Raw genomic sequence first — 71,129 nt, 5'->3', positions numbered from 1 at the left:
TGTGTTCTAAGTTTATGTAGTTCGGTTAACCTGTTATCTGGCTTGTATTGCTGAATTTATATCCTTTCGTACTCAACTGTATTTCCATTATGGGCACATTTTATCTTTGCCTCACTCGATAAGATAACCTTTTTTGGGGGAGGGGTCTTTGTGGCTGTGGCATCCCTCCTACATTGAAAATACTTGTTGGTTGGATGAAACAAGTTGACAAATTTTTAACTTTGATAGAGTCGGAAAAATACTAAAGGCCTAGGGATGAAAAGGGTTCAGGTCCCTTTCCACCCCTCAACCAGTTTGTACGTCAGAATGGATCTCCCTCCCTCTGAAACAAATACCAAAATCCACTTTGGGAAAATTACAAGAACAAATTTGTTCCAGGCCCACTGTTTAAATTTATGACTCGATTTTAATCTTTTTTTATAGATTTAAAGAACATGACGTATTCATTGCACTTTTTATAAACCGATTTTCCTCGATGCAGCTTTAAGGTGAAGGTAGAGCAAATATTAGACCTCATTTTGCAGTTGTGAAAACTGAGTCTCAAATTAAATGATATGATAATGTTCAAATTAGAAGGGATAAGTCTTTTGCTACTTAAGAGGTAACTGGTTAAAACTATGGCTCTGCTCCTTTTCAGGTTGTGAACTGAAGGCTGACAAAGATTATCATTTTAAGGTAGATAATGATGAAAATGAGCACCAGTTGTCATTGAGGACTGTAAGTAAATTCTCATTATTTACACTTACCTTTTGTATCCTTTTGTTCTTTAACAAGATAAAAAAGTCTAAGTCTCTTCATAGCCATACTGTTAATTGAGGAATAATTGTCATTCTGTTCACATAGGTCAAGAATAAGCTTATCTCAGTACTCATGACAGTACATATTATACATGGGTATTCAAAATGAAAATAATGGTTCATTTGTCTGATTTGTGCTGTGTACATAGCTTTCATTTTCTTAAGTGCTTATAAGTTAAAAGTGACAAACTTCCGTGATGATGCATGTAGCAATTTTTTGGTTGGTCAGTGTTATTTTACTAAGGAACTAGTTGATTTAGGAGCTTTTTAAATTGAATTACTAAAAAGTTGCTTTCCATCTCTCCATTAACAGGTGAGTTTAGGGGCTGGTGCAAAGGACGAATTGCATATTGTTGAAGCAGAGGCACTGAACTATGAAGGCAATCCAATTAAAGTAACACTGGCATCTTTGAAAATGTCTGTGCAGCCTACGGTAAGACTTAAAATTTTTTTTTCTGATTATTTTGATCAGTGTTCAAGTGGTAAATCCATTGATTCTAATCTTATGTAATTCATTCTTTTGCCATCCAATTAAGATTAGGGCTTGGTGCCATTTCTTATCACATACCCCCACTAGGGATACATATCAATATTCTGTGATTTCTGCTTTGATGCATTTTTTTCAGAGCCAGAATTGATAACTGACATTTGTATAATGTTTTAAAGTTTTAAGAAACCTTTTATACCCTGTAAGGTAGTTAGGTATGAACTAAGTATAATTATCAGTTTACTAAAACAGGTCCTTATCTTCTCTTGAGTCTTGAGTTTCCTAGAGCACCGAGAAGGTAAAATGACTTGCCCAGGGTTAACACAGCCAGTATATGTCAGAGGTAGAACTTCATAGTAAGTCTTCTCACTGAGACACTACTCTGCTTCTCATGTAGGTACTTCAAGTATTACTTTATTCACTACATATTATCTTCGGATTGATATGCTATATAGTTTAGACAATGAATAAATGTTAATTAAATTGCATCTGGAAGGTATTTGTATTACTCAAGTTTCAAGTCCATTATTAGTTGGGGAGGTAGCATATTCCTGGTTCTTCTTACTTAGGCTAAATTAATAGTTTTAGTGGATAAACAGTAGAGCCAAGTAATGAATTCTACTTGGTCGTAATGCGATATTTCAGAGATACAGGATTTTGTTGTTCTGAAAGTAGTTGTTCCTCACACCTTCAGTGTACTTCCTCACCTTGTACTCATAGCATTCTTAGTTTCCTTCAAAGCTCAGGTAAAATAAAATGCCATCTCTTTTTTTATTCCTAGCTGCTGGTACCTTATCTCAAATTTAATTTCATTTTGTACAATCAGGTGCAATTAGTCTCTTGGTGAAATATAGAGATAGTTTCATTTTTGTCTTTGTAGTCTCAGTGCATGGCACATAGTACTTAATAAATACATGATTGTCCTTCATGAATTGACATAGCCAAACACAGTACCTGGTGTGCAATTTTGTGGTATTATAAGCTTCTTAAATTCATCTAGCCTACTCTTTGGACACTTGATCATCAAGCCTATACCCTGAAACCTTTTCCAGATTGTAACAGTTTGCACTTTTCCTGGCTGCCACTGAAAATCAGGGTCAATCATGTAACAAGATGTTGAAGTCTGGGGGGGGTCCTTGTGCACATACATGCTTTGCATATAAATATAATTTCATCAGTTAGTACTATTATCGAAGAGGCCCAGAGAATGCAAATTGACTATGGTCAGTTAGCCCTAGTAATGGTTTAAAAGAAAAGGGTAAATTATGAAAAAATACTGCATTGTTTTTTATGGCTTTAACTTTAAGTGGCTTGATACAGGTTTGACTTCTGTTTGGGAAAATAAACTTATACTTTAAATGTTCACAAGGGCCTTGATTCTTCCATCTTATTTTTCCCCTTTATAGTATTTGGTCATAAATTTGCTCTTTTTCCCTGCCAGGTTTCTCTAGGAGGCTTTGAGATTACACCACCAGTAGTTTTGCGGTTGAAATGTGGTTCGGGACCTGTACACGTGAGTGGCCAGCATCTAGTAGGTATGTAGTCTCTCATGCTCTTTAAAAATGTGCTGATTTACTCTTTAGAAAGACTTTGCTAAAATTTTGTTGATATTTTTAGCTTTCATATGTGTTCAGATATATTTGCTTATGACTGATATTATGATACATTAGTGAAGATTGCTTATGATTTCTTTCCAGTTAAAAGATTAGCTCCTCAGTTTATCAGTTTAACTTAAGGTTACTTAAATATTGCTTTTTGTTTGCACCACCATGACTGGAGAATTGGGATCTGGCTGTGGGTTGTTGTAAGGCATTTATTATTATGTGTTCAGTTTTTTTTTCTCTCCTGAACTCAAGTTTAAGGCAAGAAAAGTACTTATAATTTAAATTTAGCCACAACTAACACAAAATTTTCTCTTAGCACTGGAGGAAGATGCAGAATCAGATGACGAAGAGGAAGATGATATGAAACTCTTAAATATGTCTGGCAAACGATCTGCTCCTGGAGTTGCTAGCAAGGTTCCACAGGTATAAATGCAACTTGATATTTTCTGATGTAAGCTGTTATTTGTTTGTTAGGATAATTATTTCTGTCCCTTATTTCTTTAAAGAAAAAGGTAAAACTGTCTGAAGAAGATGAAGATGATGATGAAGAAGATGATGATGATGAAGAGTAAGTAGTTTTTATTTCTCGTGGAAGTACTGTTTCTGGGAAGCCAAGTAGAACTCAGTTCTGGTTTGTCATTCTCATAACCTCAGAGTTAAATACCGTGAATGTTTGTGGAAAGAAATTGTTGAATAAGCTATTAAAGCTTAAAACTGCACAAAGACTTTTGGGGTACCCTATGTAATGGTTAATATGGATCCTTGGCCTTTTAACATTACAGTAGTAATTTCTACTAATTTTTACTTCCTATCTTCTAAGAGTCAAAATTTATATGTATAGTCAGATTTTTTTCTTGAGGAAGTCTCTGCAAAAGATTTGATTGCAGAGTTTTGTTCATAATTGTGTAATGAGGTTAAAGCTGTAACAACGAAAGGCATAGTTTTGACGTAGAACAGAAATTGGCAGACTTATGTTGAGTAGATATTTTCATAATACTGTTTTAATATTTACTCTTTTAAAAAGCCAGTTATATATAAAACAGGACACTGACTAGGCCACAATTAGAAGGAAGGACATTCAAGAACAAATCTAGAGGGTCAGTCTTAAACACCTTTATGAGTGAACAGCAGTTATAAAGCTGTGACTGTGTATCATGGGTCTATTTCAATAATCATTTTTTGTTTGTTTTTTAAAGGCAGTTGGGGTTAAGTGACTTGCCCAGGGTCACACAGCTAATCAATGTGTCAAGTGTTTGGTCTGAGGCCTGATTTGAACTCAGGTCCTCCTGACTTCAGGGCCGGCGCTCTATCCACTGTGCCACCTAGCTGCTCTCTATTTCGATAATCAAAAAGAATATTATTACTGAAAAAAAGGCTCGTGTGGCAAAAGTGGTAGAAAAGGGAGTGGCAAACAGGCAGTGTAAAATTGTAAGCAAACCTTCAGAACCTTGACAACAGGCAAAAACAACATTTCTATAACTAAAAGTAGGGTTTTGTTGAAAAGGGGATTCAAAATGATGAGCTTTATGACTCTCAAATGTTTTAGAACAGTGAATTAAAACAGTGATTTCTGCTGAGTGCCTCATTTTTAATGCTGATTTCTTAAGGTAGCAAAAATGGCAGGGGCTGTTTAAGTGCACATAATTAATTGGTATAATACTCTACATTTGTAGTGATGATGATGATGACTTTGAAGATGAGGAAAGTGAAGAAAAGACCCCTCCGGTGAAGAAAGTAAGTGTTGTTTCTTACCACAGCTATTAACTTTTACAAACTCTTATAGTCCCTAGTAGTGAAATTTCTGGTGTTTTTGATACTTAAACATGAAACTAGGATTTATGACCTTTGCATACTCACATGGAATAAATCTAATCAGGATGGTCCTTGTGACAGTAAGCACTTGTAAAACAAGTTGCATGGGATTAAACAGCACAGAATTCAATGCACTATATGGGAATTGGAATATATAACATAGATTGTGCTTAGGACAGAGGAGCTTATACTGAATGGTTTTTGGTGTGCTTATGAGAAAGTTCTACAAACAAAATCTTTAGGAGTCTTTATTAAAAAGAATTGAACTTGTATTTGTAGTCTGTTCGTGATACTGCAGCAAAAAATGCACAAAAGTCAAACCAGAATGGAAAAGATTCAAAGCCGTCCACACCGAAATCAAAAGTAAGTAATCAGAAACGATTTAGTAGTACTGTAATTATGTACCAACTTCAGAGCCAATATAGAACTAATCTAATCCAAAAAATAGACTACACTTGTGATGTCATTGATATGAGGAATTCCCTTTCCCAACGTCAGTCTTTTGCAGTATACAGTTTCCAAAAGCACTGAAAGTCTAGGTGACTTGTCCACAGAGCCCACATGGGTCAAAGACCAGACCTGAAATCCCAAGTCTTCCTCACAGAGGGCCATCCTCAGTCCTATCTACTAAGTCACTCTGCCTTGATCAGTAAAGGTGGATAATGGGGATGTGGTATGAGTGATACAATGGAAAGTAATGAATTTTAAATTCAGTAGAGATATTATTTTGAATACCAGCTGTGCATGCCACTTCTTGTGGCTCACCTAAAATATTAGGAAATTAGACTGTTATCTCCAAGGTCTCAGTCCAGCTCTATAAGCTTTATAGTCCTCTTGTACAAAAGCATACATTTGCATTGTTATCTATTCATCTTGTTTTTGAGGCTGTACTCTTAAAAGCAGTTTTACATACTATAGATTAAAGCATTTAGTCTGGGAAAAAATTTTAGTGCCTTGTTTCCTATCCTGTAAAGCCAGAAAAAGGACATATATTCATTTTTAGTATTTTAATAGTTTACAGGATGACCTTTAGACTAGTTTTGGTAAGTGGTCCAATTTCAGTTTGGGATAGGTGAAAGAATGGTTACTTACTGTATTTTAAAGCATGATATAAACTAAACTTTAATCTCTCCAAAAACATTTAGGGTCAAGAATCCTTCAAAAAGCAGGATAAGACTCCCAAGACTCCCAAAGGACCCACTTCTCTAGAGGATATTAAAGCAAAAATGCAGGCAAGCATTGAAAAGGTAAGTGTATATGGATTGTTTTCATTTAAGGAGGAACTAGGAATACCTTTAGGCATTTTCACATGCTTATATCCTTTAGGGGTTCCCCTCTGGAGTTTATCCTAGTTCTTAAGTAAAAAAACTGAATTTTTGGGAGAATTTCTCACTCAATGGATCTCTGCCTTTCACATTTGTATTTGAAAGGCATGCAGGAAAGCCAGCAGAGGGCGTTGGAGTTTTAGAAAACACTAGAGATGAACTTGGTTGTTTTTATTCCCCCTACTTAAGATGAGTGCCTTTTTTTATTCTTAACAATATTGATTGAAGAATGAGACTGGAATATTATATTGTAATTTGTGTAGATTTGCATTTAGTTCTATAGATGAATTTAAAGAATTTTTTTTCAATCCACTACATGGATTGAAAATAAATTGGGATTTACAGAAGTTTTGACTTTGGAATTTACATTTAGCTTTTATACTTTATAGCCTATTGCAGATATTTGATGATGAAGGGTCAAATGCTTTCATTTCAGTTTCCACGACAGAGGAAGAGCTTAATAAGCACTTGGGCATTCTCTCAGCTGAAAGATCTATTAGGTTACAAATAAGTCAAAGTAACTTGTCTATACCAAACAGAAAACCTTTTGCGCAATACACTTCTTATGCTTATGATATTTATGGCTAATGGTAAATTTAAAAGTGCTCATTCCAACTTTTTCACCCTTGTTGCCCCTATTGTTCTTGGATGAATTCAAATATAACCATTCATAAGAACTTGAAAACAAAGGTTAATGAGAATTAACACTATTGTAAGTTTTCCCTCTATTGCAAAATAATTATTCTTGCCAGGTAAAATAAAAAATTTTGGTATAGTGGCAGTAATAGGAATAAAAAGACCTTGGGGTTCTTATGCCAGCATTGCCACTTGGGCAAATTATTTAACCTGAGGTTGTGTATTGTGAGACTCACAGTGAAAGTTTACTTTCTTCAAAAACCTTGAGGGGATCCCTGTTCTTTTTTTTCCCCATTAACAAGCATTTATTTTTTCCTTTGCATTCTCCCTAATTCTCCTTTAAAAGAAACAAAAGCAAACCCCTCTTTGTAACCATGTAAATGTGCATAATTAAGCAAAGCATTCACTGGGGCCATGTCCAAAATGTATGTATGTATATGTGTAATGTAGTCAGTTCAGCCCTCTTTCAGGAGGTGGATCTTCAGTCCTGGTTGGTCATTCGCTTGAATTGATTTATTCTCAGTTCATACAGATTGTTCCAAGTTTCTCTGAAACTGCCCCTTTCATCTTTAAGGACTGTACTCCACTACATTCATTCCATAATTTGTTCAGTCATTCCCTAGTTTCCTGTTCTTCGAAGTATATTCTCAATCTCTGCCTGATTGAAATTTCATTTTGTCCTTCAAAGATCAGCTCTTTTATGAAGCCTTTCATGAGCATCCCAACTACAACCAATCTTTATAACTGATTTGTTGCACTCAGTACTTTTCAGCTAGTTAGCATTCTGCCCTGTAGTTAGCTTTAAATATAATTTTATCTCAGAATTCCTCCAACTAGGAAACATGTCTTGACCTTTGTATCTTAATGGTACCTTGCATATAGAAATAGAGACTGGGCCTATGATACAGGGAACACCTCCCGGGTGAGGAAACACTGCAGGCTAGCACTTTCTCTGCAACTTTATGATCTGGGAAAGTTGCATGGAGCACTTAAATTGTGACTTGGGGTCATATGGCCAGTATGTCTCAGGTGAGATTTGAATCGAGGTTTTTTCCTGTTTCGGAGATTGGCTCCATACAAAAGTAGTGGGTGCTACATGTTGAGTAAAATGACATGTAATTTTACTTTAGGCCACAGTGTTGTGCAGTGGCTAGAAAGCACTAGACTTGGAGATAGGAAGGCCTAAGTTCAAACTGCCACCAAGCTTTTTACTACCATGTGTAACAGTCAAATGGGGATAACAATAGCACCTTCCTCTCTTATTTCTTGTGAGGATCAAATGAGAACAAAGCAATCCTGACCATCAGGTGTAAATTGTAATGCTAGGGGTTTAGATCTAATTCATATTGGGGGCAATTGACATAAACTCCCAGTGTTGGATTTTGTTCAATATACAGGGTGGTGTATTGGCTAAGCTTTCCAATTTTCACATTGATAGAAGTGCTCAACTTGGACGATACTCTTGAAGGAAATGTGGCAGTAATTATAGCTTCCATGAATAGTGCCTCAAAAAGAGATTTTCTAGTTAATGGATACCTCAGTAACAGGGAGGAAGTTACTTTTGATTAATATCCTGGCTCTTTATCTTGGAGGCTTCTACTTAATAGCATCTTGATATAAACTATTAGGGGTATATTTTTGTGTTTAACCTTTCATGGTTTTGTCTCTGTAGGGTGGTTCCCTCCCAAAAGTGGAAGGCAAATTCATCAACTATGTAAAGAATTGCTTCCGGATGTCTGATCAGGAGGTAACTGAATTTTCTGGGAACTTGACAAAATCCAAATAAGTTTTTCATCATGATTTATTGTGATTTTCCTTTTACACTTTTAATCTCCACGTTTTGGCTTATTTAAAAAGGTTCTTAACCACAGACAATACTTCAGATTAAATAAATGGAAGTTGTTTTAGGGATTTAAGTTGGCAGAGATAAGGAAGTTAATATTTTAGTACATTTTTTCCAGCTTTTGTATGGCTGGTAAATTATCTCTTGGTTACTAAACCCACAGAATTTTACTTTTGGCACCATATTGGTTAAGGAAATGAGCTGTGGTTTTCTTTGCTGCTGAATTTGGCCACTTGGGCCAGTCTGGTCTTAGCTTTCTTTTTGGGGGTAGGAGTGTGGGGGGGGACTTCTCTGTTAGACCTTATGGGAACTAGATTCTTCTTCCCAAAGTCAACTAACTTAAGTGTTTAAGCCAAAAGGTGGAATCAGGAGTCAAGTTGCTGAACTAGTTTATTACTCAACTTGTATTAGGTTAAAACTGTGTTAAATTTCTCTCAATTTCTGTAACTGAAATAATTTTGTCACTGGAAGAAAGTTTTATGTTTTCCTGACTCTTCACTGGTTTAGAGTTTACTTGTTCCAAGTATCTGATCAACAATCACAAATTTGTGAGAGAAAATGTTGTGAAGGCAGTTAACCTTCACTACTGAAGTTGATCTGACATAAGTCAGGGGCATGTGAAGTTCAGCCAGTGTTTGCCAAACTGGTCCCCACCCTTCCTCTTGCTTTCCTTTGCTGAAAATCCTTTTATGGATGAGATTTTTGAAGCTTGATGTATGTAAGGTAGCAGACTTTTCAAAAAACCCTTTGAAGTGCTTTTGTTAGTCACTTTTTTAGAAGTGTTGGTTAAAGTTTTTTTAGCGAACCAATTACAAATCTTTTAAAGTTTTTAATCCTATTATTTGGTCTTCATTATCTTTTGCAGTTGTGAACCTTAACAGCAGAGAAGGGAAAAAGATAATAAGAATTGTGCAAAGAAGTTTAATTTATTAATGTCTATGTGGTGTTGAGTTCTTTGACCACATTTTTTTTCATTTTCAGGCTATTCAAGATCTCTGGCTGTGGAGGAAATCTCTTTAAGAAAATAAGTTTGAACAGTTTGTTAAAATTTTCCGTCTTATTTCTGTAACAGTTGATATCTGGCTGTCCTTTTTATAATGCAGAGTGAGAACTTTCCCTACCGTGTCTGATAAATGTCGTCCAGATTACTTTGCCAAGAATGTGTTGTCCAAAATGCCTGTTTAGTTTTCAAAGATGGAACTCCACCCTTTGCTTCATTTAAGTATGTATGGAATGTTATGATAGGGCATAGTAGTAGTGGTGGTCAGACAAATGGAAATGGTGGGGAGACAAAGTATACATGTGAAATAAATTCAGTATTTTAATAAAGTAATATTGTTTCTTTATTTTGTGGATGGGAAGGAACATCTCCATTTTGATTTGGGATTATGCAAGGGCACTTAAAAAAATGTAATGCTTCAGATTTGAATTCATTTGTTTTTTATGGGACTTGTGATTTGCATTGGTATAGGGAGCTCCTGGTGAGGAACTTCCTTTAACAATGTAGTTCTGCACCTTCTCTAATTTATTGTTTATTTGCCTGGAGGCACTGAGAGGTTAAGTGACTTCAAAAAAGTCACTAAGCAAATGAGAGGCAGGACTTGAACCCAGGGCTTCCTGACTCCAAGGCCAGCTCTCTATTCACTATTCCTTGCTGCCTCTCTCAAATTTAATTAGCTAAAATTAAGCTTTAGGTGGAACAGTTAAAGGTCAGTGGAAAAGTGGCTTGAGTAATGCAAACCTTGATTAAGATTTTATTGTTTATTTGGAACTTATCTTTTCAACTAACTTTCACATTTCACTAGTTAAGATGAGATTGCCAATTCTGTGTTCTAAAGCAGTCTAACCAGTCTTCTTTCCTCCCTTACCCAGATACTTGTGATGCATGTCATACAGAACTGGCTTATGTAGGAGTATAGTAGCAAATGTTTTCTTACTGTTTCCTGGGATCTTTGGTATGGTTTCTCTTAGAAATGGAACTGTATCTGAATATTATACTTGAATGCCTGAAATATAAAGTTGCAATTGACTATTGAGTTCCTTGTTGTGTCTCCCTGCAGTCACCCTCGCTTTGGTTTAGCTGAAGGGCATTTTGTGGCAGAAAACTTGAAGAAGCCTTGCTAATTTATCTGGGGGAGGGAGTTTGGCTCACAGTTCCCTCAAAAAAACTGAAATTGAATTCCTTTTAAAATTCCAAGGATACATCCACCCTGAGGTTGGGACAAATTCAACCCATTTTCAAGCTCTCTCTACCTCTTAACAGCACACATGATGATGATGATCCTTCAGCAAGATTATATTGTAAAATCCTTATAAAAGTTCACTATTTTACAATGGGGAAAAGCTTCTTTTGGTCTCTTCAGAAAGATTTCCAGGGTGAGATTTTTGTGGTCTAGTTGGGAAATGGTAATAACCAGAACTGTTACATCAAGCACTGATGAACACAAATTTGAACACAATAAGTTTGTGAAGGTTTATTGTTTTTTTTCTATCAGATAAAAGTGTTGAGTGACTATATATGTCTTCCCCAGCAGGCTGATGAGCCTGTAACAAGTCATTTATTCATAAAGCAAATAATCAAAGTTTCTGGTTTGGAGGAAGTCTAATATTTCCAAAGATCTTTGGTGGTTGAAACATTAAGGGAGAAGTGGGGGACATGTTTGTGATGGAAGACACATGTCCTCTGCCTGCCAGTTATTATCTATTTGACCATAGGCAAATTCATCTTTAAAATGAAGGCAGTAAATTTAAAAACAGCCCTTTTTTAAAAGGGCCAAATAAACATAAAGCTATGTATAAATGTGAACCAGCAATTCAGGTGCCTACTATTGGCAGAACACTAGATAAGAAGATGGGAGTATACTGTGATCCAAGTGGCAATGGAGTGATAAATGTAAATGGGGTGTAGCATATTACCTACCAACAATAGTTTGGAGTGCCTCATTAACATTTAGAAAGAAAAGTTGAGGTGGTTGGTACAGAGAACTAATAGATAACTAGACAGCTCAAGTTCTGCTGTGTTCCCCACGTAATTGGCTTCCAGGATATGGTTGAGGTCCTTTTTGGCAGTAGTGCCAAACAAATAGGGGGTGGAGAACAGCAAAAGGTACACGAGCTGCATATTGTGATTTAGTTTTGTATTTGTTAGATATTTCCCCATTATATTTTAATCTGGCTCTGGTGGGTGGAAATATTATGCTTGCTGGGGCATTTTGGCATGTCAGCTTTGGAGGATTTATGTAGACAGGTGCGAATGGATTCCTTCCTTTAGAAGGAATACCCAAAATAGATATCAGGAATCCATCGAAAGGTGTTTTTCTGCCTGTCTTTACAGTTTATTGCAGCCTTGAGGATTGATTTAGCCATGAAGTAACTTGGCCTAGTATTTCCCTTTTAAATAGTGGAATTTAATTTTAACTGCTATTTTCAGTTTTCCTCAAAATATAAAGCAATAAACACTGAAAAAATTTTATCTCGTAGTAGGCAATGATGCTGTTTGCATCTTTTATCAAGCACTCTTCTAGGAGGAAAGGGGTGTTATTGACATTCTGTAAACTTTTCCGTACACCTGAATATCAAAGGAGAAAAATTAAGAGTTTACTATGTACATAAATATAACATTTGGTAGTCCCGAAACTAAAGATTTGTCACACCAGGTTTGAACCTTGATTTTGTTCATTATCAACCAACAAGTTGTATTTATGGCATGGTTTTTGAAAGATGTGCATATTTACTTTTACAGTTTCTCAGTCTAGATTTGACTGAAAGGACTGAATTCTGATTTCACAAAGAAAGGCTTCAAAGATTTTACATTTTGTAACTTCATTGGCTGAAAATCAGTTGGGTGATTTTAGATTAATTAGGTCATCTTATATTGGGATGTTTTCTAGTTCAATGAAAAGGATTTCATATCCAAAACATTCACTGGGCTTTGGTCAGAAATTGTAGTCTTGTTTTACAGATGCACAGTAGCATTGTCCCATTTTCCACCTTCACTGCCAACTCATTTTCTCATTAATCCTTAATAGTAGAATTTGTATAGTGCCATAAAGTTTGCTAGACACTGAACATTTTATCCTCAACCTGTGAGGTAGCTGTCCCTAACACCATTTTACAGAGAGGAATCTTTGGTATTCTGGTTAAGTGACTGACCCAGGGATTTCCCAGCTAGTGTCTGAGGGTCTTCTGGACTTCAGGTCCAGCACTCAAGTCTGTTGCACCAGAAACCCTTTAAACTGTCCCAGACTGGTCATGGATGGTTGGAGGTGATTTGGGGCCAGCAATGCGAGGCAAGAGGGTGGGGTTAAATTTGTGTTTTGACAACAATGCTGTTTTGAAAGCCAGGCAACTACTTCGTAAATCTTCTAAGTTTATTTAACCAGTACAAGTATCCTAAGAATTAGTAGTTTTTTCTGCTTCAGGGAAGAAGACGGGGTAATAGAAATACTGGTAATGTTACGGATTAAGTGAATTTTAGAGAAATGTCACTTTTTAACACCTTGACTCAGAGTCCACAAGCTATAGGGAGGTAGGAATATTGTGACTTAGGGTAGCATAGATCTGACCCTAGTGAAGGGTAGCATATATAATGGATGGAGGCTGACTTTTGGGAGAGAAAGCTGCTTTTAAGATGAGTTCTGATATGTGTAATCTCTGACCATGGGCAAGTCCCTTAACCTCGTAGGGTGAGGCAGTTTTGCACACTGGGAATTCTTTGCACATTGGGAATGATACACCAATGAAATCACAAGTGGCAGTGGGACACTATCAAAGAAGAAAATGCAGATTCGTAGCTGGGGCTTGCTTTAGGATGTCTTGGGTAACAAATGACACTGCCATAAAAGGTAAGTTTTATCTAGTTGAACACTGCAATTTTGAGGCATAAGTTCTGTCCCTAACCAAACTTGTTAGCTAAGACCCTGCCAGGTGCTCAGAGGTGGTGCTAGTGTTCCCTTCCAGTAGGATATATCTGCTATTTGAAGGTCAGACCTTATCACCAGTTACTGCATTTTAATGTGTGGACTTACGTGTGCCTTTATTAGATACCATAAGGGTTTTTCCTCCTTTTGCATTGTCACTTGTTAATCTGGAAGTTGAGATGTTACTTTAGCTATCCTAAAATTATTTTAGATACAATCAGCTTGACACCTGACCTAGTATGATCTTACGGTGGTAGGCCTGGCTGGGGTGCTTTCTGTTCCTCGCCCTTCCTGAATTGGTCAATTTCTACAATATTTAACTATGCTCCAGAACGCAAACAGTTGTACCTTAATTTTTCTTTCTTACCCAAAACAATAGATTTCAAAGCCCCCAGATACCTGCTTTCTCCTATTTTTCTTGTGACCGTAAGCTCTAGACCAGTCTGACAAGGGGAGAGGGTAAGGCAACTGTGGGAACTTGCACATGTGGTTGGAAGGCTTCGCTTTGTAAAGAGGAACCATAAGTTTGAGAATCTACACAGAGTGAAATAAAAGGTCCAGGGCCCCAACCGTTTGTGAATGACGAGGGTGAGGATGGCAGAGAGGTGGTGCTGGGGGCGGAGGTGGTGGAAAGGGATTAAAGGATTGAGAGAAGTTGAGCCCCTGACCAGAGTTGACCGGTCAGGCTTGTTAGGATGATAGGCTACCATGGCGCATAAGCACTTCGGGATCACTAGGTGGCAGCCGTGCGTTTCCAGAGCCATTTGGACTTAAGAAAGCAATGGCCGAAGGCTGAGAGACCCCGGAGGGGGCGTCCCGGGGCCCCCAAAATGAAGAATGGCGGAAGGTGGAATTGACTTGAGTTCTGTAAGCAGGCAGAATAAGCCGGTCGGGGTTCGGGGAATTGCTAAGAATTAGGAGGCAAAGCAGAGTGCGAATGCTTTATACCGAGACATGTGGACCGTGGAGCATCCGCGCCAAACCTTTACGCTTTGGGCAGCTTGGAGTGGGGCGACCGTCTAGGGACTGCCGGGAGGAGGTGGCGCGATCTCGCGTGGGCCCGCGGGGTGTGTTACCGCCTCCCCCTCTCCCCTCCTCCCCGGAGCCGCCCCGGGGGCTGGGCCTGTACCGCCCCCTCACCCCGCCGCTCCCCCTCCCCGCCTAAGCGCCAGTCAGTGTGCGAGTGCGAGGACGCTCAGTGCCTGACGGGCTGGAAATGAGCTCTGGAGTTTGGCCGCGACCGGCAGGGGCGCGGAGCGGGCAGGCTGTCCGCGGCGTTATTGCGCCCGCGAGTTCCGACGGCTCCGCGGCTCTCCAGACCCGGCTCAGCGGACCGAGACTGACTTCTGTTGAATAAGCTGCGGCGCCTCGTCGCCCTGCCCCTCGGAGAAGCCGGTACCATCGCCGAGCGTCCGACCGCCCCCCTCCCCCACCCCACCCCCCTTTTTTCAGCCAGGAGCCGGGCGGAGGAGGAGGCGGAGGAGGAGGAGGAGGAGGCTGCGCCGCCGGTGCCGCTCCAGAGCCGCCTTTGATGTGGGCGCGGTGCACACCGCTGAGCTGAGCTCCCGTCCGGCCGCGCCCCGAGGGGGGAGCCCCCCAGCCCCGCATCCTCATTGTGCCGGCTTCGCTCCGGCCCCAGCCCTCCCTCCCCCACGCCCCCCCCGGCCCCCCTCCCTCGCCGCCCGCGTTGAAAACGCCCCGGCCGCCGCCTGTGGTGGGAGGTGGTGATGCGGACGGACGGAGACGCGGCGAGGAGGAAACATGAGCCGGCGGGAGCCCAGACGGAGTGGCTTTAACGCCTCCCCGAAGCGGTGCGCCCCGGCCCCCGCGCCCTGACCCCCCAGCTCCGCGCCACCCCCCTAAGAGCCAGCCCCGCCCGACCTTTCCGCCCGGCCGGCCATGCTGTCCCCGGAATAACCTGCTTGCGCCGCAGACGAGACTAGGCTTCCAGCGGCAGCGGGTCAGAGCCCCAAGCCTCGGCGCCCGGGAGCCGAGTGCGAAGCGTCCCCGGGAGGCTAGCAGCGGGCGGGCACCCCCTCCCCGGCCTTCGGAAGTTCCTGGTCCACCGAAGCGCCAGCTCCTCCGACCCCCCGAGGGCGCAGGGCCCCGGCAGAGGAGGCGGCAGGAGCGGGGGCTCTGATGCCGCAGGGAGCGGCCGGCAGGGCAGCGGAGCAGCAGCAGAAGCAGCGGCCGCGGCGGCGTTGGCGGCGGCGCCCGCTCCCGTCCTCGTCCTCTCCGGCTCCCGGCCCAGCCCCGCGGAGCGGAGCCGCTGGAGCCCCCCCAGAGCCGCGCGGCGCCGCCCGCTGTAGCTCGCCGCCTCACATGTCCAGGCTGGGACCCGGGCCCCGGCGCAGTGACGTGACCTCGGGCTAGAAGCCGCCGCCTTCCTCCCTTCTCAGCGATGTATTCAGTGTTCTCCGCCTGCACTTGCCTGTAAGCGCCGCGCCTCCCAGGCTGGGTCCTCGGGTGCCCCTTTAACCTTCCCCCCGCCCTTCCCCCCTTTCATTCCCAGCGTCTGTCCGGTCCCCCGATGTCTGCCCACTTTCCGTCCCCACTCACACTCCCACCCTGTGGCCGCTGCCCTCCGCGGTCGTCCCGGGTATCCAGCTCCCCGTCTGACCGGCTCTCACTCTCTCTCCTCCCTGCAGATGTTTACACTTCCTGCTGCTGTGCTTACAGGTACAGGTACGTGACATTTCTGGGCTCTCTCCACGGGCGGGCACCGGGGGACGCGGACCCACCCTCCCCGGCGGCAGGTGCCAGGGCTCAGGCCGCTTTGGTTCTCCCCGTTCGGGTGGCTTGTCCTGTCCCTAGCACTAATGGTCTCCCGGGTGGAGGGTGCGCTCAAGCTGCTCCAGGTTTTCCAGTCTCTGCCTCTTGCTGGAGTCCTTCTCCAGCAACCTGCCCCCCACCTTCCCTCCCGAATCCAGCCCGATGCCCCTCTTCCCCCATCCTCTTGATTCCTCTTTTTGCTGGTGGTCCCGGGAAGCGGGGGTGAAACGGCCCCGGGAGGGGGGCGGAATTGGCAATGCACCTGTTCTTGGGATGCTGGAGGGGTGGAAAGCCGTAGGTACTCTGGGGTGACAGTATGTCAGTGTGGCTGTGGGGGACACAGCCCGTCCCCAGGGTCTCAGTTGTGTATCTCAACCTGATGTGTGTGTTTTTTCTCCTTGACTGTTTGATGTCAGGAGATCCTGATCAGCTGCAGAAATATGACCAGATCCAAGACCCATGCGAGGAGTTTTGACATATTTTCCCTGAAAATTGCTACTAGATTGTAAAAACAAAAAGACTCCTTATTTCAGCAGAGCTGATTTCTAGTCCAGAGAGAAACCTTCAGCTGTAAATTACTCTGTGGTTTCAAAGGCGTTTGCTGTATTTCGAGAGAGGGAAAGAGAAAGGAGAAGGAAGAAGGGGGGGGAGGTAAGGGGGTGGTGAGAAGAAAGAAAGAGACAAAAAGGGAAAGAGAGCCTGATTGTGTGAGGGCTAGCAGGGCTAGGTGGACAGCACCCTTCGGGGGCAGCAGGATGAACTGCGAATCCTCACTCCTTCGCTGAAGGTTGCTCACTCCTTCGCTGAAGGTTGCTCAGACCTCGGCTCGTTCCCCTTAGTAGTTCTCAGTGAATCAAGAGAGGGGCTGGCGCCCCGCCTGGAAAGCACTTGCTAAAATCTGATCTCTTACTTCAGCAGCCTTCAGACTTGGGGAAGTTATTGGCATGCAGACAGTTGGAACGCGCCGGCTTCCAAAACCATGAAATAATGAAAAGAAGGAAAAAAAGGAGAGAGAAAGCCGCCTCAGCTACGATTAGAACCAGACCAGGGGCGGCCTCTCCACTTGGGGGGGGTAGAGGGAGGGAGGAAGCCTGAAGCCCCAGCTGCTGGGGCCCCTACCCACCTGGGGCAGGGAGGGAGGAGACCAGTGAGGGGAGCTGGACTCTAGCCAAAGGGATTATGCACCTCCCCCATTCCCCCTGACTTGACTGAGGGCAGGTGTGGGAATATGTCCAGGGGAGGCTGGCCCTTTGTACTGGACCCTTACAATGCCAGGTAACAGGGATGATTAGAGAGTTGGGGGGAAATCTGTAGTTTCTCACATTTTTTAGTGGGAATGCCAGGAGTTGTGTGCTGGATAATTGTCGAATTTGGCAGGGGCACCCATAACATCCTAGAGATAGTAGAAGTGTCAAAGAACTACTGTGGGGCTTTTTAGGTTCTCTGGGGTGTATGTGTACAGGGACTTCAGCCACCTCTTCTCCCTGTCCTGTCCCCTCCCCTTCTAATCACTTTTCTTTGCCCCAGGGAAGACCTGTTCTTCAGGTCCTGGGGACAGATGCCTTTGCTGCTTGCTCCCACCCCCACCCCTTTGGGGAGTCATTAGCAACAATTCTGGAAGTTAAGTGTGCTGGGCAATTAGGGTCAGCTTGCCAGATGATTGGGTTGCAGGGCTAGGGTTGGACAGACTGTCCTTTACTCCTGCATGGCTGTCTGGGGTCGGTGGCTGGTGTCCCTGGTGACTCCTTGGATCGATAAGGCAGGAGCCAGTAACTTAAGACAAGCCCGTTTGCAAGAGCAGATGTGACCCTGTGTTAGACCCAGGGGAGGAGTGTGGGGGATGTAAGGAGGGAGGGGAGACCCTTGGTCAGAGATGGAGGTCAGGGCCTGAAGTGCCAGGACTATATTCAGTACTGTGTTTCCTAGCTGGGGTAGTCCTTAGATATGAGATGAAGGGATTGGACTTAGAGATCCTCTAAGATCCTTTCCAGCTCTAATAGTTTATGATTCATTTTGAGTGGTGCCAACACATTGAGTCTTTATTAAGTAACTGGGCCCTCTGAATGGTAGGGAGGAGAGGAGGGCTTGGTAAAGGAGGAGGAGGAGGAGGAGGCATGTAGTAGTGCCACCATTAGCTTTTTGATGTGGATACCTGCCTGGGGCCACTGCCCAAACTTCCTAAAGTAGGGCCCCAGGAAGGTTTTGTGTGTGGTCTTTGTTTTTGTGTCTTTGTGTTTGTAAGAAGCTGAGCCTCTTTCCTCCTCCCTTGACCTCCACCTCCCACCCCCCACTAAAACAAGAGCTAGTGCTTCTGGAGAGCTGTTGGGTGGTCTGTCTGAGTGAGGTAACCTTAGACATAGAACCTCATATTCTAGTAGCCTCCCAAACCCTTTCCAGTGAGGACATTGACCTCCATACTCTTGCCCTACCCCCAGCATCCCAGGGTGAAGGGGCATAGCTTCTCTCTCTCCCTTCTCAGAAAAGTCTTGAGTTCACAACCATGCCTGAAAGGGTTATGGGCTATTATTCTAGAATCCCCCTCCCATGAAAGAAGTACTTTGAGGTGCTAATCCCTAGCTGATGTGTATAGCTATCTCTCATCCATGTCACACAGTGGCTTTGTGGGAAAAATTAGAAAGATGAAGGTGAAGGGTACTGGGCACTTTCAGATGCCAGGGTGTCCAGGAGAAGTGCATTAGCCGGAGAACAACAGAGATAGTTTTAGGAGAAGAAAAGACAAAGATGTTTTGTTAGCTTTATTTAAATTTTTTAATAGCCTTATGTCAGTAACTGAGAAAAATTCAAGGCAGGTGGAATGATGCTAGTGAGGCAGTGCTGTTTGGCAGACAGAGCCTTAGCCTCAGCAGGAGGATGGAGCTGTGGTCTTAGCTGTGTCCCTGCCTTTATGACTTAGCAAATCCCGTTGCTCTGGGCCTTATTTTATTCATCTGTAAAATGAAGGGAATTGAACTAAATTATCTTTAGGCCCCTTCCAGCTCAAACAGTCTATATTCTAAGGTTCCTTCTAGCATAAAATTCTCATTCCTTCCATCTCTGTTTCTCATCTCTAATCTATGCAGTGAGTAATGCAGTTTTGCTGCAAAATAGAAAAAAAAACCCACATCTTCTCTGTTTGCCTTTTTTTTTTTTTTAAAGTTATCTCCAAATCTAAAATATGATTTCTGGGGTTTTTCACAATGCTCCTATAGGGGCCACAAGGCCCAGGCCAGTCAGTTGTGTTTTAGTGTCTTCCTGTCACCAGGAGACACAGACCTATGCAGGCTACAGGGTGAGTTGGCAGGGACCCCCGCCTGTCACCCTGAAATCAAAGCTACGTTTCTGGGAGCACATCCAGAGGAGGACACTGTCCTGCCATGTTAGCTAGGGGTTTCAGTTTTGCCTTTTCTCTCTCCCTCCCCTGGCTAGGACTCCACTGAATGAAAGCCTGGAATTTAATAAAACCCCTTATCCAAGGAACTCAGGACACCTCAGATGGTTAAAATTGGAAGAATTTTAAAAATTTAAGCAAAGAGCAGAAACCGTGACAAGTAAATTGCTTTTTTGCACTTGGCTGAACGTTGACAATGACACCGGCCTCGGTCTTTCACTCCCTGCTTCTCCGGCACCTGCCTGACATTGTTCCCTGTCCGGTTCCAGCAATGGGGGCTTAACCAGAGACAGAGAGAGGCTGGAAAATGCGGAAAAGCAAAGTGGGAGGGAGGCTGCAGTTCTCGAAGCTGGGGGGGAGGCGGGGTTGTGGAGAGGGGGTGCTGCGATGTAGGGAGCTGCTTCTCTGTCTAGATTTGATGATTTGTTTCCACCTCTCCTGTGTGCTCTCTCCTCTCCCTGGCTCATTTCCTCCCTCACCACATGGTACTTGGAAGGTTAGAATGTTCCCTGAATCCCTCATCTCCCTCACCACCCCCCACTCCTTTTCTGACCTGCTTCCTCTGAGGCCCAGGACCCTCCTCCTTAAGCAGGCCCTGGATATGGGGGCCAGTTAGGAGACAATACCCTCCTGGTCGATGATAGGAAATCAGGGCTCACTGGGTGGCCAAAGGGTGAAGATTTCTCAGGGTGTCCCTGTGATTTCTCTCCACCCCTTCCCCCACGAGTGGCTTATTATATTTGTGCAATGCTTTTAACTTTCCAGAGTGTGTTCACACATCTCTAATCTCACTTTATCTTCACAACAACCTGCTGAGGGAACTAGGGCATGTATAATTGCCTTCATTTTACAGAAGAGGAAATGGAATCACAGAGAGAAGTTCAATGACTTGCCTAAGATTACACAGAGCTATGTCCAAGAAGCAGCTTGATTTTCTGACTCCAGTCTAACACTCTCTGTGAGTGATTGAAACAGAGCCTTTATAGATGGGTGTATCCCGGTAAGAATGGAATAAACGAGGCACAGATAGACATGCTTTTGGTCTTGGAGTAAAAGATCCTACCGAGATCTTCTTAGGTAGGGAAGTAGGTAAGAAACTAAGATTCTGACCTGCCTCTTAGAACCCATGGAAACTTCTTTGTAGGAATGGTGTAAAATGTGTCTGGCTACTGTGTCCTCCAGCTTCCAGATCTGGTCCGAGTTTTTGATCTATTAGATTTGGTCGATTTAGATCCATTAGACTTTATAGATCCAAATAGATCTATTATCGCCCCATTAGATTTTATGGATCTAAATAGATCTATAATTTTGATCTATTTAGATCTATTAGACTTCTTTATCTATAATCTTCCTTTTTATGTCTGCTCCTCTGAGCAGGGTTGATACCTCCAACTAGTCCAGCCTTCTTCATTTTTATACAAGAGGAAATTGAAGCTGGAGGTTAAGTGCTTTGTCCAAGGTCACACAGATGGATGGTAAGTGACAGAGCCAAGATTTGAACACAGATCCTCTGATACCAAGTCTAGTATTCTTTTCACTGTTCTATGGGGGCTCCTGTATAATAAAGCTAGAATGTACCATTGCAAGAAGTTGAACCCACAGACTCAAAGTGTGGTAAGTGGAATGAACACAGGAGAGACCTGGGTTCAAATTCTGTTTTTTGCTACTTTGGGCAAATCCTGACTTTAGAGAATAGAGTCTTGGTTTCTTCATTTGTAAAATTAGAGGGTTGAATTAGAGCAGTGGTGTCAAACTCCAATGTTTATTGACTTAGTAAACCACAAATTAACATTATCTATGGTGTATTTAAATTTATTTTGTTAAATGTTTCCCAGTTACTTTTTAATCTGGTTCTGGCAGCACTGAAGGAGGGAGGGTGGGGAACTGTAAATTTGACACCTCTGGATTAGAAGATTGATAAGGTCCCTTCAAGATTGAAATCCTTAGACCCTGATATAAGAATCATAGATTCTTGGAATTGGAAGGACCTTCCAATCTCTCACCTGGACAGTTGTCCCTTCTACAACATTCCTTGTGCTGGAACCCCAGGGAGAGAGGAAATGAGGTGGATTCTGGACATTCTTGGAGTCAGAATCATAGATGATGAGACAGGAAAGCAGACTTTTAAAATTTTCTTGGGTTTGGCCCAGTTGATGTCAGTCTGATACTGCCTCAGGAATTGTATGCAAGAGCAGTCTTCGTGAACCAAGTGGCTGTTCAGTAGGAACCTGGGTCTCCTACCTAGGTTTGATGGGAGGAACCACGAGGCTGTATTTTTTTCTTTACGGTGTGATTTTTTTGATTCAGACATGGGATAAACACTAATGTACAGGTTTGAAGTGTATGAGAAATAAGGTGATGGGAGAGTGTCAAGATGTTTTTTTTTTTTTTTTTAAAAAAAGGAGAATCGGTTTATTTTGCTCTGGCTCCACCCAAAGTTTCTGCCCTTCTTCTACAGGTTATGATAGATATGCAGCAGTTCTCCCAGATGTCTCAAGAAATAATCGGCAAGGATGGACTTCCACCAAAGGATAATGGGGGTGATCTGTCCTGTTGGCCTTTTTTTGGATAGAGCTCTTAAATAGCAGTAGCTAGGTTAGCCTCTCATGTTAGGAGTGAAACAAAGTATTTGGGTTACTGTTAATAAGTATTTAACACTAGAAAGACCAGGCATGTCAATTACATCAACTTTCAACATAAGAATTGTAAAAATGATTTTGAATATTTTTACTATAATTTATCTTATCTGTGCAAATGTACTTTAATTACTAGCAGATGACATAATTTTACTTTGAAATTTACTTACTATTTCTATTTTCTTTGCCTTATGGATTTTAAAAAATCATCTGCATTGATCCTTTGAGGTAGTCTTAAATTCTGGTCCTTTTAGTACATGAGTTCCCACTTGGTATCTAGCACTGTACCATGTGATGGTGGGAAATACAAACCTGCCACTTAGTCTCTGCACTCAAAGCATGACCGAAACTCAGGATTACTGAGTGGCAAGGAGGCTCAGAAATCATGCATTCTAACTCTTCTTTGACTCAGGACTTCCTCTGCAGCATAGGTACAAGTGGTCATCCAGCCTTTGTTTAAAGTCCTCTGTGGAGGGGAAACTCATTCCTGGCAGAGGTTGCCCTGTTCCCCCTTAGGATAGATCTACTAGCTCTTCAAGTATTTCCTAGGTCAAGTATGTTTTTTTCTCTTTGCATTGCTCCCCATTGCTTCCTTCTGGGATGCAACAGACCAAATTTTAGTTCTTCTCCCCAGTCATATACTTGAAACTAACTATTATATTTCCTCTAAATCTTTTCATCTCCAAGCTAACATCTCCATTTTTTTTTCAAGTGGTCTTCCCATGGTAGGATCTTGGAGCTCTTCGGCATCCTAGATGCCTTCCTTTAGATGTTCTCCATTGTAGGTAATAAAAATAATAATAACAGCAAGCATTTATGTAGCACCCATTGTATGCCAGGCCCTGTGCTAGTCACTTTACAAATTTCTCATTTGTTCCTCACTGCAACCTTGGGAGTTAGGTCTTCTTGATTCCAGGCCCAGCCTGTGCTACCTAGCTGCCTCTGTCAATGTTCTTCCTACAGTGTAACCCCCAGAACTCAACACAACACTCCAATACTGATTAGGATAGAGTATTACTGGAATGTTATTTTTCTAGTCCCAGATGCTATGGATTAGCATTTTTAGCTGTCTTATCATACTGTTGATTCCTATTAAACTTACAATCCACTGAAATCTGTAGAACTTTTTCAGATGAATTCTGGTCTAGCCATGTAGGAGTATTAATAGTAGCAACTGTCCATATTAAGCTTTAATATTTGCAAAATGCTTTACAAATATGTCATTTTATCCTTACAACAATCCTAGGAAATTGGGGCTGTTATTATCCTTATTTTACAGATGAGGAAACTGAGTTAGGTGGAAGTTAAAGTCAGTTGCTCAGGGTCATACACCTAGTAAGAGTCTGAAGCTGAATTTGAACTTGAGTCTTCTTGACTCCAGGTTCAAGGTTTTATTATCTTTTCCAACTGCTTTATATTGTCATGTTTGTGAAATTGATTTTTTTAACCTGAGCATAAGGCTTTACATTCGTTCCTGTTAAATGATATCTTAGATTTGGTCCATTAGTCTACCTTGTCAAGATCTTTCTGATTCTGATTTTGTCATTCGATATATAAGCTGTCCCCCAGCTTTCTGCTACCTACACATTAAATAAGTATGCCATGTATGCCTTTGTCCAAATTACTGATAAAATTCTTAGATGGTAAAAGACTAGATGCAGATCCCTGGGGCAGTCCACTAGAGACCACCTTCCAAGATAATAATGAACCATTAATGACTACTCTTTGGGTCCTGTCAGTCAACCAGGTCCAAACTTCCTCCCTGTACTGTCTAGCCTGCATTATTTCACCTGCTGCATAAGAATGATAACATGATAGACTTTGTCAAATACTTTACTAAACCCTGGGTAAACTCCACAGATGGCATTCTCCTGTCTACCAGTCTGGTCCCCTGAGGAATTCTGCTTAGTAAGGCCTGTATTTGATGAAGCCATGTTGGTTCCTTGTGATCTCTGCTTCCTTTTCTAGCTGTTTATGTATTCGTAGATGCTCTGGACTCCACATTTTAAGTAGGAATACATTAAAAGGCTAACTACCAATGTAAGGCATGATATTCTAAGTGCTGAATGAGTGGAACAGACCCTGGGTCTTATGGGACCTCTGGAGACATCATTCTGGGCTGGAATGATTGGAAGAGGGTTCACAGTGGAGTTCAGATTTGAATTGGGCTTTGAAGGATGGAGAATATTTAGAGGAATAGAGAAGAGTATTATTATTGCTTGAAATGCCTTCTGACCCCTCCTTTCATACATGATGTTTGTATCCTCTCTCTCTCCCCATTCCTCCCCCTCTACCTCTTCCATCCACCGCCCCCCTGTCTGTCTGTCGATCTCTCTCTTTCTCCCTCTCATCTTTGAACCTGCCAAGCTGAGCAATTTTCACCTGGGTTGACTAAAGGCACCAGGGCCCATAGCCTGGTATTGATGTTCTGTACCTCAAAGACTAATGTACAGGATGTGAGAGGGTGATCTAGTGGTTTCCAGCTTACTCTGATTGGCAAGACTTCCTGCCAGCTGAGATCAGATTAGTAAACAGCTTCTGTGTTGGTCATAGGACCTTTTGCCAATCAATATATCAATATTGCTATAATACCATTTGGTGTATTGGTGGGGAGATCTGGCAAGGGAGACTAGATTATAGAAAAGAGGGAAAATAAGTGAGATTAGAGAGTTTTGGGGTCAGGGGAAAGGGACAATGTGGAAGGTAAGAGCAGAAACTCTGAGCTCAAGATTTATCTCAGGGTAGCAGTAAAGACTGGTGAGTAACATGATAGCTGGGGATTCATTTCAATTCAAGAAACACTTCTTCAGTTTCTTCCATGTACATGGCCCTGTATGAAATAATATACAAATGATACAAAATAATATGCAAATGACAAAAAAATAAAGAGTGATAGAGTATCTGCCTTCCAGCAGTTCAATAATCTGTGAGTTACTCTTGTTCTTTCTATTAGTATTGGGGATGGGACAGTTCACAAGTATGCTTCAAGGTAGGTAATGATGAGGAACAAATAAACAAGAGCTCCAGTGTGTTCTAGTCTACTTTGAAGAGGCAGAATCCATGCTCATTTGGGGAGGGGAGAAGAGATCTCAGAAGTCTTCAAGGAGTAGGTGGCCCCTGACTTTAGTCAAAGATGAAGAGAGAATGTGACCCAGGCAAAAGGGGCAGCCTGGGTGAGAGATTGTATGTGGCTGTGGGAATAGATGCTTACCTGAACCCTGTTCTAAATCAGTTTTTTGGGGAGCCACGTAATGTTATTCAGTTTAATTCAACAAGCCTTTATCACATACCTACTTTGTGTAAGGCTTTATTTTTGTCCATTAAGATGGAAGGGCACTGCATAGAGTATTTCTTTCTTAGCATGGGCCTTATGTCAGCAATATAGGTATTAGGGTAGGGGTAGAGGGGGAGGAGGAGGAAGGGGAGAAGGGAATAAATATTTATGTGGAGCCTATTATGTGCCAGGTACTGTTAAGCACTTTTTTTTTAAAACAAATATTATTTCATTTGATCCTCACAACAACCCTGAGGGGTAGGTGTTCTATTACCTCCATTTTATAGTTGAAGAAACTGAGGTGTGCTAGTTACTTGCCCAGGGTCACACAACTATTAGGTCTGTGAGGTTGGATTTGAACTTAGGTCTTTTTGACTTCAGACTCAGCAGTTTATCCACTGAGCCACTAACTACTACTTTGGGAGGAAGCTTGGTCACGGGACTCAAGGGTTATAGTGTTCTTTAAAGAAGTGTGTTGGGAAGAGTGGTAAGGACCTTGGATGAATGGAGAGAAGAGAACTTTGTTGTGTTGTAATCCTCTGAATCTTTGCCTTTGTCAGCGTTTGTCCAGAAGGATGGGAGTAGTTGGAACTATGGCAGAAACAGGGATGATGTTATGTATAATATAATGCATATTATATATAAAACTATAACAGTATAACATGTAACTGATGTATGTAGCCATTATATATTTATATGATAAATACTATTGAGTAATAATTTTAAATAGTAACTAGTATTAAATAAACTATTCTATGTAATGTATACAACCACTGTTATGTTACCTTTTTATATATATGTGTGTGTGTGTGTATATATATATATATATATCTCATACATCATCCTTGTTTCCTTCATGATTCTGACTACCTCCACCCATATACCTATATATATCTATATATCTATATCTATATCTATCCATGTGGAGGCAGCCAGGTGGCTCAGTGGATAGAGCACTGAGCCTAGAATTAAGAAGTTAGTTGGGTTGTTTTAGTGGTATCAGACACTTTGTGATGCCATTTGGGGTTTTCTTGGTAGAGATAATGGAGTGGTTTGCCGTTTCCTTATCCAGCTCATTTTACAGATGAGGAAACTGAGGCAAACAGAGTTAAGTGACTTGCCCAAGTGACTCCAGGGTAGGCATTCTATCCATTGCTGTCACCCAGCTGCTCTGGAGTCAGGAAGACTTGAGATCAAATCTGGCCTCAGTCACATACTAGCTGTGTGACCCTGGGCAAGTCACTTAACCCCTGTTTGCCTTAATCCATTGGAGAAGGAAATAGCAGACCCTTCCAGTGTCTTTGCCAAGAAAACCCCATGGACATTATGGCTCTTGGGTTTATGAAGAGTCAGACATTACTGAACAACAACAACAACCACATCTCGCCATATAGATTTAGATCAATCTATATCTCGGCTTGTCCTCCTACAGTGGTGGTGGAAGAGGATAGGGGAACAGATTAATGAATGTGACAAGAAATGTGGGGCATCTCTCCTTATCGGCACATAAAACGGGCATCAAGGCCCTACCTCTCTGAGTGGAAGGAAGGCCTCTTGTGCCTTGGGGATAGAGGATTGATTGATGCCTTGCCCTGGGAATTCAATTCAGCAAACATTAAGTACCTGCAGGGTCCTAGGCTACACACACACACACACACACACACACACAAACACACACACACACACACACACACACACACACACCAGAAAAAAATCTCTGACCTCAAGGGGCTTATCTTCTTCTGGAGGAAGCAACTTGTACACAATATATATGAAGTAAATCCAAAGTAATTTGAGGGAGTGAGTAAGGGGAGGACTGTGGTCCTGTGATTGATTTTGACCAAACCACAGATGCCTGATCCAATGAGTGCCAAAATGAAAGAGACCTTTTCTTGAGCTTGTCTTGGAGCTATCTGGTCCCTGGAAGTAGGGGGCACCTGACCACGCATCCCTTCAAAGGGAGCGATTGTCTGGTCTTTTCCGTCTTCCGCAGCGGCTTGTGGTCTGGAAAGTCCAGAGAAGCCATGCTTGGGCTGATCGGATTTTTCATCATGAGTTCTGGAGTTTAGGCCGAGCCTTGCAGGGCTGGGGTACCAATTCAGCTGCACCAGCTTCATCCTCTGCTGAAGACAAGGAGATCCTGAAGCATGGGATTCTTCATTACTTCTCCTCCTTTTCCATCAGAACACTTGTAACACGTTCTTGCCAGGCATGCTTAGGGGTTCAAAGGTACCTTGCTTGCTTAGCCCTGAGGTAGAAGGGGAGATGTAGTTAGTGGAGGACTAAATCTGATAGGATTCTGAAGACGCTAAGCTCTGTCCTCCTTCCTTCTTTCTTTTCTTCATTCTCCCCCTACATTTTCATCTGTTCATGTCTCTGTATGCCTCTGAGTGTGTGTGTATGTGTGTTTGTTTGTATATGTTTCCATTCCTGCTGATCTGAATCTATCTCTCTCCATCTTACTGCCCATCTCTTCCCATCTGTAGTCAAAAGTGATTCCTTTGGTGTCCAGATCTCTCCCTCTCTTCCTCTTTCCCTCCTTCACTTCTTTTCCTTCTTAAAATTCTGTTTTCCTGCCTCCCCTCAGACTCCTCGTGCCTTAAAGAGAATCTCTGTCTTCCCTGTGATCGCTGTCTGGCCTGGCTTCTTCAGAGGATAGTTGGGTAGATGGGTGGGACTGGGACAAGGGGAATAGGAGGAATACACAATGAACTCTGGAGAGTAGGACCCTTGGCCAACATTCAGATTATCATTCCTGGAAGAGCTGAAGCAGAGAATGTTCCACAGAGAGTAAGGCCCTATACTGTAGGAGGAGGGGGAGGAGAAGGGGGTGACCAATCCTTCAAGAAAAGCAACTTGGAAGGGATAATCTTATCCGAGCCCCAGCATCTGGGAAGCGTTCTCTTCTCCTTCCCACGTTCTCAACCTACTTATTTTTAAAATCTTACTCTCTTTGTTCACTGCCTGGAGAACCTGGAACAAAGGGAAGGTTTAGTCAGAGGATACAGGAAATGCGTCTTGACAGTAGGCATAGGCTGACTGAAGCAGCAGGTTGAAAAAACACTGGGTTAAAGTCAGGGGAACTGAGTTTAAATCCTGGCTCTGACATTTACTAATTGTGTGGCCATAGGCAAGTCAACAAAGACTTCTCTGAACCTCTATTTCCTCCTTTGTAAAATAAGGGTAATGATACTTGTATTACCTAATTGCGCTGTTCTAAAGAAAATACTTTGTAGACCTTTAGTGTAGACCTTTGAGCTCTTAGACAGGTCACCTAGCCGTGTTTGTCTATCTAATCTATCCACATCTCTCTCTTTCTCTCTCTTTCTGTATCTCTGTCTATAATCTACATATCAATATGTTGTTCCTCAGTCATGCTGGACTCTTTGTGACCTAATTTGGGGTTTTCCTAGCAAAGATACTGGAATGGTTTGCCATTTCCTTCTCCAGTTCATTTTGCAAATGAGGAAACTGAGTCAAACAGGGATTAAGTGACTTGCCCAGGGGCATACAGGTAGTAAGTATTTGAAGTGGGATTTGAACTCAGGTCTTCCTGACTCTAGGCCTGGTGCTCTATCCACTGAGCCACTCAGTGGTTGAAAAATATATATGCACACATAATTATTATTGTTATGCCAGAGATGAGGCACTACTCCTTCCTTTTCTCTTCTCTGACCCATGGTTCAGAGCTGTGTGTCTAGTTATAGAAATAAAGACATTCTTTTTCTCTGGGGAAGGTGTATATGTATATACTGTCTATGTGGAGAGTGATGTGTGATAATATTAATGAATATGAACATTCTCTATTCTGTTTCTGTGTATTCATATAATCAATTTTTGTGTTTCTGCTGTTTCTCTGGGTTCTCATGTAGTTGGGGGTCCCAGATTGTGGATGAGCATGGGGAGGAAATAGGAAGGTTTACCTCTAATGCCTTCCCAAGCCCATGGCACATGAGAGTCACCCATTGTCCATGCAGTAACACAAGTGTGTTCTATTTATGGGTTAGTGGAAAGTAGTGGAAATAAAGGTTGTGGGTGGTAGGAGGTTGACTGTCTACTCTCACCTCTAAGAGCTGTGTTTAGGTGGAAAGAGATTTGGCCAGGAAGCTTTATCCTCTTGACTCTATCCCTATTAAGTGGAATATCCATTATTTTCCCAAATCCTTTCTTTTTCCCATTGATATGTCATAGGGGAATGACTTCTGGTAGAGTGGATTTTGAGCCATAAGACCTGAGTTCAAATCCAGCTCTGCCACATTACCCCAGTAGCTATGGGCAAGTCATTTCAAGTTCTCTGGGCTTGTTTTCTCCTTGGAAAATGAAAGGGTTCAACCAAATGGTCTCTACTTTAAGATGTCTTACAGCTCTAAAAATCCAGTGATTCCCAGAAGGGCTAGCAGAAGATGGGATATCATTGAGTAACTTAGGGGGAAGTGACCCTCTTTAGAAATCTTTAGGAGATGGCTCTTGGGAAAGGCTCATCTATAGCCTTGAACATTCCATGAAATAAGGCAGCAAAGGGCAACTCGGGTTCTTGCCCCTAGAAACTTTGTCTTGTTTCTGTCTAAAAACAGGAAGAGGAGAGAATTGGGAAGGGAAGTGAGATGGGAAGGTTGATGTGACCAGTGTTAGAGAGGGCTAGCGTGGATGAAGACATCTGAGTATCAAGCTTTAAACAGAAAATTTTTTTTTCTATCTTCATCTTCCATTTTCTGGTCAAGTGACTACTAGTTAGTGGAGAAATCCCCTCATCTCCCATTACTCCTGGACCTCTCTCCAGAGCCTGGTTCAGGGTATCCATGAAGCAGCTGTACTTTAGTAGAAAGACATTGGATCTGACCTCAAAGTATGTGAATCCTGGATCTCTTGCTCTATTCCTCACTTAACTTCTCTATGACAGTTTCCTCATTTGTAAAAGAGGAAATACTTGCCTACTCTGAGGTAGGTAGAAAGCACTACCTCCTCTGCAGAGGAGTAGTAAGTAGCTAATGAGATGATATCTGGACAAGGCTTTATAAACTGAAAAGTGCCTCTGAAATCTTCTTTAGTTAGTTATTATTGACCATAAGGGAACAGTCCTGCCTGTCCTGGGTTTACTTGGTGATTTCCAGGATGATGGTCATGGTGTTTTTCAGGCTGGGGTGTCAGGGACTCTTCATAAAGAACACAGCGAACAAAGAGAGGGTGGGTTGAGATGCGCTGTCCATTTGGAGGAGGAGCTGGGGAGGTCCCTTCCATCTCTGTGAGTCCCGGGAGGAAGGAGGGGCTGAAAAAAGATCCAGAGGAGAGGAGCACTGGAGGGTTAAGTCCTAGAGAGAGAAGCAGCTGAAGGAGAAAGAGGGACAGAGAACCAGGCGATTCAGTGCTTGCTTTCACGGAGTCATCAGCACCATCCCTCAGAGAGATCAGACAGACACTGGAATAGAGAGGAGAGATCTTGGGGACTGTGAAATCCCTCTAGAGAGCCACAAAAAACCCCATCTAGGTCATAAGATTTATAGTCGGAAGGTACCTTAGAGATCACCTAGTGCAATTCTCTCATTTTACCAGTGAGGAAACTGAAACAGACATTTTCAGTGTCACACACATAGTAAGAAGAAGATCTAGTATTTGAACTTATGTCCTTAGAGTCCAAATTCCACAGAAAGAGTGTTGGACTTGGAGTAAAAGGCTCTGGTTTGAATTCTTCTTACACTTACCAGTTATGGGACGATGGACACATCATTTATCCTCTCTCTGAACCTCACTTTCTTCACATGTAAACTAGGGATAGCAGTGCCTGTGAGTTTTGGCATCAATCAGATGAGGCAGTGTGTGTAAAAGGCTTGACAAACCTTCATGAGCTATCTGAATCTCCATTGTTATTCTATACTGTACTGTAATACTAAGGGAAGGTTCACCTTGAGGAGGGGAAACTAAGTCAACAGTGCTGTATGGAGATAAGGGCTTGTCTGCCTCTATCACTCAGTAGGTAAGACTCCTATGCATCACTGAATCCTTGGTGGTCCAGGAGTCAGAGAAGATGGTAGAAGAAAGAAGCTTGGAAAAGGGGGCCTTCTAAACTGACTCTCTCTCTTCCTCCCTCTCCCAACCTCCCCTTTCTTCTCTTTCCTTCCTCTCTCTCTCTCCCTCCCTCTCCCTCCCCTCTGTCCCTCCCCCCCCCCCCTCCCCCCCCTTCTCTCTCTCTCCCCCCCCCCCCCCCCCCCCCACACTTTGGATGGTGTGATTCTGGATGCCTACAGCTTACAGGCCTCCAGGTTCAGCACACTAGCTGTTACACTGTGCTGGACAGAGACATTGTGCTATGGTCAACAGAGCATGGGATACATAATCAGGGAACCTAGGTTTGAACCCCACATCTATTACTGGTCACCTATGTGACCTTCCACATTTTCCAATTTTGTATCCCTACTGCCTACTGTAGGTAGCACAATGGCTTGCTCCATCCTAGCTACTTAGTAAAATGTTTGATAAATTGAAGTCTCTGAACTTCTCTGGGCCTCAGTTTCCTCTTTTGTAAAATGAGGAAATTGGAGCCAGCTAATGCACATTTTTATTTAGTACCCTTTTTTAAAATCTTCCCCTGTTTTAATAACTTAGACAAAGATTTTATTTTCTTTGAAATGAGAACCCTGAGGCAAAGCTCCTGATTTGAAGGTTATAGTTGTAGTAAAGTATTGATGATAACTGAAACTACTCACCAATCAAGGAAAGGCTTCTGAACTTGGGAACAGTGTAATTTGTGGGAGAAGGGGGGCATATAGTTTTCTTTTTAAAATACAATTAAGTAAGTGAGAATCAAAAGTAAAAAGAAAATATATTCTTATTAAAAAAAGTCTCTGAGGTACCTTTCAACTGTAAATCCTATGGGCTTGTGACTTTGGCTCAGTAAAGAGATTTAATCTTATAGGGTCAACAAGATAATGTGTTGCTGTTGCTGCTATTGGTTGCTTCTTCATCCATATTAACCTTCAAGGAACAGGGAGACGGGAGAATGTTTTCTGACATTTCAGTCGAGCTAAATGAAGTTTGGGGGAGCAGTGGGGGTGGGGAAGCAAGTTACTCTTAAGTGCAGGTGTGCCCCACTAGGAAAAAGAAACCCTGACATTGGACAATATGTTTCTGTGTTAGAAGACAAATTAGGGAAAGTCATTAACTTTATGTGAAGGTAAGAATCCTTTAAGATAAATGAGCCCCTTGCATGCATTTAAAAACATGAGTCACTTTACAAAAAAACAATGATTTCTTGTTCAGATTACATCTTTTGCAGATCTGTAAAGGGTTTAACTAATATAAAGCAATGCTGGACAGCCTCAGCAGATGACAGCAGCCAGAGGTCTAGAAAAGGGCCCCTGTCTTGGCTCAGTGAAGGAGGTGGGAGGGGAGAGAGCCCAAGTCCACATGCAGAGTCCACATGCAGTGAGATGGCTCTCTGGGGCCTGGTTCAGAGAGGCTTCCCCAGCATGCCGCAGGGGGTCCATTTACATAGATGGGTGTATCTATAGAACTGTGAGCTTCACGGTTTATATCCTACTTAATCCTACAACAAAGACCCCAGGTGGAGAAAGCTTCTTCCAGAGGGGTGGGGTAAATAGCTGCCTTGCTGCCTCATGAGTTGGTCTGGGAGGTCCTGGGGTGCTCCCCACTGACCACAGTTTTGAGTTACCCTGGGCCATGGTTCCAGAGAAGGTGATATGTCCTGTTGTATATCTAGAGAGGCAAATAATAGATTTGGCCACACCTAGTACCTCAGACCTTGAATCTCAGGACTGTATGGTACCACCTTTGTGGTCATCCCTGCCCCTTGCATCACCTTGGGGTGTTTCCTGATTTATCTAATAGATGAGAGTTTGGCTCAGGTGGTAGAAACTGTGAGAGATGGATTACTCTTTCCCACATCCTGGGGAAGAAACTCCACCCAATACCTCCTGATGACCTCGGGTCACTCACTTTGTGTCCAGAGGGGTCAGGAAGAAAATCATTAATGTGGGGTTGGCTTCTGGGAAACAGTGGCTTCCTACTTATCTGGGGGGGATGTGGGGTCATGAGATTGGTTTGACCTCTGATCAATAAGGTCTCTGGTGAGTATGAGAAGGTGTCTGAAGGTGAATAAGGAATCCTCCAGACTTGTTTCAAGGGGCTGGAGAGAGGCATTGGGCTGCTGAGGAATCAAAATACTGACATCATTCAGGTTCACCGATGAATGGGATTGTAGGCAAGCTCATCCTATAAATAGGCTGGTCATCCGACTAAACCCAAGGGGAACCACAATCTAAATCCATTTAGTAAACCTAGGGTATGAATTATGGCATGTATTTCTCTCGGGGCGGCGGTGGGGGAGTACAGAAAGAGAGAGAGACGGGCAGAGAGAATAGAAAAGAGAGACAGAGAATATTGTGTGACATAATTGGGTGTGATTTCCTGGAAAAAAAGTCTTTGGGATTCCCTCAGTGGGTTAAATTTCTTTATTAGCATCAACAAGATTAGCTGAGGCCAAACTGAACCTCAGTTTCCTCGGAGGCTCCTAAGCCCAAAGTAGAACTGAAAATTTCTAGACGTATGTCTCTATGTGTTAATGTCCCCTGTACCTAAGTTAAGTCCTTGGTGGAGACTTGATCGACAAGGGGAGGAACCTTAGGTTGGGATGCTCGCAAAGGTCACAGTGCAGTGTCCTGTAATTTCGTGGTAGTGATACTGAATAAAACTTGCCACCATGTGAGGTTCAGAGTGCAAACTGAATATTTTATGAGTTTGTAGAGCTGAAAGGGATCTCAAAGGCTATCCAGTCTAGCTCCAACATTTTATGATTGGGGAAACTGAGATGCAGACAAGTCAAATGATATGCCGAGGTCACGTAGGTGGTAAGCATCAGAGATGAGATTTGAACCCAAGCTCTTTCCACCGTACCGTACGTGATTCATAGTTCAGGGTGGGTTGGAGTGATTAAGGACAATTTCACAGAGAAAAATTAGGCTTGATCTGGACCTTGAAGTATAGTTAGGATTTGGAGGGTCAGAAGGGGGAGGGGACCTGAATTGAGCATGTGGAACACGCAGTATGATTGTAGGACATAGAGGTGCATAGAGCGTGGATCTAGTGTGTTGGCATACCCAGGGGGTGCTGACATACCATGCCCACCCTCTATGCACGTCTGTGGGGAAGGCATTGAGATTGGAACGCTTGTGGTGTATTTATGAGACAAAATGAGGATGTTAATTTGACTGGAATGGAGGCTGAGCTGGGAGTATTCGGAGATAAAGATGGACGTTCTTATTCCTGATGAAATTCAGGGCACATCTTCCTCTGCTCTCCTCCCTTAGACAGGATCCAGAATCCCACCTCCTGGTGACTTCTTCCCGTGACTCTGAAGCCCTCCAGTTGGCCAAACTGGGAGGGCAGGGGCAGAAGTTGGTTCTAAGAAAGCTCATTTTTCTGTGGGTCTTGGGTGGGGGGAGCAGGGAGGGAGAGTCTATCTTGTAGTACCAGAATCTTGAGTCAGGAGGTGAATCTGGCTTTCTGTTCTGAATCTGCCTTAAGTTGGGCAAGAGGACGCCAGTGCTCCGTGCCTCAGTCTTCCCCCGTCTCCTGAAAGCAGGAATAAGACTGTGTTGTGTTTGTGTCATACTTCTTTCTCATCCATTGTCTCATTTGATCCCTGTGACCATCCTGTGAGGTTGGAGGGTAGGTTTTATCCCTCTTATTTTATGGACAAGAAAATTTGATGCAGTGTGAAGTTAAGGGCCACACAGCAAGTCAGTGAGAGGGCTGGAACTGGAACCCAGATCTGCAGATTCCACTGTGAGGAATAGTGTGATATAAAGGATGGAGTATTGAACTTGAAAACCTGGATTCAAATCCTGCCTCAGCTGCTTTCTAGCTGTATGACCAAAGGCAAGTCACTTAATCTCTCTTTCCTCAGTTTTGAGGCATCTAAGTGGCTTTGTGGAAAAAGTGATGAGCTTGGAGTCAGGAGGAGCCAGCGGAAATCCTGACTCAGATAGTTATTAGCTGTGTGACCCTGGGCAAGTCACTTAACCTTTATCAGCTTCAGTTTCTTCATCTATAAAAGTGAGGGGGCTGGTCTCAATGGCCTCCAAGGTTCTAAACTTACAGATCCAATCTCATTGTTCTATTGTATTTTCCCAAACCTAGTCTTCTCCCGCCCTGTCATAGGAGGGTCACACATTGCTTCCCACAATTGCTCAGAACCACAGCTGAAGCCAGCGCAGGGGCTCTGGGCCATCGGCACCAGCTCCCCTCTGTCCCCACCCATATTCCCTGTGAGAGGCCTTTTCTATGGAAGAGAACTTGGGACCCCAAGCTCGCTGTTCCAGGAGTCACCTTGTCTCTTCCCCTCCTCCCTTTTCCGCTTTACAGGTGTTGGCAGCCGAGGAGAACGTGGATTTCCGTATCCATGTGGAGAACCAGACGAGAGCTCGGGATGATGTGAGCAGAAAGCAGCTGAGGCTGTACCAGCTGTACAGCCGGACGAGCGGGAAGCACATCCAGGTGTTGGGGCGGAGGATCAGTGCCAAGGGCGAAGATGGAGACAAATATGGTAGGAGACGTCACTGGGCTCGGTGCTTCTCTCCCAGCCCCCTCATGGGGCCGGGGGGGGGGGGGGGGGGGGGGGCATTGGCTGAAATCGCTGCAGAGACGCCAGGGTGGGTGTGCAGGGATACGCAGGCAGACGGAGAGTCAAGTCCTTTGATCTGTTGCTTCACCAACCTTTTATCCCAGAAACCGAGTGGGGTGAGGGCTTTCTCTGGATCTTTGCTGACTAGACAGTCCTCCTTTTAGAAAGGCAGATTTAGGCTACACATCAGGAAAAACCTCCCAACAGCCAGAGCCATCTCAAAGTGAAATGGGCTGCTGCCTGCAGGCGGGGGTGGGGTGAGGGGGTTTACTGGCTTCTTGGTGGCTATAGGTCTTTAAGCTGGATAAGCCCTGGAGGGGATTCTTATTCAGGCCTGAGTGGGACTGGAAGCCTTCTGAGGCTCCTTCCGGCTCTGAGATTCTGTGGTGGCATATACCCAGTGCGCCGGATGTGTGTGTGTACATGCACATTGGTACCCATGTCGGCTTTCAGCTTGCAGCGGTGGTGTGGAATGCTTTCTTTTCTCTCCCCTGACTCCAGGGATTTACCTGATTCCAGAGCTGTAACTAGGAAGTACACCCCCAATTAAGGGACAGAAGAAGGTACCTCATGGGGGTAAAAAAGAGACCTTGGGACACTGGTGAAAGACCACTGCTGGAGAAAGAAAAGGACTCTGGGGGTAGCAGAGGCACTCACCCCAGTGCACTGTCTGTTTAGCTTCCTACTAAAACTAAGCTCTGTTGTTTCTGTTTCTTAGTGTCCTCTAAATTGTTTGCCCTGTGGCAGAGCCCGATTTGCCATGCCCTGTTTATGTGCTATCTGACCCTCAGGGAACTTTTTTGATAATTGACAGAGCTCTAGGGATGATGCTGTGAGGTTGTTTGGGGTCTCCTGAACTTCCAAATTACTTCTGGCTCAAGGGATGAGGAAAGGAAAACCCATTACTCCATTCCTTCCTTCTATACAGACAGAAAAACAGAAAACCCAACCCCTTTTCTCACTGAGGGAAAACCTTTGGACCTGAGCTGAAGCCTAGGAAATGCTCGCATCTCTCTGTTTTTTAATCTAAACATGCAGTCCCCATAGGAGAGGGTCAGAGAATTATAGACCCTTAGAATTTGGGGAATTTAGAGACTGTCTAGCTCCTCCTCATAGGCCCTGCCCTTTAAGTCTGGGATGGGGAAGGAGTGCTCTAACTTTATAATCTGCTTATTCCCAGGAGTCAGATCCTTGGAGAAGAGGGGGGGGGGGAAGGAAGTCTGTAGCCTGAGATGAGATGGTCTTGGAAGCTCAGACAGTGGAAGCTGAGTATGTGCTTGTGGGGGGAGGTGGACCAGGGTTTGGGGGCCAGGGGACTTGGGCCTTGTGTGTGTGTGTGTGTCTGTGTGTGTGTGTGTGTGTGTGTGTGTGTTGGGGGGGAGGGCAGTAGTGCCCTGGGAGCTCTCCAGCTGAAACAGCAGGATGCCTGGCCTGCTGGACCCCAGCCCCTGCCCGTTACAGTTGTGACATGACAACAAGACAAATAATTTCTTGGACCTTTTATCTTAGACTCCATTTATTTTCACTCGCTCAGCCCTGGGGCAGAGCTGACCTCATCTCAAGATCCCAGAGTGTGGCAGCTGCACGGTCACCGGGGGCTGGTCTGGGCCGGGCAAGCTGAGCTCTGAGCCCTGCACTGCCCAGCTGCCCGGGAGCTTGATTTCCAAGGGTCCCTGTGCCTCCCCTTCACTATGCTTCTCTGTGATTCTCCCTTTCTCTTTTTCTTTCCCATGTCCTCTCCTCTTCATCTCATATCCTGTTTGTCCCCTCTCCCTTTCACCCCCATCCCTTTATGTTTCTCTTTTCTTTATTTTCACTGGGGGAAAAAAAATGGCTAAATTAGAAGTCAGAAGACCAGGTTTCTAAATCTGACTCTGTCCTTTACCAGTTGTTTGACTTTGGGAAAGTCACTTTTCCTCCTTCATAAAATGAGGGGGCTGGACTCAATGGTCTTAAGGTGAATTTCCAGGTTCACCATTCTGTTATTTTGCCATTCTCTTTCCTCTGTCTTCCTCCATCCCCCAGATTTCTCCCTTCTCTGTGGCTTAGGCCTGGGTGGCAGTTTTCCCTTGGAGCTCTGGGAGGATCCCTGGAAGTGACAATCAGGACAGTGGGTTAAACAAGTCTTTTTAAAATGTTTAATTAATGCCCTTTTAAAATTTAACATCGTTGCCATTTCTCAATAACTACCTTCTCTTGTAAGGAAAAGGAGTATAGTTGGCTCAAACAGACAGATTGCCTGTCTGTGACAAGGTGTCCCTCATTTCATACCTATAGTCGACCAATGCTCTGATGAGAGGCAGGAAGCATAGCTGACCTCAGCTGGGCGAGGGCAGGGTGGTATGGTGCGGAGACGGCAAACTTACGTAGAAACAGGTGCCTAAACCAGACATCAGGATGACTGTGGATGGCATGTTGACTTAGAAAAACACATATTAACATCATCTATTTTTAAATTTTATTTTGATTTATTTTGTTAAAGATTTCCCAATTAATTTTAATCTGGTTCAGGCCACACTTACAAGTGTTATGCGTCCCATGTTTAACACCTTTGGTGTAGTGAATAGAGTACTGCTTGCAATTGATAGAGCCTGGGTTTGAATCCTGCCTCAGATTCTTAAGATGTGTCACCTAATCTCTCTGGGCCTCAGTTTCCTCATTTGTAAAATTGGGGGGCATATCATTTAATTTCTGGGCCTCAGTTTCCTCATGTATAAAATAAGGTCCCTTCTAACTCTAAGTCTGTGACCTTTTGAAGTCACAATTGGTCACTCCATTGATGAGTGTTTTCTAAGGTCATTCCGTGTTGTTTTCTTTTACATTGTTGTGGTCATCATGTCAGTTGTTCTGCTGGTTCCATTTCCTTTGCTCTGCATTGGTTCATATGTCTTCCCAGATTTCTCTGAATCCTTCATATTTCTTGCTTTTTTCAGCAAGAAGATATTTGTACAATTTGCTCATGGGTTGAACAAGTCTAGAGGGAGCACTGCCCCCTGTTGGTGAGCCTATGAGCCACCCTGTTCCTGGACCTCTGAGGCCATGCTGTTGTTGAGGCCTGGGGTCCGGCCGACCCTAGGGTGTGAGGGTCAGAGTCCGATTTGAACCATCTCTGCATATAATCCCTGTTCCAGTTCTAGAAAGATAGGAGAGCTAGAGGCATAAATTAATTAATGGAAAAGCATTTATTAAGTGCTTACTGTGTCAGGTGTAGCAAAGGGGATACAACTCCTTTAAAAACACACAGTTCCTGCCCTCGAGGAGCTTACATTCTAATAGGGTTAAGACTACACCTATAGGGAGCAGTGACTGGGAAGGGATAATAGAAAGGGGGAGGAAAAGGATACATTCACAGGTGCAATGGCAGATAGATAGTGAGGTGACCTAGGTGTATGTATGCATCAGATACAAAACTGAGGCAAGTAATTTCCAAATACCAAGACTATCCCCATCTTCCCCTACTCCCTACAATTCCCCTACTTCCCCGAGGGACCACTCTGGTCATTTCACATCTCACTTCTCTCCCAGCCTCGGAAGAAGGATTCTGCCCCTCCAGGGCAGCAAAGGGGCTTGGAAACCTCCATGCTGCTGCTCCATTTAAATGTCTCATTAGAAATGCAGATAAAGAACTGAGACCCCATCTGTTTGTCCTGGGAGGGAAGTGAGACCTGGAGCTCAGTGACGCTCCAACCCAGTTAATCAATACAAATATTATTGGGATGGGGATTTATGTGGCCAGGCTGTGTAGGAAAATGGGGATGCCCAAGTCGATACTGCATTATGCATTTCAGCCTGGTGCTTCTCACACATGACTTGTCCTTTGCAAAAGAGAGAAGGGGGAGGGAAGGAAGGACATGGCTGTCTTCCCTCCTCTTTGGGGCCTTTGTGCTCCATTTCCAGGCTCTGAGGGGGGCTTATCCTGGATTGTTGAAGGCTCCTTTAAGATCTGGTCCTTGATGATGCCGTGGAGGAGGAGGATTCAGAGGCTAGAAGGAACCTTGGGGAGGCTTTAAGTACAGCCTCGAAATTTTACAGATGAGGGAACTGAGGCCCAGAGAGCTGGAGTGATTTGCCCAAAGTCACCCAGGCTTGTGTAAGTGGCAGAGCTGGGATTTGAACGCAGGTCCTCTGACTCCAAATCCTGTGCCTTTTCCACTGTGCTCCACTACCTGTCATGTCCTTCTGTGCTCAGGGCCCTGGGAGAATGAAGTGGACCAGAGGATATTTCTTTAGAGCACAAAAGTTGGGGACAGCTAAGTGACTAGGTAGACAAAGTGCCCAGCCTGGACTCAGGAAAACTCATCTTTGTGAGTTCAAATTTGGCCTGAGACACTCATTAGCTGTGTGGCCCTGGGCAAGTCACTTAACCCTGTCTGCCTCAATTTCCTCATCTGTAAAATGAGCTGGAAAACAAAATGGCAAACCACTCTAGTATCTTTGCCAAGAAAACTCCAAATAGGGTCACGAAGTGTCTGACATGACAGAAACAACTGAATAACAACAAAAAAAGGGACAGTGGCCTGCAGCAGAATCGGGAAAAGCCTTTCCAACCTCCGTCTTCCCAGGGAAGCTGCTCTGGCTTTGAATTTCCCTGTATAAAGTCATAGAAAAAAGGGAGACCTCCTTATGAACCCCCTGGCACTTTGCACCTTTCTTTGAACCATTATCACATGCTATTTTGTACTATAGTGAGAATGACTAGCAGAAAGGATGGTGGACCTGGAGGCCAACCCCCGAGTTCAATTGTGACTATGGTACCAACTCATTCTGGGACTATGAGCAAATCACTTAACCTCTTACAGGCTCAGTTCCTGCATGTGTAAAATGAGGCTATTAATATTTTCACCACCTACCTCACAGTTGTGAGGAAAGCGTTTTACAAACTATAAAGACTGTCAAAAAGGTGAGCTATTATTATTGTCTCTCCTTTATATTGCAAGCTCCTCAAGGGTTGGAAATGTCTTATTCATCCACTGACACCAAAGAGAGACTCCTGCACTTTAGAGTAAGGAAGTCTTCAAATCCTTCCTTAGACACACAGTAGCTGAGTGACCCTGGACAAGCTTACAAGGTGCTAGTAAGGCTCAAAATGAGAGGGTAGTAAATACACACATGTATACTTATATCCATCTGTTTATCATATATGTGTATGTATACTTACACATATACATACACATATATCTATATCTGTATCTATATCCCTCAGTGCCAAGCCCCCATCTACCTGCCTTCTACATTTTACTATGTCTTCTATAGTATAAGTATAGATAGATAGATAGATATCTATATATACACCTATGTCTTTGAAGTTATATAAATATATAGCTACATATATACACACATACATACACTTACGCAGAAGACATTTCCCTGTCCAGGCTCCAGAACTGTAACTAGGGCAGGTTGATGGCGATCCACTGGGATGCTGATAGATACATAGCTAGCATATATACATGTGTATGTATATGAATGTATACCTATATATGTATGTACCTACATGTATGTGTTAACTATTATTCCTATATACCTTGTTCATAGTAGGTCCTCAGCAGATGTGTGAATGAATGAATGAATGAATGAATGGTGCTTACCTTTTATTTGGGGTGTGGTATATCCAGCATCCCAGGGAAAGAAGTCTAGTACTTTAGAGCCCCTGAGCACATCTCTTGAGTGAAAGACCTGGGGGCACTGGACTTCTGACCAATCAGTTAACTCAGGCCGGAGATCCCAATTCCTTGGACGTAATTATAAATAATTCACATTTCTGTGTTGCTCCAATGTTTAACAATGCATTTCTTCTACAACAATCTTAGGAAGCAGATGATACAAATATTATCATCTCCATTTTACAGATGAGATAATGTCAAGAGTTTGTGATGTACCAGAACAGATGGTACCTAGCATAGTACCTGGCACACAGGAAGGGCTTAATAAATCCTTGCAGCCTCACTTGCCCGTTCTCACGCGAGCTGTTGAGTATCTAAGTCAGCATTTGAAGCTGGGTCTCCTGATCCCAATGCCATGATCCAGGGCAATCTCTGCTCTACCATCCTTGACGTTTGGTGTAGGAGAGCCCTTGGGGGGCTATGCTATGGCTCAGTCATTAGCTTCTCCTTTCTCTGGTGTTCCTTCTGGTTTTGCTAGCTCCAGCTATACCCCTGAGACAATCATGGAATTGGAAGAAATTTCAGAGATCATTTGGTTAAACCCAATGCATCAACTCTGCCCCTCTGTGGCCTAGGTCTTCATCTTTTAGTGTCCTTAAAGGACTGGAGGATGGTCCCTCCAGAGCTTAGGGAGTCAGACCTTGGCTGTTCCCTTTCTGTCGTGCCCCCAAATCCAGAAATGTTCAAGTTTCTCCCTTCCCACTAAATTACTTTCCCAGGCATATATATGTCTCATTGTTTTGGGGGAAAGAGACCTGTGAGAAGTCGGAATGACATCCCATTGCCCTTTGAGGAGATTCAGGCTGTCAGGCATTAGGAGATTCCTGGGGAAGAAAAAAAAATTTTGGTTTCTTGGTATCTCTGAGGCTTCCCAGCTCTGGCCATTTGAGGAAGGGGACTTTCCATTATTTGGCAGTTTTGCTTGATGAGAGAAGAGACTTAAATTGTTGCCCTCCCCAGCTCTCCCTCTCCTATCTTCCTTGCCTCTCCAGCTGTGGTTGAAGATCTTGCACTGTCCAGGCTCCAAAACTGTAACTAGGGCAGGTTGATGTGGCCTTGGCACTGGGGTACTGAAATTTAGAGGGTGCCAGCAGCATTTTTAGCTCTGCATCAGTGAAGAAACAACTGAGCTTACACCTAATTAGGGAGACTACTTAACTAAAACAGGAAGCTGCCAAATGGCCTGCTTTCTGCCCACTTTGCCTCATCCCAAGTGGCAGCCCCAGCTCAGCCCCACCCTTCTTTCCTTCCCAGCAATGGCATCTTAATGTCCCAGAATCTGTCCCAGGTGTACAATTTCTAAGAATGGTTGTACCAGCCTCCATCCCTTGTTCCTATGGATTCCTCTCTATCCATGGAGAGGTTCACGTTGGACCCTTGGGATGTCAGAGGCAGGCTGCCAAGGTGCTGGTTCTGGCCTGGGAGGGTAGAGAGGCCTCCGGGAGATGGTGGAAGTTTGATTCCACATGTCCTCGAATCACAGAGTGGTAGAAATAGAAGGGACCTTTGTCCATGGGTATCCAGATTTGTTTTGGGTCGTGTGCCTCATGATCAGAAATCCACGTGTTCATGCCAAATGAATTTTTTATAACTTCTTATTGATTCAAGCCTGCAAGAATGAATCAACAGAAGCAACAGTAAGTAGCAGGCACATGGTTAGGTTCTACTGACTGGTATACCGATCGTGTACGATGGCTAACTAGCCACATATCTTGGGGGGGGAGAGAGAAATCTTAAGCAGGTCACATTGGTTCATAGGCCTCTAGTTGAATACCTGTGATCTATCAATCTCCTCTGTTTTATTGCTCTGAGGCCCAGAGAAGTAATATACTTTGTCTAAGGTCACACAGCTAGTTAGTGACTAGGAACTGGGAAAGAGCATCTGGACCACTGGACCACACTGCCTCCAAGCTAAGCTCTTGCTATGTATGTACCAGGCACTGTGCTAGGTAAACAGGAGTATCCCTGCCCTTAAGGACTTTATGTTCTACCGGAGGGAAGCAACGTGTACACAGATAAATAAAATATAAATAAATAGGTTTACAATAGATTTATTCATCATAATAAATTTCTAAGAAGTATATATTTAATCAAATTAAATATTTAATATAATAGATTATATTTATCAGATACAAAGTATATGAGAATGTGATAAATATAAGTATTATTTATAATAATAAAATATATGCAAAGCAAATACAATGTAATTTCATGGAGGGGAGGTCTGAAGTCAGATAACCCTGTGGTTGATTTTTTTTTTTTTACAAATCAGAGATGCCTGATCCAATGAACGAATCCATAATGAGGGAAGCCTCTTCCCTGTGATCGTCTTAATGACAATAATAGCTAAGCTTTGAGGTTTGCAAAAACTTTGTAGACATTTCATTTGATCCTCACTGTAGCCAAGGGGGAGAGGTACTATTAACTTCTCCATTCTACAGATGAGGTAATGGTGTAGGAAGGGTTAAGTGATTTAATATATAGCCATGCATGCCTGAGCCTGGATTTGAACTTGGGTCTTCCCAATTCCATGGCTAGCACTCGCTCCATTAGCTACACCCTGAGTTGTCTTCTGTAGGGGACCAGAATTGTATTGGGGGATCATAAAATTCAGAAAGAGCAAGTTTTTTATTCTCTTCAGCCAGTACCCTCACCCCCCTTCCCAATTGCTTTATGATTAGGAAGTCCAGAAAGAAACATCAGTTGAGGAAAGAATTTGAGCTGATATGATAACCATGTGCCCTTGAATTCAAAGAGGATACCAAACTCCCTCCAGCCCCCCAAAATGGACAAGTCTCTGTGGTCAAGAAGCTTCTGGTGGAGGAGAATAGTGTATAAACAGACAAGTAAAACCAAAATGTGAACCAAATCAATATGACATAATGTACACTGAGGGAGAGCAGTAACTCCTTGGGGGGCACGGGTTGTCACAGAATGAGGAGAGGCCTCTCCTATTCAGGGAGCAGCCCTTCAGCTGAGTCTTAAAGGAGAGAGAGGAATTCCAAGAAGTAGAGGAGAGGAGGGACAGTGCTCTAGGCCTGGAGGATGCAGCCCAGGAAAAGCACTGAGGTGAAAGATGGAATGTTGTCCAGGAGGAATCGTGGACCAGTTCCACTGGCAGCCAGAGCCTGTGGATCTGTCGTTAACTTTGCACCTACTGTGCGCCCAATACCACGCACACAGCACTATAAAAGATAAGAGAGACAATCCCTCTCCACGAGGAAATAAGAGGAACCTAAGCCTAAGCATTTAGCATGGTGTCTTCTTGCCTTCATTGTACTGTAGGCCTGCATTGCTTTTGCTGAAATTGAATTGGGGAGATAAGGGTTCCCTTTCTTACTTCCTGCTTCTGCTCTAGTCCCCATTTTCTGGTACTTGGGTTGTGCTGAGCCAGGAGCAGTCTGTTGGAGACACAGTCTCCCTAATGGGCTCAGGATCTGGTAGAAGCTTTGGATCGAACCCTGTCCGGGGTCCTCTCCTCCACCCATTCTTAACCGGGTCCTCTACACTTATGCTTAGTAAATATTTGTGGAATTTAATTGGACTGCAGTGAATCAAGGCTTGAAACACCTGGACATGTTTAGCTTGATGAAGAAAAAATTGGGTGTGGGCACATGGATGACTCTCTTCCAGTATCTGAAGGGTTTTCCAGTGGAAGAGAGGCTGTAGACTTGTCTGCTTGGCCCTCGATGGTGAAATGAAGAACCCCTGGGAAAAGGTGTAGAGAGACAGATTTCATCTGCTGCAGTGGGAAATGGGGTTGCACTAAATGACCTTTAAGGTCCTTTGCAGCTCAGAATCTGTGAATCTGTGCTTTTCCTATTGTGGGGACAGGGTGGGTGGGGGGAGGGAGGAAGAAGAAGAACCTTCTGAATAAATACAGCTGTTCCTAATGAAGTGAGTTGCCCGAGAAAGTAGTGAGTTCCCTCTCACTGGAGGGCCGCAAGTTGAAACTCGACGGCTACTTGTTGGGGATGTAACAGTGTAAGCTCCTTGGCGGTGAGGACTCTAGTTTTTGTCCATGTATTCCCATCATCCTGAACAATGTCTTGGCATTTTTAGCAGGTACTGAATACATTTGGCCTAGTGGATGGAATGTCAGGACTTGAGGTCAGGAAAACCTGAGCTCAAATCTGGCCTCAGATACTTCCTAGCTATGTGACCCTAGGTGAAGCATTAAACCTCTGCCTGCCTCAGTTTTCCTCATCTGTAAAATGGCAGTAATAATGGCACCTACCTCATAGGGTTATTGTGAGCATCAAATGGAAAGTACTTTCCAAACCTTAAAGCGCTATACAAATGTTAGCTACTGTTATCATTATAATTGTTGTTGTTATTGTTAAATTATTAGACCCCGGGGGACTCATCTTCAGGTATGGGATTGAGTGGGTGATCTCTGAGGTCCCTTGCTCCTTTCAGGTTCTATGATTTCTGTCGTTATTTCTTTTGACTTGACTCACTTTGTATCTATCTCTTCTCTCCCAGGCTTTCTAGGGCAAGTATCCTCTTTTCCTGTCTGGCAGTGCAGAGGGCAGGGGCAGGTGTTGCTTTGTTCGATGTCCTCTATTGCCTGTACATTTTGGATGGGGGCAGATGAGGGACACCAGAATAGGGCTCATTTGGCACATCTGGATTAGAAATTTCAGCTCACTTCTGGGGTTGAATTAATCCTCTGTCCCAGAGGAGGGACTAACCAATGGTATACAGGAAAGAGCTGTGTATGTGGATTTGGCTCTGTTATTTAATACCTCTGTCCTTTGGGTAAGTCACTTCACCTCGGGCCCCTGTTCCCTGTTCCATAACATGAGCCGGTTGGACTATATGGTGTCAAGAGTTCCCCGAAACTTTAGCATCCTAAGAGCCCGTGAATCATTTGGGCTTTCTGAGCTACAGCCCACTAGCCACCCCCACTGCTGATCCGATGGATTTTGGGGAGTGGGAGGGAACAGGGCTAACAGATGTGATCTTCTCAAAGGAGTGCCAGGGGAACTTGGCACCATCCTTCCTGGGCTCGGGTGACTTTGGGGAACAGTCTGCCCATCCCCTATAGCTGCAGTTGAGTTCTTTTTTTTGCCCTTGGCAGGAGCTGAGCACCCAATCTACACTGACCTCTGGGATGAAATTGTTGAGGTCTAGAGCCACCGCCAGCCTCAAGCAGATTGATTTTTCTCCCTGTATTTCCCATTACCCTAATTGGATTCCAGACTGGGGGTTCTGCCCGGGGGGGGGGGGGGGGGGGGGGGGGGGGGGGGTCTTCAGGGTGAGCAGGATCGTCCTGTGGGACCTCTGGACCAGGGGCTGGGAGAGGGAGAGGGGACTGTTTCCACTTAAAGTGGGTGCATTTTCACTCCTTCTGAGTGATGATCTCTTCCTCCCCTCCCACTGCCTTTGAAAGCCCTTCAGCCACAAGGGAGGGATTGATTTGGTGTGACCTCCATGCTCCTTCACCCCTGGGATATTTTCTCTGCTGGAGGATGATGCATGGAAAGTGGCTTAGAGCACCATGTCAGCATTTGTCTTGTATCCAAGTCAGTCTTCTGGCTACCTCCCATCAAGGTGGGGGAAGGGAGAGGATGAAGGTGAAAGGGACAAATGCACCTCCCATATTCTAGCAGTTAGGACCCAGGTTTATCTGTTTCTCTTCTCCCAGACAGTCAGGGGTGAGTCAGAAAGACCTTGGCTTGAATCTTGCCTTTGCTAATTACTGCTCTGGGAGCCTCAGTTTACTCATGTAAAATGAAGATGTTACCTTATCTATATGTTCCTTCTAGCTCTAAATCCTATGATTTTGTGGAATTAAAACATTTTATCTGTGGAGCTATGACTGTGGAACCTGAGGGAGGGGTCCAAATTGATGTCTTGAACTACTTGTCCGTATGCCTGGCACAAAGATGCTGGCCACCCTGTGTTCTTCTCTGCCCCCCCCCCGAAACAGAGACCCTGAGAATGTTGTCCTTGGGCTCTCTCCAGGATACTCAGTCATACTTTTCCTCTCTACAGAGTTGGAGGGAGAGGAGGGCATTTTAGAACTTGGGGGCTGGGGTGGGCAAGCAGTGTGATAGGGCAGAAATAGTCCTGGACTTGGAGTCAGCAGACCTGCATTTGAACCCCACTTCAGACACTTAACTCACTATATGACCTTAGGTAAGTCACTCAAAAACTCTCTTTTCTCATCTGTAAAATAAGGATAATCCTTATACTGCCTAGACTTGTGAGGAAAATAGAATGCAAGCTCCCTGAAGGCAAAGCTTTCTCCTGGTTGTACTTGTATTTGCCTTGCATGGTACCTGGCACATAGTAGGTGTTTAGTAAATGCTTGTTAAAGGAAAGATTAAAAATGTTTTGCAAACCTTAAACCATTATAGAAATTGAGTTTTTATGATGGATATTTTGAAGGTCCATGAGTGTAGGTAATCCATGGTGAATATTGTAGCCCCTCCATACCTTGTGGCCAGCCATCTGCTGATTAGTGTTTCTGAATTTTGTGTGTGTGTGTGTGTGTGTGTGTGTGTGTGTGTGTGTGTGTGTTGGGGGAGGAGCGGAGATATTACCTCCGTGTTCTTTCTCTACCCTTACAACTGGCTCTTTGAAATTCCTTCCCAACATGTCATATAATAATGATTTTCATCATCCTTGGATTTTGGTCAAAGATTTATCTCACTAGGGAAACCCCCGAGAGAACCTTCTAGGACCATTTCCCCCTCACCCATAGAGATGTTCTGGGGTGTGACTCTAGACTAGTCAAAGGATTACCTGGTCTGAGAGGCTTTCTTCTAACCTCCCAGCTTTTCCCCAGGGTTATATATAAGAGCTCTGTGTGGGGTGGAGCAAGTCTTTGGCAGCCAGGGAGAGGGGGAGGAGCTGGAACCCTTCAGGAACCATCACATGAGAGTCAGAAACATTAGCCATCTTTGGTCCCAGGTCTCTCAGGCATGTCCACCCGGTGACCTTTGCTCCCTGGAAGAGGAGGTCATGAAAAGAAGACAGACCACCCCCTCCCCCTGACCTGCTTGGTGCCTATACAGTTTGAGGCATCTAGTTGTCCTTGGTGCCCAAGCTCATGGCTTTCCCCAGGGGCTAGGGGTTGACGGATAGGGCTACATACAGGGATGTTTCAGATAATATTTGGAGTTTTAAATTTTGTTCCATTTTTTTCCCTGAGAGGATGAGAAATATTCTGGAACATTAATAAATGTGAAATGCTATTATCTCCTCTGTTCCTGAAAAAGGGAGGGGGCATTGGCAGAAAGTGGTAAGGGAAGGAGGATCAGGTAGGTTTCTGCCCTCTGTGTATAGAAGAAATCATATCATCCTCTCGTCCCACCTACCTCTGCCCCTCTTCCTTAGATCCCAACCTGATGGGCTACACATTTCCCACCCTCAGGGAGCTTCTGATTTGCTGGGGAGAGATGGGGGAGTCCTCGCCCTTGGAGGGCTTCCATTGTGTGGGGGATGGGGAGGAAGAGAGCAGGCGGATATTTTCTTGAGGGGAGTGGGAAGTGGCTGTCCTGAAGGGGACTACCAGAATATCTAAGCAGCACCCCTGCTGGTTGGGCACCAAAGATTCCCTTCCTCCCAGGTAAACTTACCTCTTAATTAGCAGAAAGCAACTAGCCTGCTGCATAAATGCTAATTAACCCCTTGGCTCTGGAAGTGGCATTTTCCTGCCCTGGAGCACTAATGCAGAATGCATTAGCAGCACTTAATGGCCGAGGAAGGAGGGGGAAGAGGGAAAGAGAGAGAGGCCCAGGGGTCAGTTTGCTCAGTAATAAAGAGGACGCTCTCCAAGGTCTGGCCGGGAAATGGCAGAGACCCAAGGAGCCCCAGGAGTGTGGCTAAGGGAGGGAAGCTGGTGAGTGGCCCAACACGGGGAGAAATGCAAAAGATGTGAATAGGGCGGGTGGAGGGGAAGGAAATTAGGAAGCCTAACTTTTTACTGCCCACATCTTTGAGCTTTTTTGTTGACTCTCTGGGTTAGGCCCTCGATAACTGGGAGCTCCTTTCCTATCTCCAGGGACAGGCCAGGACATCAGAGGGTGGAGACGGGTTGGGAGAAGGAAGGCTTCTTCTTCAGGTATGTTTATCCTGTGAGCTCTCTAGAGCTGGGGGGCTATACCTGGCTTGGGCTTTCCAGAGCCCCTCTGGAAGGTCAAGGGGTGAGAACACCTTGGAGGATCAGTCCTGACCTAGAAGGGCTGGTGGTTTCCTTAGAGCCAGGGGCAGTGGAAGGTTCATGGAGATCTTGGAGCAGGGGAAAAGGAGAGATGAAGACCCCGTACACTCTCTGTTCTGGACCCTTCGGAGCAGGAATGCAGTCTTAGCTTTCCCTCAGCTCCTGACTCTGCTGTCTTCCTTTAGCCTAGGGGTTTCTAACCTGGGGTCATGTGAACTTGTTTCTTAAAATATTATGATAATTTTATTTGGACACTATCAGTTTCCTTTGTAATCCCATGCATGTTGTATTTTATGCATTTAACAACATTATTCTGAGAAGTGTTCAGAGGCTTTCACCAGATAGCCAAAGGGACCCCATGGCATAAACAAGGTTAAGACCCCTACCTTAGTTTCCTTTACCCATCCTCCAGGTGATAAATAAGTCACTGTAAGTGCCCTATTTTTGTGATGGGAATTTGAGCAACACTTGGCATCTTGATCTTGATTCAATGAAGGAGAGGGTGAGGGCGTAGGGGAGCAGATTTAGCCAAGGACCCGCCTCGGGAATGCTCAGAAACGTGCAGGCAGGACTCCGGGACTGAGTTCAGGGTGGATTCTTGGAGTCCTGGCTGATATTACTCCCCAAAGACTTTACATAATTCTGGCCTGGCTCCCTCCCCATGATGTCATGAATGCTGAGTTGGAGTCAAGGTCATTCCATCCCATGTGGTGGTGGGGGAACAGGATGCGGCCTCCCTTGGCAAAGCGGCCTCTTCTAGCTCTTCCTGAGTCCAGCTCAGGCCCTGGGTTGGAGACTGAACATTTGTGGTCAGGGTGTGTACTGGGGAGGCCGAGCCTTGTCTAAAGGGGGATCTGAAGATGGGGTTTTGGAAACGTAGGAGGATGTCAAGTCTTCATAGTCAATCTAGACAAGTCAGGCCAAAGCAGAATTTTTCCTGCTTACATTGGAGGCTGACTCCCTCTTGTCTGCCCTGGCTGTGGAGAGAACATCATCTTCAGGGTTCCTAGTACTGAAGAATTAACATATACAGAGCCAACTTAATCCGGGCTGACCCATCCCCATGACTCCAGGCCATTGGCTGAGGTACTCAGTCCAATTAAGCAAGCATTTATTGAGAGTCTGCTCTGCACCAGAGCTCTGTGCTAGCTCCGCACTGGGAAAACAGATTTTAAGTAAGATATTGCTACCCTCACGGGGCATATAGTCTACTAAAGGGACATAGAATCAGTCTGGTTCAGGAAAAAGTACTAGATCGATGCAGTGGATAGATCATTCTGCCAGGAGTCAGGAAGATCCGAGTTTAAATCCAGCCTTGGACACTTACTAGCTGTATGACCCTGGGCAAATTGCTTAACTTCTGTCAGCCTCAGTTTCCTCAACTGTAAAATGGAGAGAAGAATAGCACCTACCTCACAGGGTTGTTTTGAGAACCAAATGAGATAATATGTGTAAAGTGCTTAGCTAGTTTCTGCATAGTGGGGGCTATAGATAAATGCCGATTCCCTTCCCTTCACCTCCTAGATCTGGCACCCAAAGATCTGGGTTTGGTTCTCATCTCTGTTACTTACCTCTGTTTGACCGTATCGAGTCACTTGACTGGGGGCATCAGGGAAAGGCTTTCAGGGATTTCCAAGGGCTCGAGCTACTGCTATTTTTTTCCCTCTCTCAGAATTTCTTTTCTCTCTTTTCACCTCAAAGGGTTGAAAGAGCTCTTCTCTCCTGCTGGCATCACCAAGTACGAAGCCTACTTCTGTACTCTGTACTTAGGTACTCTGACAGTACCTACCCCACCCCCCATGGAGGCGTCTCTACTACCCCTTCACCCCCTCCCCTAGTCAGGCTCTCTTAAGTCTCAGCTTCTTCTTAGTTGGACTCTGAACCCTTGGCCAGGTCAGATTTGTAAACCTTGGACACCAACCTAGGAAAACTTCCCCAGATGTCTTCTCAGAGCCCAAACCAAGAAATCCCAGCAGCTGTTCACACACCCACTTCTCCTTCACTGTAAATCCCATATTTTGTTTGTCTCCTCCCTTTATTCCCTAATCCTCCCAACCTGCCTTCCCTTGCCTCAACAGACCCCAGGCTGCAGCCCCACAGATCAACTCTCCTTCCTCCACCTCTTTCTTTTGGTGGGCCCTGACATTTCTCCCCAAACCAGCGAGAGGAGCGCTGGGGTCCATCTGTCCTTCTTAGAGGCTTCCTTGGCATCTCCTTTTGCTGGTGCATGGGCTCTGTACACAGAGGAATAGAGAACCGAAGAGTCCCTCTGTAGATGGCTAGATGGCACCCCTGCTTGAAGACCTTACTCCCTTCTGGAGCAGTCCCCATTCACCTTCTGGATGGCTCTCCATCTTGGGAGGTTGTTCCTTATGCTCAGCTAAAAAAAGAATGCCAAATTTTAAAACCGATGGAGGTCTTGGAGATCATTTAACACAACCTTCTCATTTTACAAAGGAGGAAACTGAGGCCCAGGGAGTATAAGTGACCAGCACAGTGCCTGGCATATAGTAAGTGCTTAATAAATGCTTGTTGATTGCCCACGATCACACAGGCTCTAAGTAGCAAAGTCAGGATTCGAACCCAGGTCCTCTGATTCCAGATGTAGTGTTGCCCCTCCCACCTGCTCCCCATGCTGCCCCCAAGACATCACTTAGCTGGTGAGTGGCCAAGCCGGGACCAAAGCCTGGAATGTCCAGGTCCCAGTCCAGGGTTCCTTACACACCGATAGCTTATTGGCTTTAGGGTAAATGATCTAGGTGTTTGGGCTAAGAACAGCAGCCAAAAATCCTCCAACCTGTCTCCTTGCCCAACGCACCTCTCTTTCATTTTAGGAAAACATGTTGGACTATGTAGTCATTAAGGAATTTTAAATAGTAATAACTGAGTTAGCTGATTCTGACTTAAATGCTGAGATCTCTAAGGCTCCTCAAAATGTCTGTGCTGGGTTTTCCCTGACTTACCCTGGATTTTAATCAACAGCCCTCTTTTCAGGCTGCCTTTCCAGTGAACAGGACCCTTCCTGTATAGGAGTCATGGCTGGTAACACCTCTTCCCCCTTACCATGTCCCCTCTATTTGGCACCTGGACTGACTCAGATGTCCTGGGACTGGGGGAAAGGGGTAGACAGTTCTCAGTGACACTGGAAAATTTGGCTCTGTAACCTCAGGAATCAAGCAGAGAAGGCTAAACTGGGGTCCTTCAGAGAGGAAATAGAATGGAGGTGGTTAAGGTAAAGGGTTCAGAACTTCTATCCCATTTTATTGTGAGTTTTCCTGTATGCCCATGACCCACAGGATACTGGAGAGAGGGAAGAGGGCAGAATGATGTTCCACTTGTTTTTGGAATTCCTGGTTTCTTACTAGATCTTTGAATTTTATGTAAATTCTCTGTGTATGTGTGTGTGTATGTGTGTAAAGGAGGATATCGTATTTTAATTAGTGGTGGTGTCAAAGTAGGGCTAGATTAATTATTGGAAATCACAAGTTCCAGATGGTTTTAATTTTCACAGCAGGGCACTGGCATCTCCTAAGGTGTGTGTGTGTGTATGTGCGTGTGTGTGTGTGTGTGTGTTTATTAAAATCAGACGGGATATTATTCATACCCACTGTGTTTTAGGGGCAACATGGTACATTTGCTGTAGCTCCAAGGATACTGCACTCAGGAATGCAAGGCAGTGATTTGTGTTAAGGAAAAGCAAGTTACTTATCACTGAAATGAGGAGAACGGGAGAGAGAGATGACAAGATGTGGTGGGGGGTGGCATGGAGAAAGGACAGCTACTAGAGAAAACTGCAGAGGACACCAGTGAAGGGACAGAGGAGGGAAGAAAGGTAAAGAGACATTTTCAGGAGAGTGTGGGGTCAGAGCGCTCACCCTCTGGATTCTGAGTCCCTACTTCAGCTGTAGCCCTGCTGTAGTCAGCCCTAAATACCCTTCCCTTCCTGCCCTCCACCTCACTCCATTCTGTCGATATCTCTGTGACCTATCACTTCACTACTCATTTTGGATTGGGGTCCCAGGCAATCCAAGAGTAGGCTTTCTCTCCCCTGCCCCCTCAGGTCATTTATTAGGTCTTAGCTTTGAGTGTACTCATTGGAACTCAAGATGGTTAGTAACTACAGAGCTTCTGGGACCCACTCGGGTGGGGTAACTCCTTGTTCCGGAACAGCCCCACCCCATTTCCTCCCTCCAGGGTCCTTATGTTTCCCTTCCCCCACCCCTTCCCTTCGGGCCTGGCCTGGCCATTAGGGCCTTGGGAGGGGAAGAAGGAGGGGGGCATTAGCAGGTGCTCCATCTTCCAGATGTTCTCCCTGGAGGGCCTGTTCCAGCTGTTCTGGGAACCGAATGATGGTGCTTAGGGAGAGTGAGGTGTGTCCATGTGTGTGTCTGTCCCTGAAGTCCATCCACTTGGCCCTGGTTTATGTGGACATCTGCCCTCCCTGCCACCCCTCCAGGGAGAATTGCTGGAGTCAGGAAGAAGCATAGAGGACTGGGTGCTGCTGTTCAGCTCTTAGGATCAGATAAAGCCAGCTTTTTTAATTAGTTTTAGTCGCCTCTATTGGGGATGGGGTGAGAAGACCTGGACCCCATTCTCTAGAGGGGTGGGGACAATGGGAAAGAGGCCAAGGACTGGGCCTCTCCCTCTGTAATTCATCAATAGCAGTGGTGTTGGGGGCATTACTGGAATTAGGCTTTTCCTGAGATTCCAGATCATACCCTTCCTCTCCCATCCCTTTCCCACTGAGGAATCCTGGAAAGGGGAGTGGGGGAAGGAAGGAGGGACAGGGACAGGGTGGGGAGCAAGAACCGCCTGGTCAGGATCTCTCCCCTCTGTGTTCCTACAGCCTGGTAAAAAATGCCTTTTTTTCCTCCCTTTCTAAGCTCAGCTTCTAGTGGAAACAGACACATTTGGCAGTCAAGTCCGGATCAAAGGCAAGGAGACAGACTTCTACCTTTGCATGAATAGGAAAGGCAAACTCGTGGGGAAGGTAAGTGTTTCCTATTAATTCATTTGTAACTTGAGCGTTACCTTGGAGCGATGACTGCAGAACTGTAATGATGTGTCCAGGACCCTGCCTGTCAGCCCTAAATGAAAAGCAGGACCCGGGGAATGTGGAATTCTCACTGCCCTTATCTTTATCATCTGTGTTGTTCCCCCCCAACTCCCCAGGTCCCCCGTCCCACACTTCCCCAAACTGTAAAGCTAGACGCCTTGGCTAAGCACCTAGGAGTTTATTACTGCTTACGACTGGTTTGTTAGAAGGCTGTGTTCTGCAGATGACCAGGCTGCTGCTGCTGCTGACAACGATGATGATGATGATGATGATAAATAACTTGTATTTATATAAGACTTTAAGGTTTGCAAAGTATTTTATGCATATTATTTCATTTGAATCTCCGAACTACCTTGGAAGGTAAATCCTGTTATTATCCCATTTTACAGATGAGTAAGCTGGGGATGAGAGAGGTGACTTCCCCAAGGTTACTAGCCAGTAAGTGTCTGAGGATGCATTTGAACTCGGCTCTTCCCTGACTTCAAGTCCAGAGCTCTATTTATGACATCGCCTAGTTGACCAATGAGTTATCCTCCTCCAAAGTAAGGGAGTTTCCACCCAGGACTAGGACTAGTGGCATCTTCTTTGCTCAGAATGTAGAAGGGAGCTTCGGCAGCTTGTTTTAATAACCATGGTGGGACGGCAGAACAATGCAATCCAAATGTCTCCATCAGCACTAGGGCCTCATGGTTCTAGCATTATGGGGAGATTTTATTATCGATTGATGGTAGGATCCCTACACGCTAGTAGAATGAAAGAAATTATTTTGTGCAAAGTTACGAGTGAGGAGGTTTGCTTGGCTAGCTCACTGGGGCTTTGCTGATGGTGGTGGGCTTTTGTGTCCATCCCCACAAGGTAACAAGAAACAATTGGAGGAGAGACACAGTCCCCACCCCCAGCATCCCTCAGGTGTCCCTACAGTAACTGTGGGACCAACTGGGGCTGGGTCCCCAGGAAACTCGGGCCACAATTGGAGGACAGACAAAGTCCCAGCCTCCAACCCCCAAAAAATATTCCATTGTGTTTTTTGGGGAGGAAAAGGGGATATTTTTTGGGTTTGTTTTGGGCAATGGGGGTTAAGTGACTTGCCCAGGGTTATACAGGTAGTAAGTGTTATGTGTCTGAGGCTGGATTTGAACTCAGGTCCTCCTGACTCTAGGACCGGTACTCTGTCCATTGTGCCCCCTAGCTGCCCGAAAAAGGGAATATTTTTGAAAAATATTATTTATTTTGTTAACAATCTGGTTTCTCTGGCATCCTCTTAGTGCTGTTGGTCATGTATGGAGTGAAATCACCCTTCCCTGGGCACATGCTGTGCTTGCCCCACTGTTAGACATCCCCCACTTCGGACCCTTTTTTCCCCATCCTGGCACCTCCAGGTTTAGGAACAGGAGTCCTGGAGCTGGATTCTGAAAGGCAAACTTCTAGAACTCAGATTGGGAAAGAGTGAGCACTGGATCTGAAGATGAGAGAATCAGGTGCTAAGCCCGTATAGCTGGTATAGCACACACGACCTTTGCGACCCCAGGCAAATCATTGTACTTCCTTGGGCCTCAGAAATGAAGAGGTTTAGGTTAGATGAATTCTGAAAGCTTACCCCTGCTCCCAGTTCTCAAGAGGCCTCCAGTAGTTTTTTTTGGGGGGGGGGTGGGGAGAGATCTGAAGCACTTGTCTGGGTCTCCAGCCACACATCTCCAAGGGCAGTGAGAGCCTTTGAATGGTTAGGTGGTGATGCTGTAGTCCAGCACTGGGTCCTAACACCTCAAGGGGAAAGTTAGTCTATAGACTAACCCCCCCCCAACCCCAGGGGTCTCCTCACATTCCTGATAGAGTAGATGTAGGTGGATGACAAATGTGCAGCAGGCAGGAGGCTAGAGCCAGGGGGAGGAGGGAAGGATCCTCACTAGCTTTGTACAATACTGTATTTGGAAAGAAAAGATTCCAGACACATTGCCCACATTAGCTTCTTAAGAGCAAAAAAAAAAATCATAGTAAGTCTTCTTGATGCTAAAGAGTGTGTTTTTAATTAGTGATCCAGTTTCCACTGTTTTTGTGGCTGGGCATTGGGGGGTGGTCAGAGGAGGAGGTACTTCTCTGAACTAAGGGGTATAATAGATCATGGTGGCCTGAGTTTCCTGGGGACCCAGCCCCAGTTGGTTCCACAGCCACTGTAGGGACTCCCGAGGGATGCTGGGGGTGGGGACCATGTCTCTTCTCCAGTTGTTTCCTGTTGCCTTGCCCTGCATAATCCCTTACGCCTGCTTTGTTCTCCTTCCCACTCAGCATCTTGGGATGTTTCCCAGGCACAAACCTGCTTTGAGTTTAGTGCTTTTTATTTTATTATAATAAAAATTTTTTGTTTGTTTCTCATGATCACCTACAAAAAGTTAGACCCACCAGGGACGGTTATGGGACCTGGCCAGGCAGGAGCTGCTCTCTAAGCCCTGTACAGTTCCCTTCCAGCAAAGGCTAGCCATCCCTGAGGTCAAAAGAGCAGCCCGAGTCCCGCCTGCCTTGGTGACTCACCCCTTCCACGGGAGCCCGTCTTCTGTTTCCTGCATTCTCACCCTCTCTCCTGTTCATTAGTATTGGTGACTGTACAACTGGCACTGACCTTCGATCACTGTTCCCTTCCCACCCCTCATCCTCCACCCTCAGAGCTACCTCTCTCTCCTGAACTCTTCCCCTCTTCCCAGACTGGGTCCTGTTCCATTTTAGCTTTCTTCCTTCTCTTCATTAATCTCTTCCCCTAACTTTCCCCTCCTGGGTCACCTCTTCCAGCTCCTGGCACAGTCTTCAGTAGCATGGTGCTGACTCCTAGCCAATGAGTCATCCTCCAAAAATTCACCTGTCTTGTTCTTGCTCTGTGAAGGATCCTCCCTCCACCCTGTACCTCTCCTGCTGCCTCCTAAAGACCTAGCTCCTGTCTTCAAGGATAATGTAGTCTGGAGTGTGTGATGTGAACCCCAATAAGTTTGAAGCCAGGTAGAATGAGATAAAGACAAAGGAAAGATCCCAAAGGATTATGGGGTTTAGGGCTAGAAAGAACTTTAGGAGATTACCTAGTCCAACCTCCCTGATTTTATAGATGAGGTGACTGAGACCCAGGGAAGGGAGGAAAAAACCCCAAAATACCTTTACCAAGCCATAGAAAAGTAAGTAGTTCAATTTGCATCATGCTTATTTAGATACATGCCTTATCCTTTGTTGTGGAATGTAAGACCTGGGTTCAAATCCAATGCCTTAACTTGAAGGAAGAGAGGTTTTCTAAACTATCAAGGTGAGGAAAGAAGTGTGTTTTAGGCCTGGAGGATGAATGGCCTGAATAGAGGTAGAGAGGGCAGGACAAGACTGGGGAATGAGGGATGGAGGTGGGAGAGAACAAGATGCGGGTTGGGTGGGAAGGGAAGGATAGATTTTGACCTGACTGGAGGAAGGGAAGTGTATTGGGGGTAACAAGAACTGAGATTGGAGAAAATGAGAGCATCTTGACTAGATGTTCTGGGAAGTCCATAATTGTTTTAAAGTTTTCAGTCTAAAGTTTGGGGAAGGAGCAGCTTCTAGATGGAGTTTAGCTTTGATTCGTGTAGTTTCAAATATACGAACTTGAGAAAGGAAACAAGCAAATCGTTTGAGAGAGATTCTCTGGCTGTGAGGGAGGAGCTGGCCACTGGCAGTGGTCTCGTTGAGCGGTCACCATGTTCTGTACTAGGGTGGTGGCTGAAGCAGTAAAAAGAGAGAGACAGATCTGAGGGGCACACAGGTCAGTTAACCTGGGCTTGACTCTCTGCGTCATTCATGCCAGTGACAGAACAAATGAGGCTTCGTCGTGACTGATTTATAACTACAGCTCTTATTTCCATTGCACTTTAAGGTTGAATGCTTTCCTCAAACCATCCTTCTGAAGTCAGTAGAGCAGATATTATTAATAAACTCTATTTTACAAATGAGGAAACTGAGGCTTAGAGAACCTAAGTGACTTGCCTAGAGTTAGCTACCTAGTAAGCATCTAAGCTGGAACTTGAACCTGGGTCTCATAAGCCCCATCTGAATCCAGCTCTTTTTCCACTAGACCACTACAGGGGCTTGCAAAAGAGGTAAACTAGGGGTTGCCTGTAAGCCTGCATTTTATTGGAGAAGATTTGGATCCTGTCTTTGCTGGAAGGAAAACTCAGTAAAGGAGAAATGAGCATGGTGAGAAACTTGAGGGCAGACTAGAGATAGAACTCAGGAAAGCACTCTAGGTGGCCTCTTAAGGGAGCAGCCTGTGAGGGCAGTGAAATAAGTGACACCTTTTATAATCTTCTGTTTTTGATGCCAGAGAATCCTGCTCTCTATGGTTTATAGGCATTTCTTGATAAACTGAGAAGTGATTGTAAGCTCCTTGAGGACAGGGACTGTCTTTTGCCTCTTTTTGTTTACCCATCGCTTAGCAGAGTGCCTGGCACTTTGTAGGAGCTTAATAAATTTTTATCGATTAACTGAAGCCTCACAACCTCCAGTGGGCCAGTAACCCACCAGGGCGCAATGTTACAGCTTTGACTAGAGCACCCTGTTCTGGAGCAGACTACCCTTGGGAGGCAGTGATGTGGGGTGTTCCAGGCACTGCCAGCTCACAGGGACTGGGACACCCAGGCTTGGGAGAAACTCTCCACTCTTGCTGTTACAAAGAGCTATATAACAAAACAGAATGCTCCAGCAGGCCCACTCAGAGAAGGGTTGGTGTGTTGGGGAAGGTTGTTATTGAATCAGTTTGAGGCAGTGTGTGGGAGGAGAGGAGATGGAGAGGAAGAGAGAGAAAGAGGGAGGGAGAGAGAATGAGAATATATCAAGGGGAGCTTTTTGGAGATGGGATTTTGAGATGAGTTTTAAATGGCTGAATAGGAATTCAGTTAAGTGATGGAAGGCAAAAGGGCTAATGAGAAGGCTCCAGAATTTTCTGCTCCAGAGTAGGTCTCTCCCTTTTTCTTTTGTATGGTTAATGGAAACAGGAATCAGTTGAGAGTTTTTTTGTTTATTAATTTTGAACCTTCTTCTCCTGGTCCTTCCTTAGGTTCCTTACCACCATTGACATTTTCCTGAGTGACCAAACTGTTTGGCCTTAGGTCAGATACGGTGTCCCTTGGGATCTTAATATCCATATTCTTGCTTGTAATATTTAATGCATCCGCAAGAATCTGAGTATCTTTGAATGTAGGTCATTATTATTTACCTCCCAAGTTTTCTGTGAACACACCCCCTCTACAACATCCAGCTTCTTTCCCAGTCTCTGATGAGCCTCCTCTTTCCTCCTACTGAATGCAAACACACACACACACACACAGGGACACACATGCATATAAACACCCCCTACCACATGCTCCCTGAACTCTCAGTAATTTCCATGAAACACTTTATCTTGGAAGAGCATTTTGTATTTGTTTATAAATTTTTGAAAAGTTCAGCACTCTGAAGTATCCATGCTCATTCTCAACTCAAAGGTGAATGTTACTGGAAGCATTTGGGAGAAATCCTTGGAGTCATCAGTAAGTTATGAAAACCTGAAAGGGAAAAAAAAACCCCTACAGTTTCCCACTTCAAACAAAAGGTTGGAACTCTCTACTTAATCTGAAAAAAAAAAACCCAAAAAACAAAAAAAGCAGACCGACCTTGAGATTTCCAACTTGGCTGAGAATTGGTCCGTAACGAGGAGTATGTTCTGGCTAAGTCTGGAGAAGCTCTTGGAAACCCAAGCAATATTAATATGTCCTTCCAGCCTGGGATTTGTGCTTTTTTCGACCTTGCAATGATCTCTGTCAGGGCTGTGCAGAGGCCTCTAATGGGCTGACTAGGATTTCTGGAAAAGGGGAATTTAAGGCCGTTTCTGCCAAGTGCTGGGAGAGTAGGGTCAGGGTGGGCCTATTGGACAAAAAGTTGGGGCTCTTCCTACAGACCCCCTTCTTTTCTTGCTAGACAGGTTATGTAACACCTCAATTCAATAAACTTTATTAAGTACCTACTATGTGCTAAATGTTGGAGATAAAAAAAGAGGCGAAAGACAGTTCCTGTCCTCAAGGAGCTTAAAATCTAATGGATTGTTTCCTATAGCTAGAATGGGGCCAAAGGCAGCACAGACTCAGGGAGTGATCATACAAGTCACTTGGAAAAAAGCCTGGTTGGCCTTAAATGATCTCGACCTGCACTCTGGTGTTGCAACTTTTGCTCTCTGAACCCCCTTGATTACTCTTTCTAGCCCCACCTAGAGGGTCTGGCCACATGGCATATTTGGAGTCTTTGGGCGAAATGTATTAAAAAACAATTGAGACCCTAAAGATGTAGGAAGGATGAGAGAGTGAGGGGACTGAGGAGATGGGGTAATTGGAGAGAAATAAGGCTAGGAGACAGAGAAAGAGAAGCAGGGAGAATTTAGAGAAGTTGTCCAAGGAGCAGAATGGGAGGATTTTAGAGGAAAGGGAGCAGGCCAGACATATGGACCCCAGTTGCATGTGGGCATTGAGGAAAAGGCATGGTGGTTGAGGTAAGGAGAGCTTGGCTGGGTCTTATTCCCACTTGGAGCTGGTACCCAAGGACAGAAATCTATAATGGTGGTGGTAGTACAACTACTACTACTACTACAAATAATAATAATAATGATAATAATAACAATAACTAATGTTTATATTATGCTTACTGTGTGCCAGACATTGTGCTAAGTGCTTTACAGATATTATCTCATTTGATCCTCACGGCAACCCGGGGAGATAGTGATTATTACCCCCATTTTACAGATGGGGAAACTGAGGCAAATAGAGGTTAAATGACTTACTCAGTGTCACACAACTTGTAAGGGTCTGAGTCTGAATTTGAATTCAGATCCCTTGAATTCCAGGCCTGGAATATGTATATTCTATATGTATAGCACTTTAAGGTTTACAGAGAACTTTATACATATTATCTTGTTTGATCTTTGCTTCAGTAGATCCTCAGGGATTGGCAGTAGTTACCGGAACAGAACAGAAGGAAGTTGTAGTAAATAGGAAAATGAACAGATCACCCAGCAGATGTTCATTGATCTCCCAGTATGTGCCACATGTTATGAATATGCTAGACTGTAAATTCTGTGAGAGCAAGACAGCATCTTCATTATCCTTGTATCATGTATGTGCACATAGTAGGAATCTGACAAATGTCCAGTGAATCACTGAATGTACTAGGTTTGTGGGATGCAAAGAAGTATTAGGATACTGAAAGGCTGCCTTCAGAGAGCTTGCAGTTGACTACGTACATGTGTATTATTTTCAAAAACTGATTTCAAATATGATAATAAATGAGAAGTAATGATTGGTAGAAGGCACACTGGATTGGGTCTGAGATATAAAGGAAGGAAGGAAACAAATAAGCAGTAATTAAGTGCCACTCTGCTGAGCACTTTACAAATATTATCTCATTTGATCCTCAAGACAACTCTGAGAGGTAGATGCTGTTATTATCCCCATTTTGCAGATGAAGAAATTGAGGCAGAGAGAAGTTATGTGGCTCATCCAGCTAGTAAGTGTCTGAGGCTAGATTCAAACTCAGGTCTTCTGGATTCTAGGCACAACGCTTTATTCACTGTACCATCTAGCTGCCTACTATGTACAAAGCACTATTTTAGGCATTGAAAGTAAAAAGACAAAAAAAAAAAAAAAGAAACTATACCTTCAAGAATCCTACATTCTACTTGGGAATCCGGCATATTGACAAAAATAAATAAATAAACACAAAGGAGTTTCCGGAGAAGAGAATGTTAAAACCTAGGGGGATGGTAAACAATTTATCTTTTGTAGGAGGTGGTACCTGGACTGTGTTTTGAAGAAAACTAGGATCTTATGAGTCAAAAGAGGGAGGGAGGGTATTCCAGACATAGATGACCATTTGTCCAAAGGAGATGAGAGATAGAATGTCATGTGTGGGCCAGTTTGAGAGAATACATGAAAGGGAGTAGTATGAAATAACACTGGAAAGGTAAGGAGAACCAGATTGGGGGAGGCTTAAAATGCAGGGTTCAGGAGTCTGTATTTTATCCTAGAAGCAGTAGAGAGTCATTGAAAGTTTTTTCTTTGGGGTGGGGGGTGAAACGTGGTCACATCTATGTTTTAAATTATGAATATTAATTTGACATCTGTGTGGAGAATGAATTGGATAGGAGTTTGGAGTCAGGAGTATCAATTAGGAGGCTATTGTAGTAGTCCAATGAGGAGTGGTAAGGGCCGAATTGGGGAAGAGGCTTATGAGTGGAGAGAGGGGACAGAAACAAGAGATGTCGTAGAGATGGGATTATTGAAAAGACTTGGCAACTGGTTGGATGTGGGGGCTGAGGAGTCGGGAAGTGTTAAGGACAACTCCATAGATGTGAGACTTTGAAAGGCGTTGGTACCAGAAACAAAAATAGACAAGTTTGGAAGATGGAAGGATTTGAGGGGAAGTATAAAGAGTTTTGAACACATTGAGTTTGGGATGCCTAAGGGACATCCAGGTGGAGGTGTCCAGTAAGCAATTGATAACGTGGGTCCAGAGTTTAGGAGAGAATTTATGACTATGCAAGTTTGGGAGTCATCTGAGGAGAGATGATAATTGAATCCTTTGGGCTTGATGAGTTAACCAGTGGATAAAGTGCAGAGAAGAAAGAAAAAAGAGCCCTTAGGGCTTTCTCTTGGGAGAACACCCACATTTAGCTGATGAAAGAAGGCTGAGGAGTGATCAGACAGATAGGATGAAAACCAAGAAACTGGTGTCATGGAAACCAAGGGCAGAGATCATACCTAAGTATAACCAGTGATAGACAATATCAAAAGCTACAGTTAGGTTCTAGTAGAATGAAAACTGAGAAAAGGCTATTGAATCGAACAGTTAATAAATTGGTGCTGACCATGGAAAGAGCCTTTCAGCTAAGAGTGAGATGGGAAGCCAGACTTGAAGGAATTGAGAATTGAGTAGGAGAAGAGGAAATTGATGCAATTTGAGAGTACGGACTGCTTTTTTCTAGGAGTTAGTCTATGAAAGGGAGAAGAGTGTGTCTCTTTTCAGGACAGGAGCCTGAGAAGATGAGAGTCAAGTGAAGATGTTACAGGAATTCAGAGGTAGGAGACATCACTGTGGCCTAGAGTAATGGCTGAAATCTTTATGAAGGGGTGAGATTTGAATTGGGCCTTGAAGAATGGGTAGAGTTTGTGCCTTTAGAGGGAAGAAAAGGGGAGAGTTTTCTACATCAGTTGGGGATGGGAGGGAAGGGAAATAGCCTCTGCAAAGTACAGAGCTGGAAATGCGTTGGCAGCTTGAGAGGACAGGGAGGAGACTTATCTGGCTTTGGCAAAGGGGTCATGGTAGGGGAGATGTGACCACATTTCACCCCCCACCCTAAAGAAAAAGCCTTCAATGACCCTTTACTGCCTTTAGGATAAAATAAAGACTCCTGAACCTAGGATTTTAAGCCTCCCCCTTTCTAGTGTTATTTCATAGTACTCCCTTTCATGTATTCTCTTGAATTGGCCCACACATGACATTCTGTCTCTCTTTGGACAAATGTTCATCTATGTCTGGAATACTCTCCCTCCCTCTTTTGACTCATAAAATCCCTAGTTTTCTTCAAAATACAGTCTAGGTACCACCTCCTACATGAGACCTTTTTCTTATAAATTGTTTCCCATCCCCCTATGACCCCACACAATCCTTTCTCATCTCTCTTTGTTTCTTTTTTCCCCTTCTTTGCAGCCTGATGGCACCAGCAAAGAGTGTGTCTTCATTGAGAAGGTCCTGGAAAACAATTACACAGCACTGATGTCTGCCAAGTACACAGGCTGGTATGTGGGCTTCACCAAGAAGGGGCGACCAAGGAAGGGCCCTAAGACTCGGGAGAATCAGCAGGATGTCCACTTTATGAAGCGATACCCCAAGGGCCAAGCGGAGTTGCAGAAGCCCTTTAAGTATACGACGGTGACCAAGCGGACAAGGCGCATCCGGCCCACACACCCTGGCTAGAGCAGCCATCCCCACCAGCCCCACCAGGATGGTGCAACCATAAGCCACACACACAGACACACACACCAACACACACACAAACAGACACACACACACACACACACACACACAAAAACTGCATCAGAGAAATATTTTTACATTAAAATAAGGAAGAAGTTCTATTTTTGTACATTGTGTTTAAAAGAAAAAAAAAACTGAACCCAAACGCTAGGGGAAGCGATAAGGATTTATTGTTGACTTGAAACCACCCACAACAAAAGACTCTTATCTAACTTAAGTGGACTGGGTGCTCATTTCTGTTTCGGAACAGACAACTTTAAGCTGGTCCCCAGAGAACTTTATTAAAGGAACCAACAAGCAAAGGAAACCAAAGTCCTTTTTTTCCAAAGTTACTGGAAAAAAAAAAACAAAACAACCCCTCTCCTCAAAAAACAAACAAACACCCCACAGACTGCCCTTTTCCTTTCCTCATCCTTGTCCCACCCTTCCATCAAACAAAAATCTCTGGTTTGCAGTCATTTATTTATTGTCTGCTGCAAGCTGCGTAGAGACAAGATGGTGACACCGCGCGCGGGGATGGCGTGTCCTTGGAGTTCTCAGCGCATCGACCTTCTGACGACAGACGGCTCCGTCCTAGCTCCGTGACCCTGCATCGCTCTCAGTTCTGGAGAATGCTGCTAATTACATTCAGTGACTCAAATGATCTAGTACACCAATGATAAGGGAATATTTTAAAACCAGCTATATTATATATATATTATATATATATAAGCTATTTATTTCACCTCTCTGTATATTGCAGTTCCATGAACCAAGTATTACTGCCTCAACAATTAAAAACAAACAAACAAATTATCTAAAATGACATGGTGCGTGGCTGTGGGAGGCTTGGGTTGGCCAACTTTTTCTCATTCTGTGACCTATACTGCATTTGGTTTGCTTAGATGTCCTGCTGCTTTGATCCTCTCCTTGACCCCGGGTGTGATGCAGGTGTCAGATTGGGACCAGGTATCTCTAAATTTAGTCAGATCCTGGATGATAGAAATGAGCCTTTGGGAGCCTGGAGGAAGGAGCTGGTAGGAGGGGAGGGAGAGGGAGATTAACTTGTTAGTAATTGTCCTGACTTATATCACCTGCCTCTGCCCTCCCTCCTCTGCCTTTACTTCCATTTCAACCCCAGTCATGGTAAAAAGACTGAAATAAATTATGGAAACTGATGTAGTCCTGAGATGATGGGGTTCTGAACCTCTTCTGATAGAAGTGGAAAAAGTATTAGCTTTGAATCCTGGCAAATCATGTTGACATTCTGTAAAGTGAGTGAGTTTGGATCCATAGGTTCCCTTCCAGCTCTGAATTCTGGTTTCTTGTCTTGTAATGAGATGCATTCAAATCTTGAAATGGGCAATTGAATGTCTGCACCCTGACTGAGGGGGAAACACATCAGGATGGTGGGGAAGAGGAGAGAGACTGGTGTTCCTGGTTTTTTTGACCCCTTCAGATTTTAAGTGTTACAAAAAGGAACAGAAAGCCAAATGATTGCTCTGTATGTATTGGGTGTGCCTTGGAGTAGGACAACTGACAGAAATCCATACCTCTTCCATACATCAGGCTTTAATCTATGTCTCTGCCATCCATCACACACCTAGTTCTGACCTCTGGGGAAATAAGTCTCATCCCCAGTGCCTGGCTTATAGCTTATTGACTGACTGACTCTTCCACATGCCAGCCCTTCAGATATTTGAAGACAACCACCTTGTCCCCCCAAGTCCACCTTCTCTTTTCAAGGCTAAATAATCCCCAATTCCTTCCATTTATGCCCAAAGATATTTTCTAATCCCCTCTTTATCCTGTAGCACTCCTCTGGACACACACAGTTCAGCTTGTCAAAATTCTTCCTAAAACATGGTGTCCTGAAACAAACCCCCATGCTCCATCTATCTAATGAGGGTAGAGGACAATGAAAACATCCCCTTCCTCCTGGCTGGCTCTATTCATGCAAATGGAGGCAGCCTTAGCATTGTTGGTTCTGGCTTACACAGTTGACACACGGAGCTTGTAGCCCCTCAAAATGCCATGCCAACTGTTGTCTAGCCCCACCTCCCCCACCCTGTACTTGGACAGTTCAGTTTTTGGACCCATCATATTCATCCTTATTAAATTTCATTTTATTAGATTCAGCTCATTCTTCTAGCCTGAAATATGTGCATGTGTATATATATATATATATATATATATAATATGTGTATATATGTGTACATATACACCCACATATATATTTGTAGTGATGGGGGAGATATTGTGTGTAATCCAGTTTGTTAGCTGTCCTTCCTAGTCTGTGTCATTTGATAAGCAGGCCATCTGCTTTTGTCCCAGTCATTGATTAAAATGTTGAGTGGGACTGGGCCAAAGACAGCCATCCAGGAACACTCCAGGAAAGATCTCCCTCTGGGTTGACATTAGCATGATAGTATGATATAGCCAACAATGAGTGCACTGTTTCTGGAGTCAAGAGATCTTGGTTTGAATTTGACCTCCAGTATTTACTACCTGGGTGATTTTGGGGAAATCCATTTAAACCTCCCTGGGGGCAGGTAGGTGGCTCAGTGGAAAGCATGGGCCCTGGAGTCAGGAGGGCCTCAGTTCAAATCTGGCCTCAAACACTTATTAGCTGTGTGACCCTGAGCAAGTCACTTAGCCCCAATTGCTTTCAAATAAATAAATAAAAATAAACCTCCCTGGATCTCAGTTTACTCATGACTAAGTTGGGCTAAATGGAGAGTCCTTCCAGCTCTAAAACAAAGATCTTAATTTTGTTTCCATTGGAGTCACTGATATTCTTTGTGCCTGCTCATTCAATCAGTTCCAATTTACCTACTTGTATTAGCCCACACTTTCACATCACTGGCTTGAGTTCTTTTCCATGGTTATTCATGTAAGTGGAATAAAACCCTGATAATCAAATCAGATGATTCACTTCTTGGGAAATGTGGCTAAAAATGACTTTAGATCCACAACGGGTCTGGATTCTGTAAGCAGGTAAAAACATAGTGCACATTCCAGGCCCTATTCTCTTAGGGCCTTTACACACAGCTGCCAGAAAAATCCAGATGCCTGACCACGTAACCCCTCATTTCGTTACACTCTAAGAGCTCCAGTTTTTACCTGTTGTCCAAAGAGTAAAATAGAAACTCCTTATCCTAGCATTTGAGGACTTGGACAGTCTGGCTGTCAACTACCTTTTCTTTTTTACTTCACACACTGTCTTAATGCTTCATCTACTCTTTTGCTCAAAAGGCTGATTCATATGGGAAAGCAGACTATTGGGTGAAGTAGAAACCACAGCCAATAATACTTTTTATTTCAAACACTGTACAAAGCAAATGGCATGTCTGCTGTTTTAACTCAGCCTAGTAAGGCATGTCCTATCCAAAGCCTAAAGTCAAAAGGCCGAAGTATTGAGGACCGTTAATGCCATTGGGAACAATGATTTAAAGGGATGATGAGTCAAATGGTGTGTGGCTGAACTTCTTGATTTTAAGGTAAATTTTACTTATCATATAACAGGTAGACCCAAACTGAAAAATTTCAGGCATCTCTGAGTCTTGTTTCTCCACCCACATCCTTCCCAACCAATCAGTTGTCAAATGTCTTGCATCTATTGCTTCTACTTCAATCCCACTGTCCCTGCTCTAGCCCAGTTGCTCATCATGTCTCACATGGACTATTCTAATAGCCTCTTACCCTTTCTCCCTGTCCTATAGTCCCTTCCCTTTCCAGACCAACACCCAGAGTTTAATCAGACTCATCTTCCCAGTAATTGTGGCACTTTGAGGAACTCACTGTTGCCTCTAGGATAAAATAAAAACTGTTCAGCCTGCTTCAATCACCTTCCTAGCCTTATTGCATATTCCTTTTTAAAATATATACTTCCCACTCCATATTACTGCCTGATGTTGCCTCTTGTGACTCCCTGCAGATGGTCTCCTGTGCCTATAAGGCAATGTCTCCACCTCTCTTTGGGTTGGGGTCCTTCTGCTTGAAGGCCCAGCTTTGATGCCACCTTGTCCATGAAGCCTTTCCTCATCCACCACCCACACCTAATATTCAGCTAAAAATGATCTCTTCCTCCTTAATTTTTCCTAAGGAATTTCGTCTTGTGTGTTCTTTTGGCACTATATTTGTACATGTTTCTTCCCCCTCCCCCCAGTTGACTGTAAACTCCTTGAGGGAAAGAACTCCACCACATTTTTTTATCTCTAGCTTAGAGTACAAAAGCTACATAGAGTAGGTGTTCAATAAATTTGCTGAATTGAATTCAGTGTATTACTGTTGCCATAAAAGGGGCAGCTCTATGCACGCTATGCGTATGACAGACTATTCTGGACCATAAGACCAAGAGCTGGAAGGGACATTAGAGTCCAATCATTAAGTCCAATCAACTGCATTCCAGAGATGAGGAAACTGAGGCCTAGAGAGGTCAGGACTCTCCAAAAGTCACAAATGTCAGCCAAAACTCCAACCCAGGCTCTTCCATTCTGTATCTGTCACTGTCTCCCACCATACCATTCTGCTTACTCATTATTATAATTCTGTTCAATGAGGGTTTTGAACAACATGAATGAATGAACAAAACATTTATTAAATACTAAATACAAAGCACTGGTAAATAGAGATGGGAGACAGTCCCTACTCTCAAGGAGCTCATGTTTTAATGAGGGAGACCAAATATACAGGAGGTTTGAGCAGCAAGTCCACTGCAAAAGTCTGTAAGATACAAAATAGGGGGCAGTAGCAAAACAGATGACAATCACTCTTCTTTCGTGCCATTGCCACTAATAAAATCCTAGCAGACTCTGATGTTGAACCATTTGACAGGGTCAAGGACTTGGGTGACAAGAGCTTTCTTTTCTGGCTCTTCAGTAGCTGTGGCTGGAGCATCCATGGGAACACTTGCTGGGGTGCATCTCCACAGGGGAGCTTCCCAGGCTAAGGGCACATAGGACAATTCTTTTTCCCTCTCATCTCAAGTCTTCCTGGGGCAACCTGTATTCTCTGAATATTAGCAACCTATTCAACAAACAGCTATGATTCAAGATATTTGCAGTGTGTGCCTCTGAGACTCCACAAACTGTTTATCTAGACCGGGTCCTCAGGGTCTTTGGCTCTTTCTAAAGAATGTTGTAAAGTGCTTTGGAGCTGTAGCCAGAAAACCCAGGTTTGAATCTCGCTTCCAATAGATATAAATAGAGTGTTTATATATATGTGTGTGTGTATATATATATATATATGTGTGTGTGTGTGTGTGTGTGTGTGTGTATGTATATATATATACACACACACACACATATATATATATACACATATATATAGTGCACATATAGTGTATGTGTTTTGTTGTGGTTCCTCCTTCATTCTCAAAGAGGAGCAATGACATCTTGGGTGAGGTCTCAACTTGCTCCTAAATTGGATTAAGTAAGGCAAAGTTGCAAAAAATTGTCAGCCTCACTCTCTTTTCCAGAGTCATTGAAGTCCAATGGGACAAAAGTCAAAATGACTGACGATGGACCAGGAAGACCTTGGCATCTTCAATATCTGACCAGGCTCTTCAGCCATCTTCACGGCCATTGGAACAAATTGTTCTTATCAGCCCTTTCGACGGGGGGAAGTCTTCATATGCTGGGGGTAGACATTTCCCTAATTCATCAAAGGGTTTGAGGCCTCAACCTGGTTTAGCCCATCTGCCCAGATGGTTTTCCTGGGGTTTGGATACTTTGAATGGTACAGCTTCTTGGAGCCACAGGTGAGAGAGTTGGGTGAAGGTGGACATCAAAGGTGGACGAGCAGCCCTGAAAAGGGCTCAGCAAGCCCTCATACCAGAGGTGCTAATCCTCCTGAGCACCCCATATACCTCATATATATGTACATAAGTATATGTTCAATATATGTATATGTATTGATTTCTATACTGATAGATAGATAAATGGATAGATGATAGATAATCAATAGAGGCCAAATCTGTTCATTTATTGGTATGGGAAACTCCTAAATATAGAAACTCCCTTCTCAAAGGCATAAGCAACTGTCTGTAACCCACAGTTTTAGAGGATTGCTT

The 71,129-nt window shown here is 44.1% G+C and overlaps 2 protein-coding genes across 2 annotated transcripts in view; both read left to right on the top strand.

Annotated features, from left to right (window-relative positions):
* Window positions 1-10,533, top strand: part of NPM1 (nucleophosmin 1) — an 11,535-nt gene extending 1,002 nt beyond the window's left edge. Inside the window, exons 2-11 of the mRNA XM_027841839.1 lie at window positions 638-717; window positions 1,111-1,230; window positions 2,726-2,819; window positions 3,205-3,311; window positions 3,395-3,456; window positions 4,562-4,622; window positions 4,980-5,063; window positions 5,846-5,947; window positions 8,334-8,408; window positions 9,486-10,533. Of these exons, the coding sequence (XP_027697640.1) occupies window positions 638-717; window positions 1,111-1,230; window positions 2,726-2,819; window positions 3,205-3,311; window positions 3,395-3,456; window positions 4,562-4,622; window positions 4,980-5,063; window positions 5,846-5,947; window positions 8,334-8,408; window positions 9,486-9,524 (824 nt within the window). The 3' untranslated portion in view covers window positions 9,525-10,533. The remainder of the gene's footprint in view (window positions 1-637; window positions 718-1,110; window positions 1,231-2,725; window positions 2,820-3,204; window positions 3,312-3,394; window positions 3,457-4,561; window positions 4,623-4,979; window positions 5,064-5,845; window positions 5,948-8,333; window positions 8,409-9,485) is intronic.
* A 5,233-nt stretch (window positions 10,534-15,766) lies between these two features.
* Window positions 15,767-65,137, top strand: FGF18 (fibroblast growth factor 18). Its single transcript, XM_027841889.1, has 5 exons — window positions 15,767-15,856; window positions 16,072-16,108; window positions 35,871-36,051; window positions 54,849-54,955; window positions 64,751-65,137. Exons 1-5 carry the CDS (start codon window positions 15,825-15,827, stop codon window positions 65,015-65,017), a joined length of 624 nt encoding a protein of 207 aa, XP_027697690.1. The 5' UTR covers window positions 15,767-15,824; the 3' UTR covers window positions 65,018-65,137.
* Window positions 65,138-71,129: the final 5,992 nt, after the last annotated feature.

The sequence above is a fragment of the Vombatus ursinus genome, unplaced genomic scaffold (genome assembly GCF_900497805.2).
Source record: "Vombatus ursinus unplaced genomic scaffold, bare-nosed wombat genome assembly UNPS02014863.1, whole genome shotgun sequence".
NCBI lineage: Eukaryota > Metazoa > Chordata > Mammalia > Diprotodontia > Vombatidae > Vombatus > Vombatus ursinus.
This window is presented reverse-complemented; position numbering and strand designations above follow the sequence as displayed.

Bases quoted from the DNA above. Each gene is read 5' to 3' on its own strand.
- FGF18 (XM_027841889.1), top strand. From the start codon at position 15,825: ATGTATTCAGTGTTCTCCGCCTGCACTTGCCT. The intron at 15,857-16,071 runs GTAAGCGCCGCG...TCCTCCCTGCAG, and splicing joins TTCTCCGCCTGCACTTGCCT to ATGTTTACACTTCCTGCTGC. The intron at 54,956-64,750 runs GTAAGTGTTTCC...CCTTCTTTGCAG, and splicing joins AAGGCAAACTCGTGGGGAAG to CCTGATGGCACCAGCAAAGA.